Raw genomic sequence first — 60,948 nt, forward strand, 5'->3', positions numbered from 1 at the left:
AGTAATAAAGAAGGATAAGGAGATTGAAAAATAAGCTAAATGAATTCATTGTATCTGTCTTTGCAGCAGAAGATATATGGCAGGTACCTGTGCCTGAAATATGTTCAGGAAGGGAGTCTGAGAAACTGAGGCAAAGAGTGGGGGAAAGAGATGAAGTTCAAGGGGCTGGAGCATCTCCGCTATGAGGCAAGGTCACAACGTGTGGATTTGTTTAGCTTACATAAAAGACAAGTGAGGATATGCTAGATGTTAATAAACTTATGCATGGTATGGAGAAAGATGACAAGAGACTAGTTTTTCTTCCCCTCTCTTAATACTAGAACCCGAGGTCATCTAATGAAGCTAAATGGTGGGAGATTCATAAAAGGAAGTGCATACATGGATACAAATAGACTCTAAGGCCTTAGCTTGACCTAAGGTTTATCCCGGGATCGTCCCAGGGTCATCCCTGTTCATGTAAATGACACACAGGGGATCCCAGGAGCAGGCAGGGACGACCCTGGGACGATCCTGGGATAAACCTTAGGTCTAGCTAAGGCCTAAGAAAAACTATTAGAGCTGTATATTTCAACTCTTTAAGAGCTTTTAACTGGAAACTACAACATGGAACCAACTTTTCATTTATTTTTACTATGTATGTCCATCTTCCTCTTTCCTCAAAAAAGGGAGATCATGAAAACTGGCCTTTTGGCACCTGAATCTGTTGAAGTGGACTCCAGTCTATGAAAGCTTAATTACAATAAATCTGTTAGTCTTAAAGGTGCAACAAGACTTTTTGTTGGTTTTACTGCAACAGAGTAGAAGCTACACCTGTGGAAGTTGTTCATGTGTGTTGTTATCTGCAAGATTTGTTTGTGGGGGTGGCGGGGGTGGCATTGGTGTACAACTCCATTGTGCAAAGACAGCTCCTGCTGAGACAAAGGCCACAGCTAGACCTAAGGTTTATCCCTGGATCGTCCAGGGGTCAAACCTGTTCATCAGGTGACACACAGGGGATCCAGTGCTCAAGCAGGGGCGAACCCTGGATGATCCCAGGATAAACCTTAGGTCTAGCTGTGGCCAAAGGCATGAATCAGGGCTCTGACTTTCCCTCCTCCTCTCCTACTCTTAATGACGGGGTTCACATGAGCGCAGGATGGTTTATCGGCCATGGTGGCTTGTAAACCACCCTGTGCATCCCAGTTGAATGCTGGGGGACGGGAAGTAGGGATATCGGAAAAACCCACAACAGAATCAAATGAGTTTGGATTCTGTAGCAAACCAGCTTTTCCTGAGTCGTACAGATTCCACTGACATTGTTATTTTTTACTTCCCAGTATTCTATTCAAATTTCATCAGAGAAAAATACATAAAATAAAATAAAAACTGAATCAAAATGTGCATTTCCCCCATATGCTAAAGCATTGAAATGTGCATTTTGGTGGTGGTGGTGGGGTTTCCTTCAAATTTGTACAAATTCAGGAAATTGGGGGGGGGGGGGACTGATTCTGCCAATGAATGCACAATGAAATAAAAGACAGCTGACAATCCGTGAAATGCAGACGTAATATATTTTACAAAATCTATGCATTCCTAGGTGGGGATTAACATAATTACCCTGAATGGGCCAAGTAGTCTTTGTAATGGGTGACTGGAGCGGGAGCCGAGAAGCGACGGGAGGGAACTGTGATTTTTCCCCTTCTGATGACACTCATAGCCAAAATGACACCATCCATGCCCAAGAGGATGCTATCAGCAGGCTCCGGGGGTGGGGGGGATCAAGATTTGTAGAATTACAAAACATCTTTAGGAGAAAACTCCCTAAGGGTGGTGGGGGAAAACAGTCTAATGAAGACTGAGGATGCAGGCATGGCTGACTGAGTGGAACACTGAACAGGACCATTCTACACTGCAACATTTTGTTGTGGGTCCTATTTGTTAAAGCCCTGCCGATCTGTGTCTAACAGCTATGTTTTTTTACTCTAGAGTAGGTGCAGTGGGCCCAATCCACATCTTAAAAAGTGCCCCTACTTCTCCCGCACTCTAAAATAAAACTGCACAAATAATGTAGCTGCTATATGTAGATTTAAATAATGTCTCTTTTTTGGCCTGAAAAGCCACCCTGGGAGGCTGTGATTTTGACCGGAGGAGCAGTGTGATGACGGCAGTGGTGGTGGTGGTGGTGGTGGAAGAGGAGGGAAATGACAAGGAAGAGGAGGAAGCATGTTTAATTCAAATCACCCTCCCCAAACTTCTTTTTCCCCAGTGGGGTTCCAGATGTGTGTTTACTCTGCAGGGTTCTTTAAAGTACGAACTTGGGGGAAAGCAAACCAACAGGTGCTCAAGAGGATTCAAGTCAGGCAGACATCTGCTGGGGATGTCAGGAACACAAAAGCAGCTCTGTATTCAGTAGTAAGATACAGGGAGAAAAATAACAGCTGGAGAAAAGGAAGGAGATGCAAAGCCCAGGAAAGCAACAGAGAATCAGATTAAAGGAAGACAAGTGAGAAAGGAGCTGCTTTAGCCGCCTAGCAGGCAATCTCCACCTAGGACAGGCTTCCCCAACCTGGTGCCCTCTAGATATGTTACACTACAACTCTCATCATCCCCAGCAGCTCGGGGAAGGCTGACCTAGAGACAGATAAGGAAATAAGCCTTTGTAACTCTTAGAACATTTTTGTTTGTTCTAAGTTTTCTTGTTTTTGCTTTGCAGAGAAAAGTGGGATATAAATTGTATTTAGATGAGAGGGAGAAGGAGGGAGAGAGAGAGAGAGAGAAGCTTGGCTGGATTAATATTCCAAGGAACATGGATAAAAGTCTTCTGGTTATTATTTAATATCTCTGAGATCATAAACATGTTGTAAAGGGGAGGAAGTAAAACAGCGGCAGACACTTAAATTGAAAATGAGAAAAGAATATCCCAGTTCATTCTTGGTCATTTAGTGTACTGTTTGGCTGCATACAATACTAAGACAAGATGGGTAAGGTGAGAATTTTAATTTGCCTAGGTTAGCAAAATATAAATAAATAGCACCCTAAAACGTGGCCAGCCCTGATCCTCACAATGCTTTTGGAATGCGCTCCTTCTTCTCTCTGACCCTCCAAAAACAAGCCAAAAGAATGCTCACAAAGCCTAAGGAACACAGGTGAAGCTAGGGGTGAAAGAGAAAGATATTATGTGTGAGAGCAAAATAAAACTCAGGATGTTGGGTGTGGTGGAATGTGTTCTGAAGCACAGAAGATCCATTGTTCCTGTGGGACAAGCCTACCCTGGTACAGGAGAGAGATGAAAAAGTGAGCGTTTCTGACAGATCAGGGTCAAGCATGTTGCAAAAATAGTGCAAATGCTGCTAATCGAGTACACAGCGGGAAGATTTGGGCAGGGTGTGCTTTTTCTTCTGCGTCAGAGTTCACAGCACTGTGATTTTATGCCACTTCACATTACATGGATGGTGGCCGGCCTGTGACATGGGTACCACAAGAGGCACAGGTCACAAGGATAAGCACCACACATGGAGAGGTGTATGCAAAACAATATCATGCATATATTGTATCACCAAATATAATCATATGTACCTGACATTGTCTAGGGTGACCATATGAAAAGGAGGACAGGGCTCCTGTATCTTTAACAGTTGCATAGAAAAGGGGATTCCAGCAGGTGTCACTTGTATATATGGAGAATCTGGTGAAATTTCCTCTTCATCACAACAGTTAAAGCTGCAGGAGCTATACTAGAGTGACCAGATTTAAAAGAGGGCAAAACTCCTGCAGCTTTAACTGTTGTGATGAAGAGGAAATTTCCCCAGGTTCCCCATATATACAAATGACACCTGCTGAAATTTCCTTTTCAATACAACTGTTAAAGATACAGGAGCCCTGTCCTCCTTTTCATATGGTCACCCTACCTGACATAGGATCCAAATTTACAAGGTCTTCAGTGCTTGAGAGCTAATAGACACTATACCCCATGAGAGATACAACAAGTAAATTGCACACATAGTTTGTTGAACATAAGAAGCACTAAATTCATGTTTATCTTACAAGAAATCGAAATACCCAATACTTAAGGGCTAGTAGACAATATGCCCAGACAAGTAATGTCCCATTTCCTTAAACTTCAGCATGACTATGCTGCAAAAACATGAGAAGCATATTCCTGTATAAGAGCACTGGCATGGGTAACATAAAATCTAGGGCAGGCTAGCATGAAATTAGTTGAAACTTGTGAGGTCGTCAGTGGGCAACACCCAACAGAGAGGAAGCATGTTTATTATAATAATATAGGATGCATTTCTAGTATATTTTCAAACAGAAGTATACCCACTATGTTTTAAATCAGTACTAAGCAAGGCAGTTAATTGCAGGCTAAATAAATACCACACATAGCAAGTGGAGAAAGCCTTCAGTAATGTGAAGTAGTTGAAAGAGCACTCGGATAGAGATCCTTATGTTCTTATGTTCTTTTTCTCCCTCTTCCATAATACCAGAACCCGGAGTCATCCCATGAAGCTGATTGAGCTCCTTTGGGAGGGGAAGGATGTCCATTTTATTTTTAAAAAAGGTATTTTATTTCACATTATAATAAGTTATAGGGTGACCGTAGGAAAAAGAGGACAGGGCTCTTGTATCTTTAACAGTTGTATTGAAAGGGGGAATTTCAGCAAGTGTCATATGTATGCATGCAGCACCTCATGAAACTCCCTCTTGATCACAACTGTTAAAGCTGCGGGAGCCCTGCCCTCTTTTGTATCTGGTCACTCTGGCATAGCTCCTGCAGCTTTAACTGTTATGATGAAGAGGGAATTTCAACAAGTGCTGCACACATACAAATAACACCTGCTGAAATTCCCTTTTGTATACCACTGTTAAAGATACAGGAGCCCTGTCCTCCTTTCCATATGGTCAATGTGGCGATACCCACCTTTCTGTCCCTTAGGTATGTCTGAGTTTGTATGTCTAGAGTGTGGAAGGATTGACTGAGTGGGTGTGGCTGATGATGCAGTGAGAGAGGGGGAAGGAGGAGTATAAATAGGTTGGCTGAGGAGATTGTGAGTTATTTTTTAGTTGGTAATTGAGGGAGTTAGGGTTTATTTAGTTTGGAGTGTTCAGTGGTGTGCAGAGTGAATGGAGATAAGATTTTAAGAGACTTAAGATTACTATTTTTATTAGAACTAGTAGATTAAGCAGGTTAACTTGCATTTAAAGTAACTAAGATCTGTTAAACAAAAATAAACATTTTATTTTGTTTTGCTACCTTAAACCACATGTCTGTTTGGCTTTATCACCTGCTCTACAGTTACTATCATTATATAGATATAGATATAGATATAGATATCTTTCAGCTTATTACATACACAATAAAACCTTTCCAGAATCTAGCCTTTACCCTCTCATATGAGGAAAAGGTTGTGTTTTACTCTTTCCTCAGGTTGTTCAAGTGGTTGCACTTTGCTTGAGGAGGGTGTGCTAGGCAAGGCCTTCTGTATAATGTCGGTGCTGTAGCAGTCACCCTAACTGAACTGAAGGGTCGTCCTTCTCTCTTAACGTTCAGTTTCTTTTTGATTCACTGCCCCCCCCTAAAATTTCTTGCCTTCTGGTTAGCCTTTTTTCTTCTTCTTTTCAGTTGTCAACTAAAAATTTGGTTCTGGATTGGTGAATGACATATTGGGTGGGCAGAAATGTGCATAAACAGTGTTTTTTTTTGTAGTTTTAGGCCTGCTTGGGAACCAAAGTTTCCACTCCCATTCCATTCTATGGCTTCCTTCTAAGCCCTCTGTTCCAAACTCTTGAACCAAAAAAGGGAGCTGAGTAACAATTCCCACTTCACGCATGCATGTACTGTCGCCTCACTTCCTAAAGCTCATGTTTTATATCCCTGTCTTATCTACTGTCACCCACCTTGAGCCTTCAGGATATAGACACTGGTTTAGTGCAGGGATCTACCAAACTTCACTGACAAATCCTATTAGTTTTACCGAAAGCCTTTTAGCTTTCCTCAGAATTTGTCAGCTATTTCACCTCAGGATGAACTTCAAAGATGTTGTATGTCTGTTGTAAGAATGTCACATCTTAGAAAGACTGTTGTAAGAATTACTGGAGATAATGGCTAGGATCCTGAGGTAAGTGAATTTGAGGAGGTTAAGAGGAAAAAGGTTTCCTGTCTCCTCCTCCTTGAAGACCCTGCCCGCAGAACAGTGTGGGAGAGAGCAAGGGGACTGCTGATGGAGGGGAGAGTCATCCCAAATTGGGATCCTAAGATAAGTTAATTTAAAGGCGTTCATGCAATAACATTTTCCTATCCCCTCCTCTCACTCGCAGCCTCATTCAACATTGTTTAAGAACCTCCTCCAGAGAGGCTTTTTGTGGGGGAGGGGGTATGTGGATGTATGAGGAAGAAGGGGTGGGAAACTTTCCTTCCGTGAACTGTTCTTCTTAGGCTCCAAGCTAAGGTAGGTTAAGTGATTTGAACATGAAAAATTTAGAGGTTTTCAAACTATTTCCTGGTGAACCTTGGCATTCCTCATCAGAAGTTCTTCAATGAGAAGACCATGGAAACATCCCTCAGAGATCAGTTGCCCACCACTACCAATCTTCCCCAGAAATGCAAAGGCAGAGGAATGTGCTAAGAAGCCCAACAAACTGGCGTTCTTCTTGTTTTGTGGATGTATTGAGGGTGAAACTCCATGATCCATAACTAGACCTCATGTCTCTTTTAATTTCATTTGACAGAAGTCAGATGGGGATAGGAGTTGGGGGAGCATGCCTGGATTTTGACCACGACTTTGGGAATGAGGATGTTAGCATAACCACCTCCTTTTTTAACAGGAAACTGTAAAATCTCCATTGCACACCAAGCAAAATGTCATGATGCCCTGTATGAGAATGTCTCCTTGTGTGCATCCTTGTATCCTTCTTATCTAATATAAACAAGAATCCTGGCTCCCCGTCGGGGAATCGAACCCTGGTCTCCCGCATGACAGGCGAGGATACTTACCACTATACGGTGGTAAGATTAGTATTGATTAGATTACTACTTTATTTATTTATTACTTTATTGATTTATTACTAATCAATAAAGCGCTTTTGAACCCTCTGTCACTGGAATGGTAGAGTCGTGCTTAAGGGCTGTTTGGATCTCGTCCTTGGGTGAAAAGAACATTGATCTAACAAGGAGGTTAACCCTTTTCCCCATCAACATTCTCTTGCTGTAAATCTCTCTCACACCCTACTATTTGTCCTGTTAGGGGAAAATACCCAGTTATCCAATGGAAAAACAATTGCACAAGACCTGGAAAACCAACAAACTATCGGTGGTTGGAGAAAGGGAGCATCACCGCCTGGAGAACCACAGTGGGCAGGAATGGGACCCCAGGTAGGGCAGATTTGGCCCACAGGCCTGACGGTCAAGAGACCTGGTTTACAGAATGCCCCAGAATCCTTTGTGGCATTCAAGGGCACCCTGATAAATGCTCAAGGGCTCCTTAGTAGACTAGTCAATGTGGAAAGTGTTCTTGGGAAGTCATTTAAAAAAAAAAACCATTGCAATATAGATGCTGTTAGATAATCATCATCATCATCATCATCATCATCATCTCACAATACAAATTTGAGCAGAACAACATACAATGGTTTTACCTTCAAACAGCAGCATGCAATGGTATTACAGCTCCTGCAGTCACCGCACTGGCTTACAATTCTTGCCTTTTATTGACACCAGGTTAACCCTGGAGACAATAAGAGATTGTTCCTAGTACATGCGAAAGGGTTTTGTTCTGGCAGGTAGAGGCTTCCATTCAGCCAGCTTAAAATAGTAGGTTAAAGAGAGGCTTGACTTGTTGAAACCAGGCTGCCAGAGAACTTGATAACAGCGATGATTCACTACTGGTGCGCTGACTGTTTTGTAGATGTACTGCAAACAGAAACCAGGCATTTAGTGAAAAGAGACATGGGGGAATGGACAAAATTCTAAGGAGGACAAATGTCTAATGTAACAATAGGATTTCAAAGAATATGTCTATAGGTCTTTAAGTTAAAAAAACCAACACCCACCCATCCTGCCTGGCCCACTTTGTGTAGATGGTGTTTTTAAAATTCTCTGACACTTAGATCTAAATCAAATTAAATGTGTTATTAAAAGAAAAACAGGGAAATCGGTGGAGCAAGCAGTGCACATTCCACAATTCTGCACAAATGCAGGAAAAACTGCAGCACTGAACTTGGGATTCAACTTCTGGAGAATATCAAGGTGTTGTTGTTGTTTAAAGTATGTTTCTAGTTCTTATGGCTATAAAGGTAGAGGACATTTCTACATGAAGCATTTATCATGCACTTGTGACTGGCCACTCATGGAAGGTTGTGGGTCCTGTACACAATGGCGTCATCCTCCAGGGCACCTCCAGCTCTTTACACGTTTTCCAAGATGACAAAAGTCCAGCATTTTCCCTCCTCCTAATGCATTTCTGATATGCCGAGCTTTCACAAATAATGGTACAGCGCCATCTAGTGGTGTTATAATGAACCATATAGACCTTTCCAACAAAGGGGGGGGGAGAGAAATAATCACGTAGAAAGGTGCCAATCATAATCCCTAAAGGAATCCGGAAGCAGAAGCCCTGGTAAGTTGGTGTAGGAATCTGTCTAAACAGGCAGATGAATCTGTCTACAACACTAATGATAGTGCAACATCCTCCATTGAATCTGAAGGCAACGGGCTAACCTAAGGGGCACAGAGTAGGCTGTAAGGTATACAGTTCTTTCCTTGAACACCTTGCTGCTGCCTCCCAGCTTCTTCTGCCTGAGGCAACTGCCTCAACTTGCCTAAGGGTAGGATCAGCCCTGACTAAAGATTGCAACCTTAAAAAGACTTCCAGCTATCAGAAGGCAGGGTTTGGGAGTCCTATGTGTCTCCTTGCTCTTCCCCCTGCCTGGTAGAAGAAGCAAAAAATATGCAAAGTAAGATAAAAAATGATGCACATTTGCATAATTTCTTGACAAAGAAAGGTTTATTTATTTAGGCTCAGAGTGCACACAGCCCTGCTGGAAGCATATTAGGAAATTTGGAGCCCTTTTTGGATTCTAGCTACTTTGGGAGGAAGTCCCCCCCCCCACTGGCATGAAAGAATTGGTTTACATCAGGACCACAGCAGAGGAAGAAAGATTAACCACTGTCCATCCGTCCCCCACTCCTGGCCCTGCTTCAATCTCGTTAATTATCAGCCACCTCTTCCAAAGTCTCTTATTTGTGTTGGTAAAGAAAAGTGCAGGTTAAGTGCAAAAATGCATTTAACATCACTTCCAGTTTGGCCTGCAGTGCTACAGATGTAAGAGACTGAACATCAGAAGTACTCTGGGTTGAAGCTCTGGGAGTTTCCTTCCAAGTCCTGCCAACTGACCTTGTTCTTGACCTGTAAAATCTTTGCAGTTCATTCCTCTCTGCCTGCCAAGTTAGGTGGTGTTTTTTTGATGGCCGCAAATAAATGATCAAGCTCTTCAGGACATCCGCTCCAACCAGTTTGAAGTCAAAGCTTCAGGCGATGCAAACCTTGGCAAGGCCAACAGCTTGGTATGTGAGGGAAGAACATTCTTTTCTTGTTTCTAAGACACCTGTCAGAGTCACCTTGCAATATAAGCACTAGGGATGTGTTCCGCTCTGATTAGAAGCGGAGAATCAGAAGCGAATTGGCCTGCTCCGCCTTGCCCAGAGGCGGAGTAGAAGCGGACCGGGGACCCGTAGAAGCACGGCGAAGAGAAGTGCCCATACACGGAGCGCTTCTCTTTTCGCGGACCGATCCGATCGCCATTTTGAAAAATTTCGCCCATCGGATTGCATTGCGGAAAAGAATAGGGGATAATTGTGTTGTTTTTTAAGCTATCTTTCTGAAAATTCTTGTGCTTAGAGAGTCGTGGCTGAGGGTCATTTTGAGCCTACTCTCAGCTCTCTGCGTGCTGCGGTTCGCTTGCTAGAATTTTTGGGAAAATCGGGTAAAACAGCGGGAAAATGTACCTTTTTCGAAGGGCTGAGGGGCAGAGTCAACTCCCGGTCATGATCACATGATCCCAAAGTTGGAGGAGGGGATAGGCAAAACGGGTAACTTGGGATTCTGGGAACTTCTCTTTCTTAGTCTGAATGGACTTTTCCCAGTGTTTTTTAAAACAGTAGCCCCACCAAATGCACAAACACAACCTGAAATCATATACTAAGCCAATAATAAGAGATAGAAAACACAGCACTGCTACACACCCTAACTTTGGGGAACAACTGAATAGATGTGGTGCAAGGGGGTGAGCTCCCCTAGGGCATGTGGATGTGCCCTGTGCACTCTCCTGTCCTTGGAGGGCCATCAGAGCCCTCCAAAGGTAAATCACTGACGAGAATGCCTATCATGAGTTGAAGTGATAGTTTGCTTCTTATTAAAGACTGGTACCTAGACAAGACCAGTCAAATTGGCAGATGATTCCCCCTCCCCTTGGGCACGTCCACTACCCTCTTACTGGTAAAAGACAGATATAGCCTTTTTTTAAAAAAAAAAAAAATCTTGTTTATTCAGCAACACTGCTGCTTTTAATTCCACCCCTCCTTTGTTTATTTATTTATTTATTTATTTATTCCATTTTATATGCATTACTGGCTTTGAAACTATCCTTGGCTCACTTCCTTGTGCCCCCAGAAATGTCTGCTGCCTGCCTGCCTTCCCTCCCTCCTCCCCTGCCCACCTCGCAGGGATGGTTTTTGTGTGTCTTGCTTTGACTCAGGGGAGAAGTCCTTCCTGTGCTCAAGTTCCAAATCAATTTTTCAAGTGTGGAAGAAGATTCATATTTAGGTTTATCTCTACTCCCCAATTCATGGCATGTTGGGATTTCCTTTGAAATGGGCCCATTGAGCTGTCTGCAGATACTGGGGTGTCTGACTTTCATAAATTCCCCAAAAATCCGGGGATGATGGGATTGGCTTGAAACTTGGCATCCATGTGGACACATGGGTAAGCTGTCATGGGACCGAAGGTGAGGTTTCTGACATGCAAATTGACATAGTTGTAAAATGGGACTTGATTTGGGGTGAGTTAAAAGGTTTAAGCCCCGCCAAAAATCAGGGGATGATGGGATTGCCTTGAGTCTTGGCATGCATGTGTATCCCTGGATAAGCTATCATGGTGCCGAGTTTGAGGTTTCTAACGTGCAAATTGACGGAGCTATCGAAAGGGGTGTGAATGGGGTGCCCGATTTTCAAAAATTCCCCAAAAATCAGGGGATGATGGGATTGGCTTGAAACTTGGCATGCGTGTGTATACCTCCATGAGGTGTCATGGTGCCAAACTTGAGGTTTCTAACTTTAATAGAAAAAAAGTTGTATACTTTTTTAGCTTTCAATTCAAGCCTATGGGGGGGAAAACGGAGCTCCGATCCGGATCCGGAGCTCCACAGCGGAGCGGACATGGGCGGAGCGGAAGCGGAGCGAAGCGGCCCGATCCACAAATCGTGGATCTGGAAGTGAAGCGGAGCGGGGGGTCCGTGCACACCCCTAATAAGCACTGTACATACAAAGCTGTAAGAGGGCCAGCACAAGATGTTATGCTGCCTGAGGCAAAGGACAAGATGGTGCCCTCTCCCCATTCCATATGTAGAAGCCATCGGGACTGACAGCTGAATCTTATTTCAGAACTGGTGACGGGATAGCATCTTCCACTGCGCCAGAGGCAACAGACCAATTTACAGGGCCCAGGACAGGCAGTGTGGCATACACAGCTCTGTCCTCTAACAGAGAGGAATGGCCAAGAGCTTAGGAGGAACAGCCGGGGAGTTACTGCTGCTACTTCTGCTGCCCCCCACCCCAGCATCTGCTACCAGAGGCAGTTGCCTCAGTCTACTAGGGCTGACTTTGGACTGTAATAAGTTGCTTAAAAGGTGTTATTATTTTACAACCTAAGTCTGCAAAAGTTGACTGTCTGCACTTCTGCAGTTACCGTTGGCTAGAGACACATTTCATGCCACTCACCGTCTAGAAACAAATACTATTAGGAGGGCTGGATTTGCCCCTTGGTCCTAAGTTCTGCAGCCCTGACTTCTAGAGTGCTTTCCTTAAGATGCTCAAGGATTCTCGGAGAAATCCTTCCAACAACCCTTAGTGTAGGTCAGTATTAATACCACCATATTACAGATGGGGGACTAAAGTGAAGAGAAACTAGTTCAACCGTGGGAATCAGAGTCAAGCACATACAACACGCACAGTACACGTAGCCCACTATCCCAAACGTGGTCTATTCTGCTGACAGGAACCAGCACTAGCTAAGCAATCTACACACACACACACACACACACACACACACACACACACATATATATATATATATATATATATATATATATATATGTCCTCATGCCACTAAAGTATTATCCACCTTTTCCCCCTCTGTGATATTTTGCAATCTGGGCATCATTGGATTGATTTTGTAGATCAGCATACATAAAAAATGTTTTGCAGGAATATATCACCCACAATGTTTCTCAAAGGCACCAGCAGACAACTCATTCAACTCCTAGCAACTCTCACCATTGTCTATGTCTGCTGGGACTTATGGGACTTGTAATCCACCAACATCTGGAGGGCCACAAATTGCCCACCCCTGCTCAAAGGGAATCCCTCAATTTGACTTTTATGGAACTTATTCCTGTGGACTGTTTTGGGACAAATCACATTAGTGGCGCATTCTGCCGTGGTGTTTGCAATGTGTATATTTGCATCTGTCGAGATCATTCCAAATGCCTTACACTTGAGTGCAGTGTTATATCAGAACTAGTTCTCAGCTGAATTCTCTAAGCACCAGCAGCAGGAGCTGAAGAAATAGCAGACTAGAAGTTAATAATTTACAACAGCAGTCTGGCAATGCGGACTTCTTAAAAAGACCTTTGTACAGGCAGAGTTTCCTTCAAGCGATGAAGGAGGGAGTCTCTTGTTGTCTCTTTTCTCCATTCTACGATGGGTTCAAATGACACAGGTACAGCTATCATCAATGTGGTGTAGTGGGCAGAAGGTTGAACTTGGACTGCATAGACTTGGGTCCAAATCCCTCATCAGCTGTATTACATACTACGTGATGGCCATGATTGTAAGCCTGAGGGCAGGGACTGTCTTTTTTCCTAAGTGTAAGCCGCTCTGAGAGCCTTTTTTGGCTGAGGAGCGGGGTATAAGTATGATAAATAAATAAATAAATGAACCCATCACCAACCTAGCCTCTCTCACAGGGTTAGGTCCATCTTATTGGTCCATATAGTTTGAGGTATTGAACCCACGGGCCAAATCCATCCCTCTGCGGTTTTCCAGACAGCCATGCCCACTTCCCCTGGCCCCACCCCTTTCCCCTGACAGCCAATTGTTGGGTGGTTCATTGGCTTTTGTGCACTTTACAAACAGGAAGTAAACAAGGTGCACAAGGGCCATTCAGTCCCTCGTTGTGAACATGCTGCTTCTCACACACACCGCAGGAGAGAGCAGCAATTTGTTTAAAAAATATTTCAGAATTTTTCTGGTTTTTCTTGCAGTGCAAGGAAGACCAGAAGGGGCAGAAGGCGAGTGAGAGGCAGACGACGTCATGTGAGCTACCTCCGAGGAATCTGTGAGTGCCCAGTAATGGGCGTGCAATACAATGCTCGTCGGATGGAGCTTCTACTCACATCACCAGCACTACCTTGAGTAAGGGCATCTGAATCTCCTGCACCAACTGGAAAATCACTGCACATTCATGGTTGAAATACTGATGCCTTTTTTGCAGCTTTCAGTGAGTAGTGGTGGACCAGGAGGCAAATGCAGTTTCCAGTCAACACTCCTAGCTTTAAAATTCAAAAAGGGGTGATCAGGAAACAATTTGTACTTTTCCTTCAACTTTCATCCTACCTGGCCAACACAATTCAGTTTGTGAACTCTTTGGAGATGGATGTCTATCTCTTCCAAATTTATTTATTTATTTATTGCGTTTATATCCCAACTTTTTTCCTCCAAGGAACCCAAGGTAGCATACATAACCCTCCTCCTCTCCATTTTATCCTTACAACAACAACCCTGTGAGGTAGGTTGGGCTGAGAGTCTGTGACTGGCCCGAAGTCACCCAGTGAGCTTCCATGGCCGAGGGGGGACTAGAACCTGGATCTCCCAACTCCCAGTCCAACACTTTAGCCACTACGCCACACTGGCTAATCTGGTTACTTGCCCCATGGCTGTGACATAGAGGCGGTACATTGAAAGATTTATGTCTGCACGGAGATGTTCAATTCCATCAAGAAGGTTTCTTAATAAGTGAAATCTAAAAGCATCCCTTAGAGAGTCTCCTCCCCAACCCCATTTTTTCCCCTGCCTGATGACAGCTAGGTGAGAAAAGCCGTGGACAGCTATTGTCAGCACTGCATTTCACCACTGTAGTAGAACAAACTTTATGCCATTTCTACCTTGGTTGCATTCCATCCAGAGGGGAAAGAGAGGAAGATGAGGTTATAAAAGGGGGAAAGCTTTAGACATTCCATAGCCACTCTCATTTGCAATTGCCAATTAGGAAACCTGTTTTACAAATAGGTCACTCATTAAATGCTTATATAGCTGAATTAAGGAAGGCCACTTCTCCGTACAACGGAAGAGAGGAAAGTAGTTTATTGAGCCTTCAGGGTGGGCAGAACAGACAAGCAAGAAACCAAAGCTTAATAAACTCATTATCCATCAAGTCCTCATCTGGATACTCAGTAAGCAACTGGTTATAGTTTACCCTGACTAAATATCTGCGGTCTTGGTTGTTGTTGTTGTTGGTGGTGTATGTGTGTGTGTTTAATTAAAAATGTTCTTCTATACTCAAGCCAAAATGAAAATTTGGTTGTCAATCATACACGTCCTTTAGCACCCCATGTCTAATCACTCAAAGAATTTTAAATAAATAATATAAGAATGGCAGGAAATAGAATCACCCAGATTCACAATTCAGTGAACAGGTTGTGTTTACAAAACTTTTGTAGCACATTACCTTTCAGAGTTATTGGGGGTGGGGCGTGGGGAAGCTTGCCTGGTCACAAGATCTAGGCCTCATGCGTAGTACATAAAACAATAACATCAGCAGATGGACACATATAGTTCCCAAGGCCAGAGTCCACAACGCTGCATTGCCCAGTTTTGCCCAGGTGCCCCTCCTACCGTGCTGTTGAGTTCCTGCCAGTGATTCCTTTGGACCAAAGGCAGCTCATTGACAGACAATGCATGCCCCACACCTCATATATTTCTTAGCCTCTCATAGGGTTGCAAGCTTTTTTCTCCCCCTGTGCCTTCAAGCACAGCCTAACAAAGAAATGATATAGGTGAAGCTTTCCTCAGCACTATGAAAAACATCACCTACTTAATTTCTTTGTTTCGTTGCTGTTGTTAAAGGCATAGGGGGGGGGGGAAGTATTAAGAACATAAAAAGAGCCATGCTGGATCAGAGCAAAGGCCTATTTAGTCAAGCATTCTGTTCACACAGTGGCCATTCAGATGCCTTTCTTGCTATTGAGCTCATGCAAGCAAGACATGAGCTCAACAGCACCCTCCTGGTTGTGTTCCCTAGCATCAGAGGCATACTTTCTCTGATGCTGGAGGGAGCATATAGCAATGAAGACTAGTAACCATGGATAGACTTAGGCCTTTGCTAGACCTACCGTTAAATTCGGGCAAGAGGAGGGGAGACCCCATGATGCAACTATCGCGGGCTGTCGCCCTAGTCTAGACATCACGCGCGACGAGCTCTGGAGGAGAGCTGTTGCGCCCGCCATTTTTTTTGTTGTTGTTCAAGGGCCGGATGCGCACGAACGTTCATGCGCGCAGGTACATTTTTTAAAAAAGGTTTCCCTGATCCCCTCCACCCTGCCCCCGATATCCCCGCCCTGCGCGCGGCTCCCAGCTCCTCATGAGTAATCACGCGTGGAGCCGGGAAAAACCGCTTACAAGGGCCACATGCTCGTGGTCTCAGGCTCAGCCCGAGACCCCAGGAAATACCAGACCAAAAGTGAAGCCCATTATCTCGGGGCAAGGGAGGGTTGATCCCTGCCTGAGCCTGGGATCCCCTGTGCATCATCTGAACGCACAGGGGCGATCCCGGTTATCAGCCCGGGATAACCCCTCATCTAGCTAAGGCCTCTGTCTCCATGACTTTGTCGAATACTCATTTGAAGTAATCCAAGTTGGCATCTATCTTGTGGTATTGAATCCCATACTTTTAACAATAAACTGCATGAAGAACTTCTTTTTATTTATCCTTAATCACCCAACATTTAGCTTTATTGGATGACCCTGGGTTCTAGTATTATAAGAGAGGGATAAAAATTCTCCCTATTTTAGTGGGATTTTAGGATGTTTTTAGGATGCTTTTATGATATTTTAACAATGTATACTATGTTTTTTAATCAATATTTTATGTATTTTTTACTTACTGCTTTTCCCCACCTCGATCAAAATGGAGAGGCAGGTAAAAAATTATTATTATTATTATTATTATTATTATTATTATTATTATTATTATTATTATTATTAATCTACACCAAGCATAATTTCATACAGTTCTAGCATGTCCCCCCTTGCTCACCTGTTTTCTACGCTAAAGTGCACCAAACATTGCACCCTTTCCTCATAAGGTTTTGCTCCTGCCTTTTGATTATTTTGGTGGGCCTTTTCTGCACCATCTCCAGCTCTAGAATATGCTTTTTAAAATGTGGTGATTAGGCCTGTACACAGTGTTCCAAGTGTGGTAACACCATAGATTTGTATAAAGGCATTACAATATTGACAGTTTTATTCTTGATTCTTTCCCAAATGATCCTCAACATGGAATTTGTCTTTTTCACAGCACCCATGCACTACGTTGATGTTTTAATTGAGCTATCCACAAATCCAAAATCCCTTTCCAGGTCAGTCACCACCAACTCAGTCCCCAAGAGCGTATATGTGAAGTTGGGTGTGGATTTTTTTGCCCCAAGTGTATAGTTTTATACTTGCTTACATTGAATTGTATTTCCCTTTTTGAGATCTATTTTCCAGTTTGAAGAGATTCTTTTGGAGTATTTTGCTGTCCCTTTTCGTTTTAACCTCCCTAAATAATTTGTTGTCAGCAAATATGGCCACCACACAATTCACCCTAACTCTAGAAGAAGTTAAAAAGGCCCGGTTCTAATATTGATCCTTCGAGGACCCCACTTCTGAAATCCTTCCATTGTAAGAACTCCCCATTTATTCCTACTTTCTGTTCTTTAACTACTGACTCATAAGAGGACATCTCTCCTTCGCCATGACTGCTAGGTCCACTCAGGAGTTGCTGGTGAGGGACTTTGTCAAAGTGTTTGGAAAGTCCAAGTACACAATATCTACTAGATCACCCTTAACCACATGCTTGTTGACACTTTCAAAAGAACTCTAAAAAGTTAGTGAGGCAGGATTATAATGGCAGAAGCCATATTGTGTTTTTTTCCAGCAAAACTTGTCCTTCTATATGCTTGATAATTTTATATTTAATAATGCTTTCCTCCAATTAATCCAGAACAGATGTTAAGCAAACCAGCCTGTAATTTCCTGGAATTCTTTTTTAAAATTGGCATTACACTGGCCATTTTCCAGTCCTTTGGTAGAGCAGCTGATCTCATGGGCTTTATGTGTTTTTGTTAGCAGATCAGCAATTTTACATTTGGCTTAAGAACTCTCAGATGAATATCAGCTAAGACCTTATTTTAATTTTCAATTGAACTTGGAACTCTACCTGTCCACGTCTCAGAAGCTTCTCCTAAGCCTTTGCCCTATATAGCAGGGGTGGGGGGGGGCCCTTTTGCATAGATGCAGCTCCTGATTTGCTTGCTTGGAGTTCATTTGGCCCTTGGGCCAAAAAGGGCTTCTACTCCTGACCTAGAACAGGACATTCTACACCATAATTAGAACAAGTAGCAATAGCCAAAAGTCATTAAATGTTCACAAGCTATCATCTCTAGCCTATTTGTTTCATTTTCTTCAAATAATTCTTTATAGGAACAATGTCTACAAATCCCTTGGCTTTGATATTTGTCTGGAAAGAACACAAAGTGACCTTTAAAATGACCTTGAGAGACGAACACTGACATCATTGATGGCCACATCTAAAAATAAAGAATAAAACTTTATGAATGGTCTGTTTAAGGTTGACACTATTTTGACCTTGGATGTAGAAGAGCCTTTGTGTTGAAAAGCTGAAATAAGGTTATAAACTAGGAATTGACCCTCCAGGCATACAATTACGACATAGGATTTATAAGGGTATATGTCTCACCATCCATTTGGGTGGATAAAAGTCCTTTTAAAATGTTTGCTTTCAATATTTTTACAAAGTTACACTTCTATTAAATTCCTGTTTTAATTTTAACCCCGGTTATTTTTTAAAAAAAATCTATGTGTAATATTAGCAAGCACTATTTTACTATTTTAAAATAGTATCCATGGCCTTCTATTAAAGCCTAGTCTGCATGGAAAGTGTTGGGAACAATACCCAAGATTATAAATTCGACACAATAGGTCATGTATTATAATGAGACATTCTTGTGTCATACTTTGGGGGTACCTAACCGTATAGGATATGCAGCCGTGTGTTTGAAAATGGGTAGGGTGTGTGGAAAGAAACTGGAGTGTGGGCCCAGGCACTAAAAGTCTGTTATTCATCTTGTTAATAGACTCATAGGGCTCATTCAGAAGATAACTTAAACCATGGCTTTAGCCAAGGTGGTTAAGCCAGAAAGCCAGGCTGTGTTCAGAAGACACCTTTAACCATGGCTTTAACCACAGTGAATAAGGCTTTCTGGCTTAACCACCTTGGTTAAAGCCATGGTTTACGGTATCTTCTGAACACAGCCTGGCTTTCGGGCTTAACTACCTTGGTTAAAGCCATGGTCCCATATAATTTTACATAAAATTAACTAGGCATTTCTTTTGAATTTCTTCTAATGCTTGAGCAACGACAAGACTCTAAACTTGATTCAGAGATTATGTGATAATTTCTGGCTAACAGAACTTGTTCTCCCATGGCCCATGGGATTCTGCCCAGTTATGTTACATTACCTTATCTGACATCTCTTATGAATATACAACCTCTCAAGAGCATTCAAACTTGCAAGACTAAGGGCGCAATCCTATGCATGTTTAGACAGAGAAAAATCCTACAACTCCCTGCATTCCTCAGCTAGCTATGCTTTATGGGGAATGCTGGGAGTTGCAGGACATTTTTTTCTTTCCAAACATGCATAGTATTGTGTCCTTAATGTTCTACCAATAGTAGTACTTCAAGGCAGATTTTCGAAAGCTCTAGTTCAAAGCAGGTTGTGCCTATGCAAGACAGGAGTCCCTGAAACTCTGACACGTGCACTCTTATATTGTAATCTTTTCTTGCATTTTAGATGCTGTATAATTAATCCGCTTCCAAATTCCCAGGGCATCCAGATAAAAGATTAGTAATCAGTTGTCAATTGGATAAGGTCCCACATATCATTGAACCACAGGCTTATTTTTTTCTAATGGCCATGCATACAATGCCTCAGCTGATTGTATTAGGTAAATTGAAGAAATTGCAGCCGTCTGTCCTGATATTTGTGTCTTTGTATTTTACCCTGAATGGGTTTAAACAACCATAATAAAGAGAATGTAAAGTGTAGTATTGTGGCATAATAACAGTATTTATGGCACTTGATAAACAGTAAGACAGTTAGCTTCTCTCACACACAGTGTACTGAGCAACCTTTTTTCTAGGAAGTACTAAGCTCTTAGTTTTTCAGTAAGCAATCTTGCTTAGTGTCTGCTCTTGTGTAAAGGGAGAACAAAACTAAAATCTATTTCACAATTACGTCCCCTACCACCTCTTCTTTAAGCAGGTATTTCTTCTATGCAAAAAATCTTGATTCTGCTTTTAGGTAGAATAAAACCTCTATTTAGCTGCACACTGCTACAGGAAAAAAATGTGAATTCCAAGAAGAGAAACTTGATTTAAATTGGTGTCCTTTTTCTTTGTTTTTATCTTTGATTTTAAACCAAAACACCCTGGGATTAAGGACTGAGGGGGACAGCGGAACTGTGCCTATATTAAGCTTGCCACTTGATTCATAGGCACTGAGGCATACAGGCACCCTATAAAAGAACTTACCCTTGTGTAGAAAAATGTGCTTAGTTTCAGGACTGCAAAATATAGTCACACAACCAGAATCATGCAGACTTGGGGCAGTAGCCAATCCTGCCTATCCACCCACAGGGCCCACCACCGCTTCCATTCACGTGCGGTTACCCCCAGCAAATCCCACTGCACAAGCTGCCCCCACCGCTTGCGCAACAGGGAATTAGCACTTCCGGGGATAAGCCCCCAAATGAGGAGAAACAGCATTTCTGTAAGGGGACAGATCGACAGAATTCCTTTATGCAGGCTCCGCCAACATGTCCTCTTGTAAAACAAATGTTTAAGCTCATTTTAGGCTGCCCCCAGAAGCACTAATTTGCTGTTGTGCAAGTGACTGGCTGTACGTAGCCAGTCACTGTTGGATACTATCCCTGACTACCCATGGACAGATGGCAAATACAGCTGATTTCACTGCAAAATCATTCTAAATGAGGAGGGAAGTCCTCTTGTTACTCTACGGTTTCCAGGGCAGAACCTAGGCCCTTTCTACACTTTCCTGGGTTATCCCAGGAAAATGGAGGGATTGTCCCTGCTTGCTCCTGGGATCCCGTGTGGCATTTGGATGCACAGGAAAGATCCCGGGATATAGGGCTGGTGTAGACATGCACCTAGTTTCCTGATTGTTATACCAGGAACCAATCCGGATGGTTATTTCAAAAGGATTTCTTTCCATAACCACAGAAAATTACAACCTTTCCATCTCCACCCCATATGGTACTTGTATGTTTTTCCTTGTGCAGTAAGTAGGAGGTTGGGAATGTGTGTGTTATAAGTCGGGAAAGTGGCATGGTGGAAAAGGATTAAAAGACTCTGTCCCAGTGCTTTGCCCCTGATAGCTGCTTTTTATTTCTGCGTGCACACAATCCTGCTTATATATCCCCCATATCACCTCTATTTGACTCATAATATGGTTGTAAAAATGGAATGAAGGTCAGATGAATCATTTTGTCTAAAAAAAAGGAGGGGTGTTCCATGGTTCTCTTAATGTACAATGCAAAAACTGGGAGCCTTTATTCCAAAACAAAAAAAATTTATTCATTTGTCTCTCATGAGAACAAATAATGCAGGGGGAGAGAGGGAGGGAGAGAGAAAGAGAGAGAGAGAAAGAGAGAGAGAGAAAGAGAGAGAGAGAGAGAGAGAATAGAAAAACACTGAATTCAGAGAGAAACATGTTGGAACTCATAAGATAATTTTGTTTTCATGAAAAGCAGGAATGGGCATTTGCTCTTAAACTCTTCGGCTATTTTTTTTTTTTTTTAGTAATCCTGAAATATTAACGAATATAAATAAACTGTTGACCTTATGCATACAATAGATACAAAATTGGATACAGCACTAAATGAGACAACATATAATTCCTTTACACGTTAGTATTAAAAATGCAGGAGTTCAAATTAAGAAATAAACAGAAGAATAAATATGGATTTCCCACTCCTAAGATGCTGAGTGATTAGTGTTTGGCAGCAAACTGAGATGAGAGTTACTGTGAATGTTTAAGAGATCTCGTCTGCCTTCATGCCAGGGTGTCAAGTCCCAGAGATTTTTGGGGAAGGTATACATATGTGTATTCAAATTGCCTCCCCATAAAGCCCTACATATATTTGTTTACTCAAAAGGAACATCATTTCTGTTATGTGAAAACCATCATATATTTGCTAAGGGGTGGGGGTGGGAGGAATGAAAATGTATCTATTAAAATGCATCTAAACTAAGTTTCATCCCTCTAAAAATATACTGAATAATCTCTTAAAGCCACTTGGGTTACTGTTTAAATAATAAATGATTATTTAAATGTCTTCTCATAACATAATGACAATGAAAATTGATGCTCCAAGCTGAAAATCTAGGTTTTCTATCCACTGGTGCTGTGCAACTTCCATTCCTTTTAACTGGAAATTGAGCAGGGCTCTCTTACAGACTCACCTAGCAGAAGGAAGGTTGTGCAGCTAAAGTGCTTGGAGAACATACACTCCTGATGTCCAGTTACACCTGATGGCTGTAGGATGGGCGGGATAGGTCCACCTACCTAGAAAAGTGCAGGATCAGGCTAGCAACTCTTTATGCTACACCTTCCAATGAGATGATGAATATGAGAAAGAACTAAGTGTCCCCCCCACCCCAACAGGACAGGGACCAAAATTCATTCTTCAGAGTCATGCACTTAGAATAATGTTTTGTTCAGATGCACATCTTAATTCTTTTGGCTCTTTATAGATTTATGCCTACAGCTTTCTTGCAGGGTTTGTATTAATTAAACAATCTAGTCAAAAGACCAATAAGTAGATCAAACAGGTAAAACATAGGAGACGAACTGTGATTGCAAACATTTTGCCATGAGTCATGGTAATATGTGTGCGTCTTTTTCACAAGTATATGGGCTGATCCAAAATAGTTTTGAGAGTGGCATGGCTACTGCTCCAACATGGCTCAATCCCACATTGCTCTGCTAAAACAGAAATGCAGAAACACACGGGAAGAGCCACAGCAATTCCATGCTTCCCAATCCAATGACTGACGCTGCTGCAGCCTTCCCTTTGTGATCCCACCGCACCTATTTGTCTTTGGACTTTCTACATTACCAGAGCAGCATGGAATGGAGCCATAAGAAAGCAGCAACTTCCCATAACAGAAGGATCGGACTATATACTGAAACTGTTCAACAACAGTTCATGCAGTTTCTACTCTGAATGCAGACTTCAAGCATCTGCTTATCCTGGGCTTTAAAATGGCAGCGTTTAAGGCTACTGCTTATATTGTCCACATCTATGAAGGGAAAAGCATATTCACACAATGGGACCATTACAAGAGAGGTGCAATGGGACAACCTTGGTCAGCCCTCAATAGAATGCTTTTCAACATGCGTTTATAGAACTACAAATTATGTGATAAAAATGCTCAATGTGCATAATTGGATGAAAGTAATTTACATACTAACAGAGTCCAAGTGGTTTACTATGTGTCCTTTGGTACAATTTGTTTGTACCCAACAAAACAGCAGACCAGCAAGTGGATAGTACATAATACTGCGAAAATGAGTTACCACTTAAAATCTTTCAGATTCAAACAGAGATTAGTCAAAGTCTGTTTGTATTCAACTGCTTAGCAGACTAAATGCATGGACTTTATTCTTTTTAAAGTTCTTGTTAATTAGCACATATGCATATGTGCAAGACAAAAGGCAATGCATAATATAAATATGTACTAGAATGAACAGAAATGGCACTTAAGCATAAACCATCCTGTCATTCACTAAGCGGCAAAAAGATCCTGCTTCAAATGTATCTTCTATATTTAGTAGTCGTCTTTCCCTATTCACTTGGAAGGTTACAGATTGGCTGGAAGTTCACATTGGCATGTGAAAGGAATGTCTGGTCGATGCAGTCTGGGAATAAAGAAAGAGTTAATTTTTAGTTTAATAAAACACTATATATACCAAGTTACCTGGATAATAAAGTACCATCTTTTAACAGTACTACATTTGTGTGTGCATGAGAGAGAATACAGCCCCTTGAAGCTATTGAGGCTGTGTCAGGGCATGAATAATATTTCACCAGTACTATAAGGACTCCACTGAATTCCAGTTAGTTTCTGGGCTAAATTCAAGGTGCCTGAAACCCTTTAACACCCTATATGGGTTTTGTCTGTAACACCTGAGTGAGGGCTTTCTCCCATATATGCTTTGCAGAGTGCAAAGAACAAGAAATGGGGGGGGGGTGTGTGTGGTTGCAAGTACCACCGCCATCAGAAGTTTGACTAGTCACTACTAGTGACAGAGCTTTTTGGTGGCAGCTCCTGTCAGAAATACGTAAGATCCATTTGGTTGACTTTTTTTTTTAATAGAAGGCCATAAATGCTCCTCTGTTTAAACAGGCTTTTTGGTTTAAAAATTCTAGGGAGACATTCTTTAAATGCCACTTCCTCTTTTATGTTGAGAACAAAACTGATGTTGGGGTGTTTGGAGTTTTTCTAATGTTTTTATGCTGCAAATACTATTTTCATCTGTTCTATGAACCAGTCAGAAGTGGGGTTATTGGTTTCGGCAATAACTTTTTTAAAATGGTTCATTTACATTAATTAATACTAAGCTGTACTAAAATGGCTGGGCTACAATCTTAAAACAAATGCAATGCACATGGTACAGAACTGCTAATTTATATAAAAAAAATTAAAGCTGAGGTAAAAGAATACTTTTTACCACATATACCAATTTTTATATTCTGTATATATAATATCATTGCTGAAACTTGAAATAACATTGATAGAGTTTATATTAACAAGCTGACATGGCTGAATAAAGAGTGTTTAGACAAATAGTCAATGATAAGGAGCAAACGCTAAGCGGAGGATAAGCAAAGTTTTTACAATGTTATTTTTAAAAAGAGAATAAACAAGGAAATATACAGGCAACTGGGATGGGGGTTTCAACCTGTTTTGCGAGAAGCTTCTTCAGAAAATATTGTTTATTAGCACCATCGTGAAAGCAATTGCCGTGGATAAACAGAGGGATTCATTCCTCAACTCCATATAGAAAATCACTTGAAGTCCCGGCCAGAATTGTAAAGCGCCACATGTGGTGAGCTATCCCATGATCCCTCACCATTAGTTATGCTAGCTAGAGCTGATGGGAGTTGTAGGCCAAAACATCTGGAGGGCCACAAGTTGCCCACACCTTCTTTAGGCAAATAATCCTCAACCTACAGGAGGCAATATTTATGTATCACTTCCTCATTTCTCTGATATTCAACATTGTGAAGTCCATTTCAGTTTGTTGTTGGTTAGTATTTTCCTTCAGATACATTTTAGGTACTTAACGACAAAGGAACTTACCTACAAAGGAAGCAATATTGCTTACCTCTAGTACAAGAAGAAAAATCTTGTTCTATGAGCAGCTGCCATACTTTCAGACATATTTCTGACTTTTAGGTAATTAACGAACCCTCGGAAAAATAGGAGGAGGCCTAAAACCAGAGATAAAATATGAAACAATAAAAGATGCATACTCTTTTTCCTTTTTTTTTTTTTTTTGGTAGCAGCAGATTAACATGGACCTCTATAGAATTAATTAAAAGGAAGTAAATTTTCGGTATGTATGCAAAAGAACTGGTATGCGTGCACAGTTACATCAACTTACCTTGGAAAAAGTAAAGAAATAATGTTTTCTAAGTAGGAAGCAAGAGAGAAGAGAGAGAAGCTAAAGATGATACAGCATTCAGATGAAAGCTTAAATTTCCTGTACAGCATAGTACAGTTCAATCAATCTTGAAAACCTCCAAGAACAAGGTACCTTTTGATACATTTAAAACTAGGGCTGCACTGAATTTTGAAGGGTTCCTGTTTTCAAGTGAAAAGTACCGTTTAAGCACTTGCCAAAAGCAAGGGATGGATTATGCTGTATCATTTTATAGGCGATGTAACTTTTCATCGATTTGTGTGTCCACCCCAAAGATTGCTAAAATGGGAACCCTCTTTTTCAGTCATCATTTCCCCTCTAATTGGCATGATAATGCAGACAAATCAGCATACCTAGTGGTTAGGTGTGCACATCATGTTAAATTACAAATTGTTAAACTGTTGTCTGTATTCATCCTGAATAAAACACATTTCCTATGGAAGCAGGCTTGTAAATAGCCAGCTTACCCAGGTCATCCTTGGCAAGTAAGAATTCCCTCCAGAAACCAGGGAGAGGAAATTTAGTGAACAGGAAGTGGTTTGTCCTTCCCTTTCAGGACATCAGTGTAAATATATGTGGGCAAGTGGCCCAGTAAAGATAGTTGTGGCCTAAAAACCTTTCTGGACTTACTGGCAAAGCTGTTATGTCTAAGCCATGCTCTCTTATCTTGTTCATACCCACTGCAATTTTTCTTCCATTAAGAAGTTTACATGCATTTGACACAAATGTCATTTCTGCCAAGGAGAACAGAGCCAGCTAGATGTAAGCTCCTTCTTTATTTCACCATATCTCTCTGTAACTCTCAGTACTGTCTGTTGATCAAGAAACATTGTGTATTAACACATCACTCCTGTTCAGCTAAGTAGCTCAGCTGCTACTCCATTTTTACAAAATTAAAAATGGCAACATATGGCAATATTGTGATAGGCCCACACCTAGGCAATCCAATGACACCTATACCTGGGCTGTACCTCATATAAAACAATTGACACACCTAGATAAGGTGCATGTATGTGTATATATAACCAATATGTCAATATCAGGAACTTCTGAGTTAATCAGAAGGGGATGTTTGATAACTGCTCCTTTATTAGCTATACAAACATCTACTAATGCATCTCGGCTGAAAAGGAGGAGGGACACTTTACTACTCAGCTATCTTACTAGCACAAAAATCTCAGAACAAATAATAAAATGGATCATAGATCATCAAAGTCTAAGGATAGTACAAAAGGCCAGAAGACCATATTCTGAGTTTTTCACTTTGTATTAGCTCTGATTAACTCAGAAGTGCCTCTTATTGACATGTTTGTATACTGTATATTTATATCACAGCTACATAGTTTTCCCAGGCTTCCACTATTACACATGCTAGAGAAATAGAAAATGATATTGGTATTTCACACCTTGTTGTTTGCCTTTGATCTTTCAGCCTTTAGCTAGCTCTTCAGTTTTAAATAAGGGTGCATGCTTAAATACTTGTGACCTGTAGTTGATCAACTGGTGGGGCACAATTTTAACTGATGGAGAGCAAGTTAAATGTTCACTTGTTTATCTTATGAAGCTACTTTGGTTGTGGTGCATTACTATAATAAGGAATGAAAAGAATATTAACAATGGCCTTTCTTTCTTACAAATAGTAGCTTTGGGGTACAATCCGATGGTTGCACCCTCAATACTTGTACACCTGTGAATTTGGGGATTTATGACTGTCCAATGCTGGGCGGCTGCAGCATGGAAGGGATCCTTTCCTCCATGCTCTGTCTGCCCCTCATTTGTTGTTAGATGCTCAATTTTGAGTGGCTACTTGGGGAGCTTCAGAGTGGGAGGGGGGATGCTGCCTGTCACATAGGAAGCTGTCTAAATTAATTTATTTCATCTCTATACCACTAGAATAGCCAAACTCCTCTGGGCGGGTCACAAAAATTAAAACCGCACAGTTCAGCTTGAATTATAAAATATGGAAGCAGCTTCCACAGTCTCCTCCCCTCCCCACCCCCACATGGTTTTATGAGCATGGAGCCAGCCACTGTGGTTCACTCTGCTGCGCTGGCTACAAAGCAGGAGGGAGTAGAGAGTGTGGTTTCCTGGCTCCCAGCTTGGAGCACTAGAAAACTAAAAAATCTATGTCCCCACCCCCAGGGGGACATAGGATTGCTCCCAGTGTTTTTAAAGCTGTACATTCTCATTTTTCCTTCAAAATCACAAAAACACACATACCTTGAAGTTTTGTTGATACGTAAATTTATTTAAATTTAACAAATTAAAACTGCTTCAGAACTAATCAACCAGAAGTTATTGAATCAGTCAATGGCCTTATTTTTTAACCATTTGTGTTTTAGTGAAGAAATTGTTGTTTCCTGGGTTTTATTTTCATGCTATTGTATACATGGGCATTTATTAGCCTCTGTGTAATTGTATTGGCTATCTGTGTATGAATTGGTGCTGTTGACATTTGTTTTTATATTTTATTATTTCATGAACAGCTTTGGAGGGGTGATATAGTGTTTTCATAAAAAATCATGACATAATGGTAGAGGTAAGATATAAATATTTGAGGCTTAACAACAGTGTTAGATGCATAGGACTGGATGATTGTCCCACCACAAGGCAAGATCACCAGCTGACCCAAGCAAGTGAGCCAAGCTGTGGACACACAGTGGATGTTCAAATGCATTTGGAAGCCTTCTTTCTCCAGCTCATCATTCCCCACAAGTTTGAAACTCAGCAAACGGCTTTTCAAAAGAAAACTAGGGGAACAGAAAGACTGTGCCCAGTAGGCATAAAACCCTTCCAATTGCCCGAGTAAATAATGATTAATGCACAGTGCATTTCAGAGCAAAAAGAAAAAAAAGATGATTCCATGAATTGAACACAAAATGACAGATGTTCTAGCATTCAAAAACATATTTTTTTCAGATAGCCCTGAGCACATTAAATAGAAAGCTTATATATTTTAACTTTGAGCTTTTATACTTGAATAATCTTAGTTTAGCTGTGACACTATGTTGAGGATTCAATAAGATGAATGAAAAAATAGTCGAAATTTAGTAAGTATAAAAGCATTCAGAAAATCCATGTACAATACAGTCTCTAAAAGAGATCTTTATTTTTCAGATCTTTAAATCAAAGGAGTGGTGGTAAAATATGGAATATCAATGAATACACAGAGGATGAAAATTATAAGTCAATTTTTGAAATAGTAGTTTTGAATAAAAGTTATGGGACAATAATTTTGCATAAACATGTTAGGTGTTTTAGGGTGGGTTTTTTAAAAAAACTAAAGTTAAATATTTATTACTTTTTTTCTTGAAGACTGGTTTCATATACCTTATTTATGACTCCTACCTGAATGTATGAACCATCTCTTTTGAAAATGATGATGTCTGAGCAGAGGTAATATGAAAATTCTGCCTATGGCATTTGGTCTGTGACAGTTCTCTCAAACATACATATTAGCTGTTGATGCTGATAAGCACAGAGGTGCACGTTCAAATATGTGCAAAACCTCCCTTAAACCAAGTTGGATTTTTCTATTGAGCCATCAAATTACTTAAAATTCAAAAATTAAAGTTCTTGATTAAGACTTACCAAGTACAAGAAATATCCACCAAAGCCAGTACTGTCCATTGAAATAGCCAGTGAAGTAATCAGAGAACTGAAAAGGGAAAAAACAGGTAAGCTAATATTTCAAATAATCTTTGTGACATATGATGGATTACTGACAAAGCAAATGCACATTTAGGACGCATAGAAAGAATAAAAAGAAAGCACAGTCAGTAAGTACTTTGTGCATCATTACAAGGGAAGAGAAATGTTTGGGGTACCTTGTTTTGCATACCTTCCCAACAAAGAAACCTCAACCAAGCTGTGAAAAAGTATATTAAGCATTACACATCAGAATCAAATATTCACCATTATAATGGTCCTGTTGGTTCTTTTTTTACCCTCCACATCTTCCATCCCAAACACATTATAGCAGCCTGCTGCTTTTGATATTAACACCAAAAGTCACATTAGTTTAATCTTATCAGATGGGGATGTTTGGCTGACCCTACAAAAGGAGAGCTTTTGACCTTCTGTATACCCCCTACTGATAATCACTGCCAAGAATACCCGTTCCATAAAGACCACTGATTCATTAAACTCTTTTCATTTTCAAACTAGAGGCTCCTGCATTCAGTTCCCAGCAACGAGCTGAACGCAGCTAAATGAACCTTGAAGGACCGATTCAATCGTTCCTCTTAGTGAGCATGGTAGACAGTTTTGTCCTCTCTGTGATGTGGGAATCTAAACAGGCAGCTGGGGATGGTTTTGGAGACAGGTATCTGGGCTTGAGCAGACTGCAGACGACATGCTTCACTGATAAAAAAAAAAAAAAAAAAGAGAGAGTCGAATCAAATGTCTCCAGGAATTCACCAGAGTTATAGGCTCAAACTCCCAATGCTACAAAGCCTTCAGTGCAACATTTGAAGGTGGAACGAAACAATGTAGTTAAGCAGAGGCTGTTTTACCATGTCCTTCTCTATTGCAACTATAACTGCCTTGACTTGTTAAACAATTCCAGGCTATTTCATATGAGCACATAATTGGTAAGCCTGCACAAAGCGTCCTGTTAGTCAAATGTTTAAAAAATTCAACATAAAGGCTGAAGGCATTCATTTATTTATTTATTTATTTATTTATTTATTAATTATATTTATATACCGCTCCCCATTCAAAATTTTGGAGCGGTGTACAAGATAAAATAAAATAAAAACAGAATAACCCTCTTAAAATAGATTTTTTAAAAGAAGCAAAATGAAAAGTGAACCATGAACCATGGCTGGTCATTAAGGAAAGGCTTCCTGGAATAATGACATTTGGACCAAAACCAACATGGCAATTGGAAACCACTTGGGACGGGGGGGGGGGGGGGGAAGGGGGAAGTTACACAGATTTTTTTTAGAAATGGGGCACAGGGCAGGGATCAGAGTGTGAGGGTCACTCATAGGAGCGGGCCCACAAGACGGAATTTTGTTGTGGACTCCCTCAACCCTGGAGATGGCCCTGACTTCATGCATAACATGCAGCATAGCGCACAGCTTTTCTGTCCATAAGATTTATTTCCTTAACATATGTTAAATATGTTATCTGTCATTTTAGAACCATCTGATGACTAAAAACATTTGAATCGCAGGTCCTCCCTATAATTTCCACAGGGATATACATGTAAACTAACATGTTCCTTGATAGAGAGACATGAAGCTTCAACATATCAAGCCTCTTCCTCAAATTAATCATTGATAGAAGTGTCAAATCATACATATTTCAATAAGAACTAAGCATTCATAGATAACCAAGGAACTAAACAAATCAAGTGTAAAGGCAGTGTGGGTTCCAGAAGCACCAGATAAAAACACACCACATACTACTACTACTACTACTACTACTACTACTACTACTACTACTATTATTATTATTATTATTATTATTATTATTATTATTATTATTCAAATTACATTAAAATTCCCACTCCCATAAGTTGATCCTCGGCTGAAGCGGAAATAATAATTTGCCATTCTTGATATACTCACTAATAAACACATTTTAAACAAATCTACTGGAAAAACAGACCTAAAACCCATAATTAAAACCACTTACCCGAACAATAAGAATCCATTTGATCAGGGACAGTCCAAACCCACAAATGGCACCATATCTTCCTGCTATGGTGTTAGTTATACAGAACGATAAGCAAAATCCAATCCAGTTGAAAATGAATGCCACTAAAATAAAACATTCCTTGTTAAAACTTAATTACATTCCCATTTAGCTGAGTTATTATCATGTTTATGAAATTTGTTTTTATCAGTACACTTATTGGAGAGGGTTTAAATGTTTTCTAAACTTTCAATCTTCTGCCAGAAAACATTAAAACCTTATTTACCAAACTTTACCAGTCTTAAAACAAATTTAATTTTTAAAACTTTTGTATATTTCTTTTTATAGGTTTTAAAATGTATATGTTTTAAATTGAAGCCCAGTATTGGGCAAAAGGCAGGATACAAATAACAACAACAACAACAACAACAACAACTGTGTTTTCTTACCTCTTCTTCCATCTTTTCTCTAATTGACAAAACTCCGTTAAGCAGGAAAAGACAAAAACTGCACAATGCCTTCTAGTTAGAAGAGCTAGGAGCCCTTCATGTGGAAGCTCCCAATATGGTGGGTTAGCTCACAGTGCTTGGAAAGTATTGCTTAACTGGGGTGCCTAGCAGTCACTGAGCAGTATCAAAGTGGAGCCATCTGCGCACAGCCAGCATCGCTGGTCCCAATCCACAAGCAGCCCCTACGCAATATAGCGCTTCCAGAAGCAAATCCTGAAATGAGTGGAAAGGCTCATTTCTGGAAGGGACAGGGCTCTGGCAACCTCCCCACTTCCAGAAACAAGCATTCCCGCTTATTTCGGGGCTTGCCCCCAGAAGTGCTTTATCATATCATGCAAGTGGTAGGGGCTGCTTGCAGTTTGGGACCGGTTGCACTGGCCACATGCGGAAAGCCCCAATTGGATACTGCCCACTCTTTATTTTATAAATGCATGAAGTGGGCAAGTCTGTGATCTGGCCAGTACTGAACTCTCTCAATTATATAAGAAAAAGCAGAGTGTTGTGTGTGTGTGTGTGTGTTTTTTAAAAAAAACAACTTTGTTATGGACGTAGTTACTTCCATGCCTCTAACATAACAAAAACATTCCCCTATAAAAGAAGGCATTAAGATAAAGTACTCAAAGTGTTTTAATACTCAAAATGTGCAATTTCAAATATCAGCCCAGGTGGCTGCAATACGCTGTAAGCATCTTAGAACTTTAATGTTGAATACGAAAAGTTGCAATGTAGAGATTTGTCACAAGATGGCAGTCACATTTCACAAATGAATCACAACCAGTTCCATATCAGGAATTTAGCATTTCAAGTACAGAAACAAATTAAACTGAAAATAAGGAATAAGTTCTATATTAATGTTGAATATGTTTAACATATGCAAGACATAGTGGAACTGTTGGATCTTGAATTAGAATGTTTCATGACAGTAAATGCAAAACTAGATGCTAATTCGGAATACTGCTGGGTGACTGAACTGAGACTGGGTACCCTTCGCTGAAAAGCTGCACGAGATGTGTTGCCCCAATGTCTTATCACTTTATACTTGCTTATACTTTGCCATTTTAATGCCTGTTCTCTCTGTTTGGAGAGATAGTTTTTGAGCTTTTCCCAATCTCTTTTTGTTTTAACCACACTAAATAATTTGGTGTCATTAGTCAACACAGCCACATCACTGCTCATTCCTAATTCTAGACCATTTATTTATTTTTATAAGAAATTTCTTTGCTGTTTTGAATAGGATTCAAGAAAGCTATTAGCATTCAAGAAGGCTATAAAGACTGATCACTTCTGGCAGGCCTATCCAGTGGCATTTTAAGATGTTTTAGAATGTTTTCAGGATGTTTTAACAATGTATATTATGTTTTAATTCAGTTTTATATTTACTGTTGTTCCCCGCCTCGATCAAAATGGAGAGGCGGGTAAGAAATAAAATTTATTATTATTGTTGTTGTTGTTGTAAAATAATCCAAAAGCGAGATACAAACCATAAAAAACAGTAAAACATTACACCACAAACAAAAAACATAATAAAACACCGGAGAATAGTAACAGATAAAAAGAGTTTATAAAATGCAGCAAAAGAAAAGAGAAAAATTTGATCAAAATCCAGGGTAAACAAATGGGTCTTTAGTTGGCGCTGAAAGCTTGTAAGACTTGGAGCCACCCATATATGGTGGGGGAGGGAATTCCACGAATGGGGTGTCTGCATAGAGAATGCCCTCTCTCGGGTTGCTGGATATCAAAGAAGTTAATTTATGAACAAGTTAAAAAGCACCAGTCCGAATATAGGTCTTTATGGGACCCTGCTGTTTTCATTGGGGGAACTGACCATTTATTCTCAGTTTTTCCTTCTTTAGTCAATTACCGATCCATAAGAGGACCTCTCCTCCTATTCCAGGACAGCTGAGTTTGCTCAGGAGTCTTTGCTGAAGGCTTTTATCAAACGCCTTCGGAAAACACAAGTAAACAGTGTTCGCTTGTTTATTGACCCTATCAAAGAACTCTGAAACGTTAGCTACACAGGATATACCCTTGCAGAAGCCATGATGGCTCTTTTTCAGCAGGCTTCTCCTTTTATCTGCTTACTAAATTTATCTTTAATAATGCTTTCAAGCAATTTATCCAGGACAGGCATTAAGCTAACCAGCCTGTAATTTCCTGGGTCTTCCCTGGAACCCTTTCTAAATATTCGTGTTAGATTTGCCACTCTCCAGTCCTCTGGTATAAAGGCTAATTTTAGGGGCACATTAAATAATTTTGTTAGAAGCCCCCATGAGTTCTTTCACTCTCCCTGCTCTTGCAATTTCACCCCTTCCATCTCTCTTTCTTCACCCACTCCCAGGAGCGTTAGGGTGCCAAACTGCTTAGCTCTGACCTCCGCAACTCCCTCGGAACCACAATCTAACCCAGTCTGACCAAGTTGCTCCATTGGTTTAGTTGCCAAGCAGATCTCTAAGATAACTTTCTCACCACTTGAACCTGGAGCATGGATGTCTATGCTATTCATTTTTACCTTTTGCTTCATTTGTTTAATATATATAGGTTTGTTTGCCATATATGAACCAACTGATTCCACTCTTAAGTTCATATAGCACCATGTGCCAACCAATTAATTCCCAATTGTTTTGACTGTTTCTTGTGTGCTCAATAAAATGCCCATTTTCGAAGAGACCTATGTGTACTCCCATCTTTGGGTTATCTCTGCCAAGATAACCGCCCAGAGAGCTTTGGCCATTGGGCGGTAGAAAAATGCAATAAATAAATAAATAAAGATGCACTATGACCAAAACTCAAAAGTCCATTAGGGCACAATCTCATGCACATTTAGCCGGGAATAGTAGGACTTCTTTCTGTTCAAACATGCATAGTATTCCACCCTTATATGAGTATATCTCTGAACATGTGTATCGTCGTCCAGAGAGGACATTTGGTAAAACTTCATTCTCCAGATTTTGACATAATTTCTTTCTGAGCAAGAGGGCATGCCAAGAACCCCATCCTACTCCACATATCAAAGATCAGCATAGCTTGTAGTCTTGAAGTCAATAAAAACTTCAAATATTGGAACATCACTCTGCACTTTGCTTCCAATTATCCAGCCATGGAAGAGATGTTAACTGAAACTATAAGTCTGCAGCTCAGAGAACCAAATTTTCCCAGACCATGTGGCAGCTTTAATGCTAAAATAGACCTCTCTCAGGGGTTTTCCAAACGTTACAAATCATGTATCACGAACCTGCCAAACAGATGCTCCAGAAGTAAACATAACGTAGACAAAAACATGTCAGAGTTATGATTGGCTGCAGCCGCTTGCTGCATGTGTGGAGCAGACTTCAAAAGACAACAAAATTATAAAAAAGGTTTAATATATTAACATCTTCTCCACTAATAAGTGCAATTTCTTATGTGGCTGGAAAGGCAGTATTAGTTTCATAAAGCATTTTGCTATATTTACCTTAAACCAAATGTAGTTTACAGAGATTACAGACATAAGACAAGACATGTTACTTACTGAAAAAGGCCAACATGAAGATGCCATCATTGCCTACACGCAGCTGGTCTGCATCACTGAAATCATCCCTTGGGGGATACTCTTCTTCCTTTAATGTGATAATTACATTTTAAAGTTGCACGTCTTGAATAGAATTAAAATAATTAAGAATTTCCAAACTACATTTTTAAGCAGGAACAGGGATTCACGTAAGAAAAAACAATTACTATACACTTCAGTTGCTTAGATTGCTTGATCACAGTCAAGTTCAATAATAGTTTATACTATTTTTGAAGACCCATCAATACAATTCCTCAAACGCACATGAAATTATGACAAGTTTTTTTTATAAGGATACTGTGTTTTTATGCTTTTTATGTTTTTAAACTTTGTATATTTGTTTTAATGTTTACTGTTTTTAACTTTTGTAAACTGCCCAGAGAGCTTTGGCTATGGGGCAGTATATAAATGTAATAAATAAATAAATAATATAAGAGGGGTTTTAAGCTAAGTCACATAACTTTGCTGAAAGTGTTCTGTTCTAAAATCAAAACTGTAAATGGCCTTTTCATGAATTCATTTCATAGAAATCAAAGTAGCAGGTAGAAGTCACGTAAGTGACCACCCAGGTAAACAGCATTCAGATTATTCAAATTACATTCATCAAAGAAGATCAGGTACATAATTGGGGCCTCCTCCTTGATCCATCCTTGTCACAGAAGCCACTGGTCACCTCCATGACACAGAATGCTTTTTATCAGCTTAGGCTGTTGTGCCATCGAAAATCTTACGAAGACAGGGATAGCCTGGTTTCAGTTATCCATACCCTCTGAGCTCAAAGTTTCGACTACAGCAATGCACTGCATATGGATCTGGGCTTTGAAGATTGTCTAAAAATTTGAGAACACAGCTGCGAGTTTGCGAACTGAAACTGGGTTGTATCATCATATAATCCCAGTGCTTTGCCATCTTCACTCTGTTTTTTTGATCCACCTCAAAGTGCTGGTTTTGACCTTTAAAATCTTTCATGACTTCACAACGGAGTATCAAAAGGATCATCTGCACTTCCCTGAACTTTAAGTCTTCTCCTGAGGCCCTTCTCTGAGGGAGGTGCAGCAGGTGGCTGCTAAGGAAAAGGCCTTTTCAGCGATGGACATCCAGCTTTGGAACAACTTCCCAGAAAGGCTCAACTGGCATCTACCCTGATGAAATTGTTTAATTTCCCCAAATCTTTTAATCTGTTCCTGTTTTACATTAATTTTACCTAGGCTATGGTTTTATATGTTTCATTGAGTACTATACGTAATTTGTTTTTATCTTGTTGTAATCCAGCCTGAGAACATGTTTATAGAGCACCATGTAAATATTTTAAATAAAGTCATCTGAAGCATGTGAAATCAAAGCAACTGAAATTCATCGAGTACTCATGATGATATTTACTTCAAGTCTGTCTCACATAATAGCCCAATGCTGAAAAGAACAATTTTCTCTATTTTTCTTTCTTACATTATTATACTCGAAACCCCAAGTGGGTCACCAAGTGGTCTTCTATCCAGGTATTTTCTCCTTTCTATGTGAAAGCAATGAAGAATTTTGGAAGCTCCTATACAACAGCAACAAAGTTATTACTGGGGCACCATTACCCTCTGTTAGTGCACCACTGTATGAGGTAATTCTGCCCTTCAAAGCCAGATGGCTGCTTCAAATATCAAGTTTATGCCATGTACACTTAAAGTATAACATGAGTAACATTGATTGAAAAGACATGTACATACTGTACATGGGGGAGCAGAGACTGGCTGTTCCTCACAGCATGTACACTTATGGGAAACAAATGTGATTTTACCCAATATGTGAAGGGACCATCAGCAGAATGTAACTTTAGATACTTAAAGTTTGTCCTAGAATGTGAAATATTTGTGTGTCTACTAATCAAGTGGAAAGTTCTTATGTATTTCTTGCTCCCTTGTTTTTCAGGTTTGTATCCAATGTTAGTCGTACTCAGAGTAGACCCATTGAAATAAATGGAACTTAAGTTAGACGCACTTTGGTTACAACCCAATGTCATGAGTTTTAGGTTTTGTTCCATTAATGTGTCCCAAGGGGAAGCCATTGCCTAGCAGATGAACACATGTTCTGGATAGAGATGTGAAGGCCTGGAAAAAATGGAAATGTTTGGGGGGGAAACATTTTTTCCCGAAGCCTTTTTTATTTTTTACCCCGAAAAATTGGAAAAATTGGGGGGGGGATGAAGAAAAACAGATTATGGGATGTTTTATTTTACCATGATGAATAAAATGTTTAAGACAAGGTGTTCAGATATTTACTTCTCCAAATGATTTCTAAAAACGATGTACAGCATCAGATCAAGTCCGAGGTTGCAAACTGAGACTACAACTCTCAAATGCAAGAGCAAGATGCATTTCTGCCTCTAGGGAGCACTGCTGTTGAAGCAGAGACTGAAGGTGATAGTGATAGCTATAGGTCAGAAAATTAGTCTGATTAAATTTCATGCATATTCATTGAATCTTGGTTCCCCCCTCTTTTTCTCAGTTCTTTTTGTGGGAAGAGGTGCCTTATGTCCTGACACTGGAGGACTAGTGGAGACATAAATAATTTTCTTTGTTATTAATGTTGGTGGTTTCTTCTGCTGTTGTTGTTTTACTTTTTTTTTTTTTTTTTTTGCCTGCTCCTCATAAACTGGTAAAACCAAAGAGGCTCCTTACAATTCAGGTGTTCCTAACAGTTCAGGTGCTTGTAGCTCCATTTGTTACCCCAAAAAAGGAAAAAAAAAAGTAAAAAAAGTAAAAAAAAAGTAAATTAAATTTGTAATAATTGCTTGAATAAACTGTACTTTTGCTATACCAAATGTAATAAATTTATGTCAAACCAACTTGGACATAACTACATTTTATGTTCCTAAAGTAACAAAGTGACTTTCAATCTGTAAAAAGTGCTAATAGTGCATTATTTCAATTTTTCCAAATATTTCTGGGGGTTTTTTTTGGGGGTGGGGGTAATGTTTTTTTCCCATGGCTTCAAAATTTCCAGAAATTTTACATCTCTAGCTCTGGATGCAGAAAGTTATAGGTTTATTTTCCAACATCTGCAGAGAAAAGAATCATGGGCCAAGAAATATCATTTCTACTGAACAGATATTCACAATGCAATTCAAGAGAAATGAAACCACCATCAAAGCCAAATGTTTAACCTGCTCCATATGTTTGATGTGGTGGAAGTCATACCCTGTAACACACATGGGAAGACTCACTAAATAGATAAATAAATAATGGAATCGGATTGGTTAGTATCCATTTGGTGTGTCAGCTTCAAACCAAAACCCATGTGCTTTATAGCTAGAGCTGAGAAACTTCAATGACCTTTTTGATATAAACTGTTTTCCTGTGTTTTAGTCAAACTTTGGGGAGTCTGAAGAGTTTTAAGAGAACTTCATCCTGAAATAAGTTGGAAACCCCCTGGTTCTAATGCATTCTTGAAGGAGCCACATTTTACTTGTTGATGCATACAGAAGCAACACCTGAGCAATATTTTAAATTTAGCAGCTGCCACCACCATAAGATTATAAGCATATCCCCGCACCCCAACTCAAGTATTCACATACAGTTCTAGTAGTTCAGAAACATCTCAATTTCATCTGGACAATTTGACTTTAGTCTTACTTTTGTAATGCCGGAGGTTTTGCTACCACCTGCAGTTTGGACTGCAGGAAGTGTAGGTATACTATTGAGACATGCAACATATGATCACACAAACATGCAACAATACTGTTAATCAAGGTCAACACTTGATCCACAAGGAACTAACAAACATTCCAATCCAAATGCTTTGCTGATACTCAGACACCAGAGGGTGCTCGAATTCTAAAAACTCTAATGTACAATAGTCATCCAAGTTGAGGCCCCATAATCTTTTACTTACAGCATTACAAAGCAGGTATCTGCAAATAATGTCAAAACGCTAAAATTTACAGCACACCACTGAAGTCATTCTTCTTCCCAAACAATTTCTCTCAGGCCTGTTTTTATTTTAAAATACGAATGGGCATATGAATACAGATCCCAGAGAGGACCAAGAGTTTAGCAAAAACTCTGCAAGCTAATCCAGAAAGAAAGCAACTATCCTGGAAAACAGGGACACTTGTTATACTCTCTATTTTTTCTACATTTATTTTAAAGTCAAACTTGTGTATCTATTCTTTTTTCTTTTCTTTTCTTAAAGAATCTTTAATTTATTTATTTTTTAAAAGTGGAACTGTGTCCCTAGCATTCAAGTATGTGTTTCAGGGTCATTTACAAATCTTATGCCAGAGTACTTAAAACAGTGATGAAGGGACTCCATCAATGTGGCAATTAGACCATTGTCAAACTATATTCAATGGACAAAATTCCCAGCAATTTTCAAATGGTGAGGCATTGTATCTTATTTGGTATTTTAATTCATGGCACCTTCTTTTCTCACACCTTACACTCAAATATATTGACAAGTATTAACATTTCTCCCCCACCCTTTATTTATGTCTTTGAACATGCCACTGAGAATCTCACAATTAAGGCCAACTGCCAAAATAAGCAACAAAAAGTTACATGTTCAGTATTCAGGAGTATACAATTGAATTGTAATGCTGGCATCGTTCAAGACTCATCTGAAGAGTATGAAAATTCAGCAGTGTATAAGAAGAAGTGTGTGTGTGTGTGTGTGTGTGTGTGAGAGAGAGAGAGAGAGAGAGAGAGAGAGAGAGAGAGAGAGAATTTGTGCCCAAGCAATCCAGATTCTGAACCCAAAAAATGTGAATTCTGTTGTGATCTATAAATTAAGTACATTCAGACATTTGCCTAGGTTTTTGTAGTTGTTGTTCTACGCATTTTGGTTCTGATAGTCATAGGAGGGGCAAAATTTTGAGCTCCATCCCCAACCACTGAAAATCTTATACAGCCCCCTCTCTGGCTTCGGAGATTTCAGCAAGCATTGCCCACACAGTTTCAAGCATGTCGTTGCATCTCTAAAGACTAGAAACATGCCTTTTTATTTATAAAATGAATGCTGAGATTCTCACTACCACATTCTGTACTTTTTCTGTACTCCCACACAATTGTGGCATACATACAGCCCTAGATATAATTCAACTGTAACACTAGCCCTATTCACACATTACTCACATGAATGTAGTAAATGCATTGAAAGGAGCAGCAGGACTTCAGCCCCACTCATTCCTCCCTTGCCCCCACTGTTGTCATATCCCTACTCCTTTTTCTCCTTCCTGCTGTCCAAGTGTTTGGTATAACCTCCTTACTCACAGTGGCTGATTGAGCGATTTAAAAACCAGCATCATAAGGATTCTGAATCACAAGGACAGTGGCCACGAATACAGGAGGCTCCCCACTTCAGATGTTATGCCAAACACTTTGAGACCAGGGACAGAAGGAGCAGGAATACTTTGGGAATGTGGTAAACAGTGCCCCTAGTGCCCCTTTCAACATACTTACCCTATTCACGCAAGTAACATGTGAATAGAACTATTCACACCATTATAAAATCTGCAGAGAATGAGAAACATACAGGTGAACTCTATTATTGACAAAGTTCAAAGCCTGGTATACTTAATATGTTCTGTGTTAATGGGATATTAATTCATCATCGGGGGTGGGGGTGGGTTATAACTTGCCAGCTAGCAATGTATTTTGATACATTGCACATATTTTGATACATTGCTTATATTTTTGCTTGAGAATTCTGGCGAGTGGAATTTGAGGTTTACAGAATGAAAATTTGACCCAAATTAGCCTAAACATGTTTACTTCAGCATTTTAGAAAACAGTCACTATTTGTCAGGATAAAGAGTGTAGTAACTACTGCTATCACAAAAATGAATAACGCTGCTACGTGTTGACTCTGGAGCACTGTCAAAGAGCCTGATCCTATGCTTTGGCAGGGAAATGATATAACAGTATTCATAAATATAAAAGTGAATTTATTTACTAGAGCACAGAAATACAATTCACTCTTGAAGAGGATAGCCTGTAATCAGGAAATTAATGAACTCACAGCAATGGTTGCATCCAATATATTTTCCTTTCATCATTTTCACCAGGCTACTTTGAGATACATTTCCCCCTATACTGGAAATTGCACCAACTGTCTAATCAAAAGGCAATAACCTTGTTCCACAGCAAGGACAATTCTGAAACCTGAGGGGTCTTGAGTGGCATGTGTGTCCACACAAGTAAATGCTAATATGTATCAAAGTGGCAAATCTTCTACAGCAACCTGGTGTCCTGCAGATGTTTTGGAGTACAAATCTCATCACCTCTGGCCATTGGCCAGTCAGAAATAATGAGACTGATTGGAGTTATAGTCCAAAACATCTGGAGGGTATCATGTAGGGGGAGGCTACACTAGAATAAAGATAGCCCACCTTACCATATAAGCAGTTCCTGATCTTTCAAATAAAATGTTGTCATGTTTCGAAGATCACAACTGAAAGCATATTTTTTCTATCAGTGCAATCCTATGCATGTTTAGTCGAAAGTCTCATTGTGTACCACGGGTCTTACTCTCACATAAGTATGTATAGGATTGCAGTTTGAGGCTGTAATTCTATACATAGTTTCCTAGATGTAAGTCCCATTGAAGTCAATACAGCATATTGCTGAGTAGTCATGCATAGGAACGCACTGTAATTCAGTGCCCTTTTGGGAAAGTAGTGCTAATTTTAACATATTCGTCTGAGACTTGAGTAGTGACAAGTTCATCAAGAAAAGCAAGAGAAGGGATCAGGAATATCATTTGCTTTTGCTCATCAGGAAGAAAACTCACTGCAAAATCTAACTTCATAGAACTGTACCATACCTCTGGTGGGCTCAGGAATATTTCATCAAACAGACTCCTAGACTCCCTAAATTGGCCGTGCTAAGCATGTAAAGAAAATAAGACAGAAGAACTAAAGGAGTGTTAAGCCATTCAGTACAAGTCAAACATTCAAGTACTGTTTCTATTAAACTAAATTAATTTTTAAATGTAATTTAATTTAAAATGAATTGAAAATAAATAGCTCAGAAGAGAAAAACGCAATGATTCAAATTTTGGAATCTGAGTATAACAGTAGTTTAGTTTTATGAATTAGCAACGAGAAACTTAAGAGGAAATGTCACACACAAAAATGCATTTTACCCAGGCATTTGGAGTTGATTCATTACACTATTTATATGACAAAATTATCTTCCAATAGCGTTCCACGTAATTTACAACACAGGAATCCTAAAGTGCTTACTGGGATTCAGCACAGTACTAATTTCATTTATTATTATTTATTAAAATACGTTTTTTAAACTGCCCCTTTTATCCTTACAGATGCCAGGGCAGCGTCCAATGAAGAGGAGTATAAATAGTCAAATAAATACAAAACGATTTCACTACACTATATGCAACAGCTGTTTTACGGAAGGGAAAACAGATAAAAAAAGCAATGACTTGTACAAAGCCACAGCTCAGCTGTTAGTAGATCATCACTAGCTGCACTAATTCTCCCTAAAAGGATGACCTTAGCTGAGTAGCAGCACATGCTTTAGATGCAAATGGTCCCAGGTTCAATATTTCCGGGTAGGGTTGGGATAACACATGGCTGAAAACCTGAAGAACAGCTGCCAATCAGTGTAGACGTATAATACTGAGTAGATGCATCAATGACTTGACTCAGTATAAGGCAACTTCCTACATTCAGTTGAGGTAGCCTATCATTTCTCACAATGACTGCAAAGCCGCAGACTGTAATTTAGTATACATTTTCTCATCTAATTTAGAGGATTAGAGAGTAGAAAAAGAAGAACGAAGTTTCCAGCCCCATTTAAGTATCTATATATATCTCCTTTTATTCAGATAAAAAATATTATCTCCTTATGGTCCAATACAATGACATCATTAGAACTTGAAAAGCACTTCAAATACTTAAGCACTGCCATTGGTATTTTTTTTAGGTGCCAGCCAGGGACAAGGCTGGAAAATCCTGCCTAAATTCTTACGTGCCATAAATTAAGAGTATCCAGGCAGCCAGGTACCTGCAATTTTGCTCTGTGACATCGTAATTTGTAACCCACCAAACCAAAGGCAATCCACTAAAATATTATGTATGGTTGTCCAGGAGATTCAATAAAGCTGCCTGCCTAGACCTAAAAAGGCAGAGAGGTTTAGTGAGTTCCTTGTAGGCAAGAATATATTGCTAGTTGGCTGCCCTTGGCTTGGTGAGTTACAATTAGGGCAAGGCTAGGCGAATGATTATGCAAACCATGACGTCAACTTTGAAGCAGTCAGCTGAGCTTTTATCTGTTAAGAAATGCTACATAGACAATTTCCAACTTTTAAGGTGCTTTACACAGATAATTAGGACAAACCCAGATAAGCAATATAACTTTTAACAACTCATACAAATATTAAGAATGTTTGCTTAAGAAACCTTTTGTATACAGCATATATTGAAGCTAATCTTAGTTACATATTTCAAAATTGTATGCTTTGATGCTGCATAAATTGCTCACTCACTCTTTGGGCTGCTGCTTCTGCTGCAACAGCTGCCATTGCTGCAGCTTTGGCCTTCTCAGCTTCATCGTAAGTGGGAAGAGAGGTAGCTACACTGTATGGAGGTGGCACTGGGTAAAATTCATTAGGCAATTCGATTTCTGGAAAAGAGCACACAGCAATTCATGATTTGGAGACTAATAATCAGGAAGAACCACAATCCATGAAACGCTTCACTAAGCTATATTAGACATTACGTTACAAATGCAATACTAATTCTGGGTAGTTTTACATACACTATAATGTTTCTTAGTTTTGTGCAAGTCACCATGACTAGGTTTCCTCATAGCTCTTGCTATTTTTGTTCCTTATAACTTTTTATGGATTTCAGCTCTATATTTTAATTTCTAAATTAATGCTCCAGGTATAATTTTAACAGTTGTGTGTTACTTTCAGTTTCCCAAAGGAAGAACACAAATGTTCAAAACAATTTATTAATGTTGATTTAAAACAGCAAAATTTGTATTTTTTTTAATGAAAGTTACAAGTACTGATTTTCTTCAGGGAAGTGTATCTTTCCAAAAATATGTTTGAGACTTTGAATGTCAAAGACCATTTCTCCCTTTATTTATATAAGTCAAGGTACACGAACCACATTTCTATAAACTCCACTTGCTTCACTAGTTCTCTAACAAGCCTGCTATGATGAATCAGCTTATCTTCTAGTGCTATTTACCAAATCTTACTGTAACAGCTTTGGAGAGTATCCTGACTCTTTTCTAGTATTATTTTTTCCTCACACACAAAGAAGGATAAACATCTTCTACATACATGCATCATCTCAATTAAAGTATGCTTCTTTTCTTCATAACTGTTTTTTATTTTTATGGAAATGTAATAAGGTAACTGTAAGATTCCTGCTGGATTGCAGTCAAAGTTTAACCAGCACCAAATAAGACATTATAGCATTATTATAAATAAAGAGGGAGGCATATCTATTTGTTCAGTATCATAAAGAACATCGATTTAATCTAGCTATTTGATATGTTAAGCATCAACTCATTGAGGTTTCTATGCAAAAGAATTAAGGAAGTTATCTTTAAACCAAAGAAGGGAAACATGTGGCTGGACCGATGCTGTTGGACTCCAATTCCCATCAGCCCCAGCCAGCATGGCCAATGGGATTTGGAGGCCAACAACATATAGAGGGAACACAGGTTCCTCACTCCTGTTTTACACAGGACAGCAATAGAAGGTGATGATGACACCACATACTTCTGAATGAAAAGATGATTCAAGCTGCATTTGCTGCTCCAGCATTGCTAAAAATATCTGGGAAGGTTATATAATCAAAAGGAAATACCTGATGTTGCAGCTGCTTCTGCAGCAATGCTATAGTAAGGTGGAGGTGAAGTATCTGTGTCTGGTAAAGAAGCCTCCATTTGAGAAGCTGGTATAGTTTCTGTAGAGGTGGATGGTTGTTCGGCCACTGATGATTCTGCAGGATCATCTTCATTATGAAGCTTTAAAGAAGCAAATATATTCAGAGAACTGTTTTTCTAATGCAAGTCATTAAACATTACAACTAAAGATAAATAAACAAAACTATTGAAAAATCAAGTACAAAAATAATCCCTGCTCCAAGGTATAATACTGTGCCTGTTAAATCTCCACCAAAATGCTTGGTTGAGAATTCCAACAGATGCAAAGTGGCCAAAAATGACCATATCCTTCAAACATTCACATGCATGTAGTCCTGTTCAAATAAATAGGGTTCTCTCCTCTCCTCCTCCCTTTCCATTACACACACACACACAAATATGTGTATGACTGAAGACAAAAGTGTTATGGTGACAAGTTGGGATGTTTCACAATTAAAAAGAATACACTGAACACCTCAAAACCATTTCTACAATCATGACCTGCCCTTGTTCTTCCAACAGGGTGCAAAATCTATTATTAAATGCCATTATTTGAAGTTCAGTTCCCCTTGAAAATGCTATTGCTCAGATTCCCCTTACCTGCTCCAAAACCAGTATTTCTCTTTTAGAAACCACAGCATTCCCATATCACTGTCTCCCCTACAGATAACTGTGGCAACTGTGGCATACGAAAGAATAGCAGTACTGACATTTGTCACAAGACTCAGGGCTTCTGACACTACCCAAACAATAGGGGGAGGAGTGACGTCCCACAGGAGAAGTTTCACAACCCCCAATCCCACTTAAGGTTTTTTGGGTTTTTTAATATGAGTGTCTCTGTAAAAGCTCATTAGGGTCAGCTATGCCCAACTAAAGTAAATGGAGGTGAGAAAATATGAAACTGTTTCATGTTGTATTTAACAACTCACCTGCTAACAGACTGTATGCTGGCTGCAGAGGAAGGAATTTACTTCTCCCTGCAGCAAGCATGGAAATACAGGTTAGCAGTCTTTTAGCAGGCTAGTAACTTTTGTGGGTCTCTTTACAATGCTGCTGTAAGATGCTAGCATGCCATTTAAGAATATCACAGAACGTTATGTAAACTGAATAACTGGGAAGCACACTCTTCCTGACAGATAATTGATGATCAGGAGCAAAACCAAACTCAAAGCACTTCTGGTGTTTTTTGGCATTCAGTGACATGAACAGGTTGTACTAGACAGGCTTCTAACAACCTTTGGCATTCAGCACTATAGCATATAGTGTCCTATTTTTCATGATATCTATAAGGGCCTGATTTCAGATTCTAAAGTCAGAACTAGAGATATTAGTGGCAAACGTAGATCATGCCAAACACTTGAAAGGTTACAACTTGGTATCTTCAGGCATAAAAGCACATAAAAGCACTCAGGAACATTATACTTCTACCCCCACCTATCTCCTACCCAGGCTCCAAGAACAGAAATAAGTCCATCTAGAAGAATAATTCCCTTGGCAAGATTTGGGCCGTTTTACATTTTACAGTTGTTTGGTGACAACATGTATCTGAAGACATAGGTCTGCCCACATGGTGTCTAGTTCTGCCTTTAACAGTAATAAGGCCTACCAATAAGTTAAAAACACACATGTGGTATAGTCCTCTGGAAACTATACCACTTCAGAAAGTTGATGAGAGAATCATGTGTTCAAATGCTCCCGTGTTATAACATCCTGCGCATGATTAAATTACAAAGTCAGCTAACAAAATTAGTTGTGCCACCCTTATCTCCTATACTGTTACTCCAGGCTTGTGAACAGCCACTTGCCTGTGCAGAATATGAATTGCCTCCAGATAACCAAGCACTGGTGTAAAGTACAACTATATTTTTCTACAGAAAATGATCTATTGCTAAAAATGTGCCACTTCATAACATGAATTAGTAACATAATGAACTGATACAAAAATCAAATAGCGCACTTTGAAAGTTGAAATTAATTTAGGTGATTATTCCTAGCAAGCACCTTCATGGCTATTTTGCATTCATTAGTAACATTAGTCAAACTGGGGATAGTTAACCAGAAAAGTTTGTCTTTATATTTATCTAGTACTTGTATCTAAGTACTAGTCAAACATAAAGACAAACTTTGTTCTGGTTAACTATCCCTAAGAAAAATATATAGTTAGGAGCACAACTCTTCAGACATGCTAAAGTTAATATCTTAACAGTTTTCACTGTCTTCATTACCCACTCCCCGTAGCCTTAGGCTGTCATCCTAATTATGGAAGAGTAAACCCTGTGAGTGCCATGGGATTTACTTCTGAGTAAACATGCATAGGATTGTGCTGCTAAAATCAAAATAATATAAGGAAAGTGTATACTGGTCAAGTCTTAAAATATGCACTAGTATTCCAATAAAAGTTGTTTCCGAGTAAAGCTTTGATTATGACAACATACTAGATGGGCTATATTTTATTTATTTTCTCCCTACTCAGATATTTCATTTCAACTACTTTGTGTTACTGGAAACATCTTTCAGATGTTTATGCAGCATATAAAATGAATATGATATATATTTAGTAAATGAAACTAAAAAATAAGTTAAATAAACCTTCTAAATAAGATCTCCATCAATTTTGGGAAGCAGAACATTTTCTGATTCAAAATTTTCCAGAAAACCCACATGAAGTGATAAGGATCATGGCAGGTGGGAACAAGAAAGGAAAGAAGGGCAGGACATAGAAGATCCAGGCCACCACCACCACCACCATCATCATCATCATCATTCCCTCTGGTCTGGAAGTCCACCTTGTTTCTAAGCTACATACTCTCGGTCCCAACACATTTTCAGTCTTATAGAAACTTGCTGTTTCAAAGCCATGGTTTTCCTGAAGTACATCTGCACATTTATGAAGATTCCCTCAAGTACTATTTGGCTATACTGAACAGGTTCATTGCTTGATATCCTATGCAAAGAAATATGTCTCATCAATGAGGCTTACACACAAGCAAGTGTGCACAGTATTGTAGCTCTCATTACAGCGAGGGAAAAAAATTCACCTGTGATGTAAGGCAGAAATGTTTCCATTTGGTAAGTACATTACTAACAACGTATGCGTGCCAATCGCAAATACAATATTAGGCAAGCTTGGTAGTTTTAGAATTGCAATTAATACTTTCAGGTGATTATAATTAGCAAGTAAATAATAATAATAATATAATAATAAATAAATAAGTATGTGAGAGAATAAATATATTTCACTGAAACACATGAAATAAATAAACATGCTAATAAATAAATTTATTTATGAAATAAATAAACATGCTAAATTCTATCACTTTCAGTCTGGGGCATCAGAAAAAAAATCCATTGCAAATAGCCTAATTGGCATAGGAAAAAATTCCAGTTCAAAATTTTCTGGCAACCCCACATCATTAAACTTCACCAAATTGAACAATGTCCTGGAAGAACCAGCCTAGTAGTGGGTAATGAATGAACTGTCCTTACTGTCATTTATCACGGGTCTCTATTTTTTTTAAAAAAAATGTAACCACGGAGCGAGGGGCTTTCTCTGGGAAAAGAACCAACCCCAAACTACTTTTATTTTTTGCAATAATTTTCCAGACTGTTACACATTTGTTAGATAAATTTACCAAAATACTAGCAAACAAACACACAAAATTCATCAGGGTTGTCAAATACCTTTAGACAGTTCCCAGTGTGACTCCCCAGTCACAAAAATCAGGACATCACTCAGGGTCACACCATTAAAAAAAGTACATGGTATTTTAACACGTGTCTGATAATAGTCTTATGCCGAGGCAAGTTGAAGTCTACAAGGAAGATTGCTGTCGTATTTAAGAATAAGCAGCACCTTAAGAGATCCTTAAAAGGTGTTATAAAATTTATTTATAACTAGTAAATTTATTGTGGCATAAGCCACATACAATGTTTGCTTTTTAAAAAAATCAATCAAGCACAAAAAATAAAAATAGAAGAAGTGGCTGAGTCACGATTATTTCAAAATGTTACAGTCCAACAGACTGGAACTGGAAATGTTACAGTCCAACAGACTGGAACTGGAATTTTTAACATCATGTGGTTAAAATCAGGAAGTAACTGCCCAAAATTGTTCAGCAACCCAGTATATTAATATGCCAACAGAACAACAATATTACTCTCTACTGACCTCAATTTCTTCTGTTTAATGCTTAGTAATACTACTAGTTAAAAGAGGCACTAAATGTTATAAAAATAGTAGCAAGCAGAAGCAAGTAAGGGGAAGCTTTACATTAACCAGCTGCTTTGCTTGTCAGAGGATTTGGGGTTTGACCCAGTATCTACATAATCCAAGACTGGGATTGAGACTAATAAATAGTCCAGCACAGTGCGCTCTCATCAGGCACAGAATGGGATAGGTATATGCAACATTAGTTGTTGTGATGGACAGAAAGTTTTAGGCCGCTGGATTGAATAAGCCATGTATAAATACTAAAAGACTGGCTTTGTTGACTTGCTTAGTCAACAGAGCAGTACCTTCTACCTCAGGGGTAGAGAACCTTCTAATCTGGCCTGCAAGAGTACCCTAATCCATCCCGCACAGTCTCTTGGAGTTCCTCCAGGGATCAGGGCTTAGGTACCAAATCTTGCACCAGCAACAGAACTCCCACTGTTATTGCCGATCGGAGATACCAGCAGGGAGGTAGGGTGGTTTGGGCTTTGGGACTTGCCAGCACTGGAGAGAGCAGTTGTTCTCCTCACATTTGGGCAAGTCTCCACACCTTCCATCCCCACTGTTATCTCCAATCTGATGTGGGGATGCAAGGCAGCCTGGGAGTTGGGGAAGAGCAGCCACTCTCCCAAGCACAGGTAAGTCCCAATGCCAGGCTGCCATGCATCCCCAGCATTGAAGAGGAACACTGAAACTCACCCATGTGCATGGAAGGCAGCTGCTCTCTCCAGTGCGGGCAAGTCTTAATGCCCAAGCTGCCCCACATCCCTGCCTCCTTCCAGCATGAAGAAAAAAGAAAAAAGGGGTGATGTCAGGGCCAGGGCCAAACCCCCTGATATCATTCGGCCTGCAGTGGGAGGACACTTTCTGCAGATAGACAGATAGATATCAGTGGCTCCAGCTTGGCCCAAAAACTGTCCCTGATGGCAGAAATAACTGTTCTAAACAACAGAATCACAAACCCTGCACCTTTAACCAGAGCTCATTAGAATGCCTGAATTATTGTCAGTATATTCTTGTGGTAATAAGAAGGCCAATCCAATTCTCTACAGTAGCTATTGTAGGGCAGTCAGAGACCTCCTATTTGCGAGGGGTGGGGGTGGGGGGAGTAAAGCTCTGTTGTACTTGTCATGGGAAAACACCACCAACCAACCACACCGGTATTTCTAAGGACCAATTGTTTCTACATTTTGCAAACATCATTGTCTTATCTACCCCCTCCTTGCAGAAAAAACCTTGCACAATAATTATGCAACATATTAAGGATTATTATGGAATAATAGTACTAATGGCTGCTCCTGTCCCTGCACATGACAGGGCAAGACCCCTGCCTCAAAGTAAAGTGCCCCTTTGGGTACTAGAAACCCTGCACTTGCATCCTACGCTCTGGTGCCACAGCACAGATCTAAATCAGGCTGCCACAGATCCACTCCCTGCAGCAGTGCCAACAACAAAATATCAGCACAAACACCCTTTGCCACTATTTGTATATTACTACTTATCACTGACAACATCAAGAATGGAAAAAGTGTGGTCATTATAAGATTAGAGAAATTGAGAGTGTTATCCTGGAGAGTCTAGATAGATCCAGACTACTGGGTGTGACATCTTTTACACTAGCGACTGGCCCTTCCCACGTTGGCACTCCAGCAAGGTAGGAGGGAATAGGTCATCAGATTAAGGTAGGAGTCTGGCTGCCATCTGTGGCTAGTCTATACCAAGTAAATGATAGTATGTGTGAGGGAAGGAGAGGATGGATGATTATTGTTAGGACTGGGTGCCTAGAGACATGGTGGATCTTTCCCACTGTTGAAATCAGGGTGGATAAAAATCAATGATTTTTATTTTTTAAAAAAAATATTAAATGGATTTTTTAAAATTTAAATTAGATTTTTTTTTTAATAAAATGCTTTTTGAGGAAAAATCTATCTAAAGATAGTTCTCTATTTAAGATACATTACAGTCCAAAGGTTATTCATCATGAAATAAGGATTAGTTCTTAATTATGTAGCATGAGGCTGTTTATATTTTTTGGTAAATGAATTCCATTAATCCATTTACAATGTCATGCTCTTCCAGAGATTTCTATAAGATTATTTTTCTCCTTCCAACAAAGTACAGCAGAAAAGTTGTCCAAATATGAATGATTAACCTATTAATCTGGAAATAGTTCACCTCACAATAATTTCATAATAATCTATCTATGATGTATTTCTAATAGTATAACCAAATCAGTATTTTTTGATATAATTAAAACTAATCTGAAAAGTTGCTATTCTAAAAATGAAACCTTCATCTGGTTGTATTAAGATTATACTAGCAAGACTGAGTCTTTGGTAACTCTGAGTTGTGTAAAATATAGCAAGGAAGAGTGCACTTTGGGGGGGGGGAGTCACATGATTAAATTGAGTCTTTCTGAGTAGTGACTTAAATCAAATTGATTGAAATCAAATCCACCCTGGTTGAAATTGCTTACTTTATCGTCTTTGATCCCTTTTTGTACAGGAGTTCATGGGTACTGACTATTTTATAGAGAGGGGAAATGAGGGGTGATCTGAAATGTGCTGGGAGGGTGGATTGGAATACGCTGTTAGCAGACAGGAGGGCGCTCCAATATTTGTGGATACTGAAGGGAGTGCCTTCTCCCTTATGTACCTGTCCAGATATTACGACCTAATGGGGATGCGCTTTCGATGGAGACACATTTGTCTGGGGTTTGATATACAGCAACCCAAAAGAGGGTGCCCGATACAGGCACCCTGTTTATAGATCTTCCTCCATATTAAGACACACAAACAACTTAGGATCAGGTTACCTGAAAGATATTCTTACTCTATATAGACCTGTTAGACCACTACAATCTTCAGGGGAGAGCTTATTGTTCAAACCATATCCTGCTGAGTCCCATCTGGCAGTGCCCACTCTTGAGAACCTCCCCTCTATGATATGACAGATACCAACAATCATGTGCTTTCTGCTATAATTAAAAACTGACTTGTTTACTCTGGCTTTGCCCAGCATTAACTTCTCTTAATATTGCCATGCTTTTATAATCATGCTTGTTTTTATAGTTTGTGATACTTTGGGATTTTTAAAAATGAGAAACTACAGTATATATATTATAGAAATAACTCAATCCCAGTAGTTTCTACATTTCTTTTATTCTGAATTAGCAATAGGTTTCCACACTAAAGGGGAAGCTCTAAGCCTATTTACCTGAGTTTGTAATTTATAAATACAGACAGGCTCGGCTCAGGGGCAACGGAGAACACCCTGTGGAGGCAGACATATCGTCCAGCTGCCCCCTAGGTGAAATAACACACATATATAAAAAGAAAACTCAGATTCCCAACATTCCAGTGCAGCCACCGGATTGGACATTAGTTCATCCATATCATTTCCTAGGCTACTTGAGAAGGAACAATGTAATACACAAGGATAGAAATAATACAGTAACACCCACAGTTTCCTGTTTGATTTGCAATCTCTTATTTATAATGATACAGGTGGAAAGAATCCTATTCAACTTCTCAGAAGTGTGGCTCACATAGGCTATAAACATGGCCTCTCCAAGTGCCTGATGTCACCTGTGGCAACATTTCCCCAAAGGGGCAACTAAACTTATTTGGGGGCAGGGGAAAGTGGTAGATCTTTGCACTGCTTCTGCCTTTTGCCTTGGTTTTTGCCTTGGTTTTATTGTTTTAAACCTATATTTTTATATTATGCTTTACTATGTTGTTGTATTTTATGGCTCTGTTTATGCCACCCAGAGAGGTTTGGCTAATGGGCAGTATAGAAATGTAGTTGATAAACAAACAACTTTTTTTCTTTATAATGCTCTTTCTATAATAAACAAATACTTTGTTGAAACTTGCTTTAAAAAATTTTAAGTTGCATAATTTTTTGATAGTTAATTCCACTCCCTTTAGTTACATCAGCATCCGTTTTTAAAAACCAGACCTATGCAGGAAGTATATTTCCAATTTCTACATAACCAGCCCTTGGGATTTTTCTAACCATACAAAAACCTTAAAGAGCAGATGACAAAATCATCAGCAATGTCTGAATGATGTGGTTGACAAGAGCTAATCATGTTTTTTGTTTTTAAATTCCACATAAATAGTCATAATAATCCAATAATCTGAACAATTTTTATTGACTGGAAAAAAATTAGCAAAAGATTCTGACCTTTTGACAGCATGCTTCTGCAAGGTTATTATTATTTATTAATATTTATTTATATAGCGCCATCAATGTTCATGGTGCTGTACAGAATAAAACAAAACAAGACAGCCTGCCATATGGCTTACATTCTAAAAACACAGTAACAGTCAGGACAGGGAAGGAAAAAGGCAGCCGGGGTGGGGTACCTTAAAATTAAAATATAGGCTGGTATCAACATGGTACGGTTGATAAGCTTTTGAAAAAAGGAACATTTTCAAGTGAGATTTAAAAACTGAAATGGATAAAGAAAGCCAGGATAAGTTAGCCAAACTCTTTCAGTAACATTTACATTTCACAGATGATACTATGGAAAACAATATGTAGCACTCTTAAGAGTTATGTTATATGCCTTTTTTCCTATGACTCTCCATCTGGCCACATGTCATAAATGAGAGGAAGCGATGCATGTGTGAAGGAGTACAGATGGAAAGAGCAATATGGCCATGGTTTCCAAATCACCTACGTCCAAGGAATATAATCCATACTGACTTCTTTTTTCTTTTTTGATTTCTTTGGTGAGAAACATTGTATGTTGCAGGAGATTCTGTGGAGAACTTTGGGATAGGAGTGGATGCCTCTTTGCCCAGGCATACGGCGGCACATCCTAATTACCCACATGTTTAGTTTTTAATCGGTTTTTAATTGCTTTATGTGTGTATGTTCTGTGTTTTAGAGTTTTAAATTTTGTGTACTTGTTTTTACCTCAATTTTAGAATTTCTGTAAACCGCTCAGAGAGCCCTGGCTATGGGAGCGGTATAGAAGTGTAATAAATAAATAAATAAATAAATGGTTCATAGCCCACCCATAGAATCCTGGCCAATTTCTGATGGACCATCTAGTGTGGAGATTCTTACAGAGAGGCGATACAGCAATGTAGCCCTTGCATATGTTCATCTCAGATTAGTTCTGCCTGAGAGTCTGTGTATGTACTTTTGGTTTATAAATGTAAAACACAGTGGGGGACCAAAACAATTCTGGTACAAAAAGGAAAAAAGACCATGAAAATTGGACCACCCCATATTGGGCACTTGGCCACTCGAGCTGGGCATCACCATGGCCTAGCTCTGTCTTACAGAGAAGCTTGTCTACCATTTCATCTTATCATTGTGAATCCCCAAGGAATCACAGGGCTCCCCAAAAAAGTATTGCATTCGTGGGCTATTGTGTCATCTGAACCAAGATAATCTCAGTGACGTATTGTGAACCAGGAGTTTGTCTTTGGGACCCAAGTTTGTATGTGCGTTCCTTACAAATTATGAATGCTCTAGGCACCCCAGCTCTCAAATAAAACCCTATTGAGATGACAAGTATCAACCTGTGAAGGGGGACCAAAGATAGACTGAGCCTTGTAGAGCCCCTTGAGCCCCATATGGCATGAAATTTAAGCAGAAACTTGGGTTCTCCTCAAACCCTCCCACCTTATACAAAAATAGCACGTCGCAGGAGATTTGCTTCTGACTTTGTGACAGACTTGAGGGAAGAAAACACAAATTAACTGGAAAGAATCTCTGCTAACTTGTTTTAAAAACCTAGGTTTGGAAGGTGGTTTTCCCCAAGGATCAAAGAAAGGAAAAGGGGATTTAATTAATAAAGAGATGTTTTTGGTTTTTCAACAATGGGTGATGAGAACAGAAGTGCTGTAAAAGAAGGTCATGCACACATTTAGATGGAGGACCCTAACCTTGATGGGTGCTAACCTAGGTGAACGGGCAACTAAGTACTTATTATTATTATTATTATTATTATTATTATTATTATTATTATTATTTGTATCCCGCCTTTTGCCCAATACTGGGCCTCATATGACATGTTTCCCAGTGCTTCCTGCATGGGGCTTTCTTTATCAGAGACCTAGAGAAAGCAATTAGAAGATGCATCCAGATTATTTTATTGCCTTAGGAACTTGGCAGAAAGTACTACCCGGTTCACACGCAAGAGTGGCAAATTGTGGGTTGATTCATGATTTGCTGTGGCTCATGACAGACACATTCCACAGCTATTTTGAATATTCAACCCCTGATCAGGCTGGTTGGCAGTTGCTATGTGATATGTGAACCCAGAAACTATAGGTTAATCATGGGTTAAACAACCCGCCATTAACCTACAATTAGGTCATTAACCCATTATTTGCTGCCATTATGTGCAAACAGCCCATAAGGCATATGCAAATTCCAGAGGACTCACATCCCATGCATACAGCAAAAATCACTCTTGTGATCTATATTAATGAAGTGTTAATGTACACTGTGGCTTTGCTTTCTTGTCCGGGAAGCCTAAGTGCTAGATTAGTCCACAACATGGAGATTTTGGAATCAAGGTGCTGGGGTGACTCTCAAAATAGCAGCCAAGGCTGAGCCTCTTGTTGACAATATCAGTGGGGTAACTACTCATTTATTATTTGTTATTTATGAAATATTTATGAATTGCTTGCATTAAAAGAAATGCCTAAGCAATGTACAAAACAATACAGTATTAGATCATAATACCCATATAGTACACTTTTTATCCAATACAAGTCAAAAGGTACAGAATTCTTATAGAAATTCCCATTAACAACCCAAAATTCTCAGCCACACAAATTTCAAACTGAGAGTATATTTATTGCATTTTATACTGCTCAATAGCCAAAGGGTTAAGTATAGATCCACAGCAGTCTGATCACACAAACTTTGTACATTTACATCCATCCTGAGTTACAACTTTATTTTTCCTCCCAGAACATGCAGGTAAATTTATTCCTTTTCATTCTTCTGCATGAGTCATATGATTTTAAACCCCATCAGCACAATCACCAACAGGTTATCTGCACTGAACTATATCCCCAAGATAAGTGTTTGGAATGAAAACAGGGCACATAAAGTCAGAGGCATGAGGAAATTGTCACACCCTCTTTCTCTATTGCCAACTAAAGTTTCAATTACAAGCCAATGCCACCCACCCCCAGCTTCTTTGTTTTAATGCTGAACTATCTAATCAAAATTCTGTCAAAGTTCTTTCAGGAAAAGATAAATATATCAATCTTCTTCCTTTCTACCCACCATAAACAAAAATAAACATGCATAAAAAATCAGGGTGAAGGCGTAAACTTTAAGCATTACTCAATGCCTAAAGCATAGTCACTTGATAAGGCAAGCAAGGATCAAGCAAGTTCTATAAGATTATTTCCTTAAGCTCTGTAAGCAACCAATCCTTACAGGCACCTATGATGTAACTACACTTGCCTCCAGCTGAATCAGGAAATCACCACCTACAGTTTCCCAGCACAAACAAATGCTATTATCTGCTCACAGAGGAGGTTCATTGGGGATAAAAAGAAACATCCCAACAAGCATCTAGATTTACTCTTTCCATTCATAAGATGCTTATGTTCTAAATCTATTTCTGTAAACACAGGCCCTACTTTAAGCATCTTTTAAGATATATTGTAAGTGTGCACATAGCTTAAAGAAGTCCTTCCTGAAATACATTTTGTATACAATCATACACCCAGGCAACAAAAATGTATGCAAAAGGAATAATTTTTTAATTAAAATAATTATTTTCAAATTGTTGCCAGAAGTCAATTCTGTTTAAAAACAATCATATCTTGTTCTATCGCTTTGGGACGCTCTAAAAATGGCTTGCAACAAACATGATGAAAAGTGATGAAAAGAAAGACAGCATCACATGGAATATCCCCTTATTCTAAAATATGTGCTCCTTTATCATATACAAATATATTCCTTATTTCAGTACAGCATTTTATAGGACAGTAAGCTTCAGAATATTTCTGTGCAGTCTCACTGTCTGCATAGAAATATTATGAAAACTAATTAAATGGACCTCTCATCCTAGTGGTTTAATATTCCAAGAATAGGGTAATTAGACATGTAAGGTCAAGCTGTACAGGGAGAGCACAAAAAGTGGGCACTCTTGTCATCAGCATAGAGCTTTTGTGATAAGCAAGATAAGAATCTATTGCTGAAGTCCATTCTCAAGAAGAAATTATTGGGAGAAATGCCCTTTTTGCCTTTTTCTTAAGCAACCATCTACATCATACCAAAAATACATATGTTTCCTTTACTTCTATCTACTGATCCCCATTGCAAAATGTGTTTTCCAATATAGAAATCCAACTTGCATTAGGCTTACTGGATTTCTTTTTCTTGTCTTTTAAGAGGAGACAAAGACACTGTGAAGCTTTGGTATTTTCAGTGACAGCAAGCAATATAGGCCTTTGGATGCTTTGGAATGGAATGACAAGCCATTAAACCCCAGGGACGCTACCCAAAATTGAGGGCTATTCACTGGGTTCAAGTTTTAATTGACAATCAGTATATTAACGCTTAATTTTAGGAATGGTGGAAGCAATTTTAATCAGTTGACCTTCAAATGAATATACACTTCTTTGTATTTAAGGCTACCTGGTGCAATACTGTAACAGGAAATGAAACTATTCAAGCTGACCTGTCTTAACAAAGAGCCATCTCCAGCTTACTGAATCTCTCACTGCCACCATCAGCTCCAAAAGAAAGAAAGAAAGAAAGAAAGAAAAAGAACCCATATGCAGCTTTTGGTGATAATTGAATTTACATTAATTGATGAGTTCTGCAAATATCAGTTGAAAATTCGGCATTTAACCAGCCAGCAATCCTACAACCTCTAGCCTTATGCTTGGTTTATATGGTGTCCACTGTGGCTGACTCCGAAGAAACATGCATGAGGTCGCAGCCTTACAGTGCAATCCTATACATGTTTACATACTCGGGAATATCCGGCCTCGTTCAGAGGTGTTTACTCCGAGGAAGTTGGGCGTAAGATTGCAGCCTCATTACCTACTCCCCCACCCCCACCCCCACACACAAGCGAAAAGAAAGGACAGAAAGCACGAAAATAAGGAAGGGAGCTGATTCAGTGCGTCTACATTAGGAGAATCCGGATGACCGGCAGCCCCGAGTTTCGACGGAAGGAGCTGCCGCCGCGAGGGGCCCAACAACCACTTCCTTCTCTTCTCGGTTTATTGTTATATAAAGCCTTTCGTATGCCCAGCGCTCTCCATTTGCGCCCGAGGCCTTTAGACGCTGTCGTCGCTATGGGGGACCCGCCGCCACACACGGCACTGAGGCCCAGGGCGTCCCCCGCTACTGCTCCGTCCACTAGCCAGCCAGGGCCTCGGCTGTTGACGGAGGCGAGTCCCGCGCCGCCAGCGACCCAGCCGCCCTGACTCAGCCTCTACCGGGGCGAACAGAGTCACTCACCACTTGGTACCGGCTGGCAGGCTGCTGGTGGTGGTGGTGATGCTCCATCTCGGCGTCAGCGGCCGACTCCGGCCTGGTAGCTTCGCTGCCGCCCCTCAGCTCGATGCCTTCCTCGCTGTCTTAACCGCGGCAGCTTCCGTGCTTCTTTCTCTCTCCTCACGCCTTCCTTCTCGCCTTTCTTCTTCGCTCGCCCAGGAAGCCTCGGCGGCTCCTCCCCTTCACGGCGGCCTTCTTCGAGACCGCCCCAGGCGCTCGCTCGCCTGCCCGCCTCTCCGGTCGCCCGAACCCTCCTTCAGGCAGGCGGGCAAACGAGAGCAGAAGCCACTGAGCGAAGAGTCTGAGGCGGAGCTGTGAGGCGGCCGGTGTCGCAGCAGCAGCACCACCACCGCCACACACAATGTCCTTCTCACACTCCTGTGGTAAAAATAAAATAAAAAACCTCCCCCGGCGGGGCGATACAAACGACAGGTTTGTTCGTTTGCTTTTTTAAAAAAAGACAAGGCCAACAGAGTAAAAGGCTCTCTCTAGCCCAATCCACTCCCCGTTACCAACCTGGCGCCCTCCAAAGATTTTAAACTTCAACTTCCATCAGCCTCAGCCAACATGGCCAATGTTCAGGAATGCTGGGAGATGTAGTCCATAACGTTTCGAGGTCACCCCGCTGAGGAAGGCCGGCTTAGAGCCTAGAATTGGGTAGACCTGAATTCAAATGAGACCATTCAGTGTCTCTCAGCCTAATCTACTTCACAGGGTTATTGTGAGGATAAAATAAGGGATGGGAGGATAAAACATGTGTGCTCCTGAGGTCCTTAATGGAAGGGTGGGATCAAAATATTCCATCTATGGTGATACAGTCTGTTCTACTGATTTGGCTGCATAGACTCGGCCTTTGAGCAACCCATGGACTTGGTAGTATCTCCTGGAATATTTAAACCATTTTACAAGCTGCTAAGTAGGCTCTTTGAACCTCAAGCCCGTGGCCGGAGTTGGGTCAGTAGATGCACTTGAAACATTGATTTGCACCACAAGAATTAAATTGGTTTGGGTTCATACAACAGAACAAGCCATGATTCAACAGTGAACCATACTCAAACCATTCTCAAACTTAGGTGTCGATTACTGTGTTGTGTGAACCCAGTCAGTGTTAAGTGTGTCATAGAATTTGTGCAGAGCACAAATGAATAAAGAATCTAACAGGAGGCAGCTGCAGTGGAGGCTGGTGACTCTGAATTTGGTGGGGCTATAAATCCATTCTGGATTTCAGTCCAAACCAGCCAGAACTCTAAAAGAGTTATCCAAAGTGTGACCTTGGATAGTCATAGAATCATAGAATAGTAGAGTTGGAAGGGGCCTATAAGGCCATCGAGTCCAACCCCTGCTTAATGCAGGAATCCACCTTAAAGCATCCCTGACAGATGGCTGACCAGCTGCCTCTTCAATGCCTCTAGTGTGGGAGAGCCCATGACCTCCCTAAGTAATTGGTTCCATTGTTGTACAGCTCTAACAGTCAGGAAGTTTTTCCTGATGTCCAGCCAAAATCTGGCTTCCTGTAACTTGAGTCCATTATTACATATCCTGCATTCTGGGATGATCGAGAATAGATCCTGGTGACAACCTTTCAAGTATTTGAAGAGTGCTAATAGTTCCTTTAGAGTTCTGGCTGGTTCAGACTGAAACCCAGAATGGATTTACAGCCCCACTGAAATTGGAGTCACCAGCCTTCACCAGGCAGCTGTAACAAAATGTTCCATGTAGAGGACTCCTGTTCACTGTTTCAGTTAGTCAATATCCTCTTCCAGAATACTCTACCTGCCAGATGTTTTGGACTACAACTCCCATAAGCCCCAGCCAGCATTGTAAATAGTCAGCGATTGTGGAAGTTGCAGTCCCAAGCATCTGGAAGGCACAAGGTTGCTGACCTCTGCTATTTTCCATTCTCCTTTCCTCCTGGTTTTCCATCTCCTCTCCCCAAGAGTCAATCAATATTCCATGGCCGCTGAGCATGCTCAGTCCTCATTGGACTGCTTTTAGGGTCCCATCCCATAGGGTTTTTTTCCCCTAAAGTATTTTGGGTTTGGGATTTGTTTTCTGCAAACCTCAGGGTTCCCCTGAGCCTGCCTAGACCAGCTTTAAAAATAACAGTTGGCATTGCAAACCTGCATAGATCTTTATTATAGTTTTTTGCAAAATATAAACATATGAGTCCTGAATAATATGTGTATTTCGACACAAAACGCTTCACTTTTAGGAGTTTGACAAAATGTTTATGCAATGGTAGAGCCTTGTATGGGACCCTAGTCAATTAACATGTGATTTATAGTCATGTCCTAAGGTCACATATGGCTGCTAGAATAAAGTAAG

At 39.9% G+C, this 60,948-nt stretch overlaps 1 protein-coding gene across 1 annotated transcript; it reads right to left on the reverse strand.

Moving 5' to 3' along the window:
- Positions 1-23,090: 23,090 nt before the first annotated feature.
- On the reverse strand, positions 23,091-58,811 carry NDFIP2 (Nedd4 family interacting protein 2). The gene is made up of 8 exons (XM_063126077.1): positions 58,588-58,811; positions 44,858-45,017; positions 43,519-43,655; positions 34,987-35,074; positions 30,970-31,094; positions 28,918-28,984; positions 25,009-25,114; positions 23,091-23,538 (listed from the first exon to the last, which is right to left on the reverse strand). The coding sequence occupies exons 1-7, from the start codon at positions 58,633-58,635 to the stop codon at positions 25,011-25,013; spliced, it is 729 nt and encodes a 242-aa protein (XP_062982147.1). The 5' UTR covers positions 58,636-58,811; the 3' UTR covers positions 23,091-23,538; positions 25,009-25,010.
- Positions 58,812-60,948: the final 2,137 nt, after the last annotated feature.

The sequence above is a fragment of the Elgaria multicarinata genome, chromosome 5, assembly GCF_023053635.1.
Source record: "Elgaria multicarinata webbii isolate HBS135686 ecotype San Diego chromosome 5, rElgMul1.1.pri, whole genome shotgun sequence".
Lineage (NCBI taxonomy): Eukaryota > Metazoa > Chordata > Lepidosauria > Squamata > Anguidae > Elgaria > Elgaria multicarinata.

Coding starts and splice junctions, on each gene's coding strand:
- NDFIP2 (XM_063126077.1), bottom strand. CDS start 58,635: ATGGAGCATCACCACCACCACCAGCAGCCTGCCAGCCGGTACCAAGTG. Junction 43,656..44,857: donor AGAAGCAGCTGCAACATCAG/GTATTTCCTTTT, acceptor GCTCTTTTCCAG/AAATCGAATTGCCTAATGAA. Junction 28,985..30,969: donor AATGGATTCTTATTGTTCGG/GTAAGTGGTTTT, acceptor TTCCCTTTTCAG/TTCTCTGATTACTTCACTGG.